This window comes from Nicotiana tabacum, chromosome 23 (assembly GCF_000715075.1).
Source record: "Nicotiana tabacum cultivar K326 chromosome 23, ASM71507v2, whole genome shotgun sequence".
In the NCBI taxonomy this organism is placed as follows: domain Eukaryota; kingdom Viridiplantae; phylum Streptophyta; class Magnoliopsida; order Solanales; family Solanaceae; genus Nicotiana; species Nicotiana tabacum.
Window position 1 is genome coordinate 1,273,699 of NC_134102.1, and position 60,948 is coordinate 1,334,646.

The 60,948-nt window shown below is 36.9% G+C and overlaps 6 protein-coding genes and 1 pseudogene across 9 annotated transcripts; 1 reads left to right on the forward strand and 6 right to left on the reverse strand.

Annotated features, from left to right (window-relative positions):
* Nucleotides 1-12,089: 12,089 nt before the first annotated feature.
* On the reverse strand, nucleotides 12,090-17,900 carry LOC107775205 (tryptophan N-monooxygenase CYP79A68-like; annotated as a pseudogene).
* Nucleotides 17,901-18,222: 322 nt separating this feature from the next.
* LOC107775206 (uncharacterized) lies at nucleotides 18,223-19,667 on the reverse strand. Its single transcript, XM_016594911.1, has 3 exons — nucleotides 19,517-19,667; nucleotides 18,394-19,395; nucleotides 18,223-18,338 (listed from the first exon to the last, which is right to left on the reverse strand). The coding sequence occupies exons 1-3, from the start codon at nucleotides 19,665-19,667 to the stop codon at nucleotides 18,223-18,225; spliced, it is 1,269 nt and encodes a 422-aa protein (XP_016450397.1).
* Nucleotides 19,668-26,533: 6,866 nt separating this feature from the next.
* On the reverse strand, nucleotides 26,534-33,432 carry LOC107775202 (DNA-directed RNA polymerase V subunit 5A). 3 transcript variants are annotated; one of them, XM_016594905.2, is made up of 4 exons: nucleotides 33,045-33,432; nucleotides 30,573-30,749; nucleotides 30,008-30,121; nucleotides 26,534-26,997 (listed from the first exon to the last, which is right to left on the reverse strand). In XM_016594905.2, exons 1-4 carry the CDS (start codon nucleotides 33,312-33,314, stop codon nucleotides 26,872-26,874), a joined length of 687 nt encoding a protein of 228 aa, XP_016450391.1. In that variant the 5' UTR covers nucleotides 33,315-33,432; the 3' UTR covers nucleotides 26,534-26,871. The 3 variants fall into 3 exon arrangements, with proteins under 3 accessions (XP_016450391.1, XP_016450393.1, XP_016450392.1); XM_016594906.2 differs by having other exon boundaries at nucleotides 26,866-26,997; nucleotides 29,961-30,121; XM_016594907.2 differs by lacking the exon at nucleotides 30,008-30,121.
* Nucleotides 33,433-35,132: 1,700 nt separating this feature from the next.
* On the forward strand, nucleotides 35,133-41,180 carry LOC107775201 (flavonoid 8-hydroxylase 1, chloroplastic-like). Its single transcript, XM_016594903.2, has 7 exons — nucleotides 35,133-35,813; nucleotides 38,162-38,349; nucleotides 38,612-38,701; nucleotides 38,797-38,983; nucleotides 39,084-39,281; nucleotides 40,431-40,618; nucleotides 40,798-41,180. The coding sequence occupies exons 1-7, from the start codon at nucleotides 35,271-35,273 to the stop codon at nucleotides 41,051-41,053; spliced, it is 1,650 nt and encodes a 549-aa protein (XP_016450389.2). The 5' UTR covers nucleotides 35,133-35,270; the 3' UTR covers nucleotides 41,054-41,180.
* A 12,166-nt stretch (nucleotides 41,181-53,346) lies between these two features.
* On the reverse strand, nucleotides 53,347-54,650 carry LOC142177594 (uncharacterized). Of its 2 annotated transcripts, XM_075246797.1 has the most exons (3): nucleotides 54,134-54,650; nucleotides 53,928-54,046; nucleotides 53,347-53,838 (listed from the first exon to the last, which is right to left on the reverse strand). In XM_075246797.1, the coding sequence occupies exons 1-3, from the start codon at nucleotides 54,648-54,650 to the stop codon at nucleotides 53,422-53,424; spliced, it is 1,053 nt and encodes a 350-aa protein (XP_075102898.1). In that variant the 3' UTR covers nucleotides 53,347-53,421. The 2 variants fall into 2 exon arrangements, with proteins under 2 accessions (XP_075102898.1, XP_075102897.1); XM_075246796.1 differs by having other exon boundaries at nucleotides 53,928-54,650.
* A 19-nt stretch (nucleotides 54,651-54,669) lies between these two features.
* Nucleotides 54,670-58,936, reverse strand: LOC107774453 (uncharacterized protein At3g28850-like). The gene is made up of 2 exons (XM_016593977.2): nucleotides 57,464-58,936; nucleotides 54,670-57,280 (listed from the first exon to the last, which is right to left on the reverse strand). The coding sequence occupies exon 1, from the start codon at nucleotides 58,581-58,583 to the stop codon at nucleotides 57,510-57,512; it is 1,074 nt and encodes a 357-aa protein (XP_016449463.1). The 5' UTR covers nucleotides 58,584-58,936; the 3' UTR covers nucleotides 54,670-57,280; nucleotides 57,464-57,509.
* Nucleotides 54,686-55,797, reverse strand: LOC142177589 (uncharacterized). The gene is made up of 2 exons (XM_075246781.1): nucleotides 54,745-55,797; nucleotides 54,686-54,694 (listed from the first exon to the last, which is right to left on the reverse strand). Exons 1-2 carry the CDS (start codon nucleotides 55,795-55,797, stop codon nucleotides 54,686-54,688), a joined length of 1,062 nt encoding a protein of 353 aa, XP_075102882.1.
* Nucleotides 58,937-60,948: the final 2,012 nt, after the last annotated feature.

Here is a 60,948-nt window from a genome sequence, read left to right on the forward strand (position 1 = left end):
TTATCATAAGCTTTTCTAGCGAGCGTTGTTTTACCAATGCAACCCATGCCAGATATTGTGACAATGTCTAGATCCGACGGTGGTCCTGTCAATCTTTTAACTATGATCTCCAAGTCATCATCAAGTCCCTGCACGATATCATCTTCCAAATTTCCCAGCATTAGATTACTTCTAGAAGAAGTGCCAATCCTGGAATCTAGAGTAGATTCAAGAATTAGATTATCATCAGCGTCATGAGTACTTGTGCTAAAATCGGAAACAATTTCCATCAATTCTTTCTTTGTTATATCCATTTTTTCAACAATTGGGAGCAAATCCTGGTGTTGTAAAATTCCAAATGTCCAGCTTAAGCCTCTAATGATTTGAAAAATCTTCACCTCAACAACATCTTCTGCATCACTAGCAGCAACTCTTATTTTTTCCTCCAAAGATTTGATTTTTTCAGGGTCAAACCTACTCTTGCTAAGTTTTTCAAGGACATTTAGAATATATTCAGCAGTAGCACGAAGAGATTCGAGCGTATTAGCAGTTTGATTATGAAAGAGTTCTGGGTTTCGTTGCTCAAGAGTTTGAAGAAGAGAAATTACAGCAGCACTAGCCATCAAATCAAGAATCAGATTGTGGAAATGATAGCAAGAAGAGAAAATGACTTGGAATGTATTTATTGCCAGGTTAATATGGAGAGGAAAGGACAAAAGAATTGTTAGAGTATAGAGGATTTAATAAAAGATATCAAATACGCTTTTTTGTTTTGTGGGATTATATTAGAGAAAAGAAAATAAGGAGATAGCACAAAAGTTTTCACTTGGAAAACCCTTCACAACTAAGAAAAAGTAATAAATTTAAAAGATCAAAATCATATAAACATAGATAAAGAAATTCAAAGTTAACACTCGAGTATCACAAAGTTTTCGAACACTTTTTGTAATATCCCAATATAAAAAATGCACAGCTCTTTAACTATTTTTCGCTCAAATTATAGTATTAGTCTATGTGACTTGATATCCAAAATGAGGTGGAGTGGGTGACCCCTATTTATAGCGGAAGGATAATAATGTAGGCTGCCTTGGGTGCGTAAATGTTTAACGGGCAAATTTCACGGACGAAACTATTTATATTTAGTAGTCGCACACATTTATAAAATTTATATATTTTTTATATATAACGTAATAATATCATAAAAGTATATTTTTTGTATATAATATATATATAAAGGCTATTATTTATGAGCGGCTCTAGAATGTCATTTTTAATTTTTAATCCCACAACTTGTTGTGTCAGACACTACCATGTTAGTGTTTATCAATAAATTATTTTGACTTACTAAAAGAAGATAAGTCATTGCCCGTGGAATCAGATCTGTTAAGATATGTTGAAGAGTAGGAACAATAAATACTTTATCCATTTTCATTTGATTAAAGTTTTTTAAAATATTTTCTTTCTTTTGATAGACATTTTTTTACCTGACTAAAACACACCAATTTGTTTATTTGGCTGCTAAGTAAATAAAAAATGTGAACTGCCTTGGATAGTTGGATGTGGCAATTTTTTTAACCCACAACTTGTTGTATAACAACCTTGAAATTTACTAGTAAATTATTTGACTTCGTTAGAAAAACGAAGTCAATGCCAGTTGGGTGCGTGGAATCAGATCGGTCGACTTATGTAGAGGAGTAGGTATAAAATTCTCCCATCCATTTTCATTTGATTAATGTTTTCTTTAATATTTTTTCTTTCTTTACTATTTATTTAAAATGCACCAATTTGTTTAATTGCTTTGATTGGAGTAAACAAGAACATCTTTACAGTTGACATAACGGAGACAGTATGTTGTTGTGTGGTGTTGGTGGAGATTCGTTTAATAGCTAGTGCTCTAAAAGGCTTTCTTTGGACTCGCCCCGACATATTGTAAATGCCCTGATGCTTACTTGGTGGGCTCAAATCTTGCGAGGCTTATACGCCAAGTGATACATGTCCTATTATGCTCTCCAAGCACGTCCGACGCTCAGGACTCGTTAATTTAATTTACTCCGACTGCAAAACCCCTCGAGGCTTATGTAGGTTCAGGTGTGACTCGACATAATATGGGGGCCTAAGGTGAAAAGAAAAAGTGAGGTTTAAATTTTTTAAATTATTTTTTACTCTTATAATTTATCGAAATCTAAAGAAGTTATAATCGGTTTTAATTATTGTCATTGTCTAACCAATTTGTTTAATCTCTCTTGTGTTATTATGTTGAACTTTATTGATTTAGTTTTGAAACAGTTTTTCAACCGAGGCAACTAATATAGAAATTATTAACAGTAATTGAATTAATATTTTTTATCTGGTTGAGTTTGCCAATTAGAGTATTCTTCTACTTATACAGTTTCTCTTAGCACTTTTAATTCTAAATATAAGTTGAAACAAATAATACTGTAGTAACTACTATATTTCAAGAGTCACTCAATGTTAAGAACGAAATTTAACAGTTACTTATCAAAGTAGCTTGAAAAATGTCTACAAAAGCACTCAAAGAATTAAGAAAAAACTATTCTAAACTAACATTGTAAGAAGATCGATTTAAGTTGCGACGAATTAAAGACAAGAAACAACTAGTAACTACAATTTAAGATATGTATAACTTTTAACTATAACTATTTTAACCAAATAATTTAAAACTTCTATAATGCACAATTATTAAATATTATATGTATTATTTATAAATTTTGAGGTCCTAAATATTTTGTGGGCCTAAAGCCATTGCTTTAGTGGCCTTAGGCTCCAGCCGGCCCTGTGTAGGTTGTTTACATTAATGACAATACAACTAAAGATCTTGATAGCCTTATGGAAGGGCTAATAGGAAATCGAAAATGATCTAGAAATGCATACTAAATGTATATGGTGTTAAATTCAACCAAGCCAAAGTTATTCGGGGCTTGTTCTGCCCAACCTCATATTATTTTCGGTCTCTTTTCTCTCATGCTTCAAGTACTTTTAAATCTATATCTTTATCTCTCTTGCGGATGAAGTATTTTTCTCCCACCATAGTACCAGAAAACAGACGTAAGAGGAATGTTAAATAGCATAAATAGGTAAAAGTTAAAAATAATTCACTACTAAAAAAATAGTTGTTTACCGACGCAGCAGTACCGACAGACTTTTTTCCATTGCTATTCCAAGGGACTTTCTGTTGGAGTCCCTCGCTACTTTTGAACTTTTTAATTTTTAATTTTTTTAAAAAATAACTGACGGACAACGCTCGGTAAATAATGATACTCTGACCAGTTAAAATTTAATTGGTCGTACCGATGCACTCTGTCGGTAATTTACCGGCGGACTCTCTCACAATATTTTGTATTTATTTTTTAATTATTTTTTAGATACTGACGGTGTCTCTCGGTGCATTTAAAAAAAAAAGATATCGACATACTCAATCGCTATTGCATTTACATAATATTTTAAATTTTGTTCTTACAGTTGCGATGGACTTACGTCGGTAATTTAAATATATAATCTTATACATAATTATTTTGTATTTTTTATTACACAATAGGTAGGGAGGTCGTCGGTAAGTCCCTCAGTAAGTATTTACTTAATTATCTTAGTGGTGGATTAGCCTATTTATTGAAATTTACACTAAGTGGAACTGTATTCATGGTGATTACACTACTTAAAAATATATTAGTGATAATTAGCTTAGTAATTTACAATTACACAAAGTAAAAGTGAATTTGTAGTATCCTTAACTACATTGATTAACCTATACATTAATAATTACATACTAAGAAGAAGTATATTAGTCGTTTCCGAAAGAAATATTAGTGATGGTTTATCTTATAAATTGATAATTATTGTAAGTAGAAGTGTATTAACGGTGTCCTTAAGTAACGTTAACAATTGATTATTATGCACACTGAAATATACTAGTACAATTTTATATATTACTTCTGGCAAAGATTACCTGCATTTCACTAAAGTTTGAGAACATATATGAAGCAAATGTTTTACTATATAAAGTGTATAGTTGTGGAATAATGTTTTCATGTTGTATAGAAAACTATATTTGTGACATCCGCCACCGGGCAAAGTGAGGAATTTTTTTCCACTTCTCTTTTGTGGATTACAAGGTATTGGGACATCCGCCACCGTGCAAAGTGAGGACCTTGAGGAGATACGCTACTAGAAATTCAGCAAAAACCGACCAACTTTGATCGGTCAAAAAACCGACCAAAGTTGGTCAGTTTTTCAAAATATTTTTTTTTAATATTTTTTACGAAATCGACCAACTTTGGTCGGTTTTCTTTGGTGCAAAAATGCGGAAAACTATTTTTGAGTCCCGCGAAATTTATTTTTCAAGAAACCGACCAACTTTGGTCGTTTTTCAATTAAAATAAATAAAAAATAATATTAAAAAAATCGACCAAAATTGGTTGGTTAATTTGGCCGGTCATTTTAAAAAACCGACCAACTTTGGTCAGTAATTTTATTTTTTAATAAAACCGACCAAAGTTTTCGTGCAAAAATATAATTAAAGAGTATAAATCAAATAAAAGACAGTCTTAAAATAAAATGCACCAATGGTCTAGTGGTAGAATAGTATTCTGCCACAGTACAGACCCCGGTTCGATTCCCAAATGGTGAATCTTTTGATTACATAATTAAAATACCGATCAACTTTGATCGGAAAAAACCGACCAACTTTGGTCAGTTATTTTTTCAATATTTTTTTTAAATTTAATTGACCGACCAAAGTTGGTCGGTATGCCTTTCCGACCTCTAAAATACTGTCCATACGTAAATGGTCGCGTTTTGGACGGTTATTGGCCATTACCGACCAAAGTTGATCGGTTTTTACCGGATTTCTAGTAGTGACAGCGAACGATTCAATAACTTTCTAGGAACTATGCGGATGAACGAGAAAAAAAAAGGCATGAAGAGAAGAGTAGGACCGCACTTAGGAATGACATCGAGTCCCTCAAGGCTCAAGTGAACTACTTAATCGACCTGCACATTTATGAAGAGGATGAAAGTGATGGAAACAATATAAATGATGAAGAAGATTAGGGGGAATCCGAAGATGAGGAGTGATTTTATGTTTGGTTGGATTGTTGTTCAGTTGGATGTTAACTTTGAATATTACATTTTGAAGTTTGGTTGGATAGTTTTGATGTTTGATGGGATAATTTGGATGTTTGGATATTTTATAAAGTTTTATTGTTGTTAATTTGTGTTTTATTTTGGTTGCATTTCTGTTTCTATCGTAATATTCTGGCTGACATTTAGTGCAACAAAAAATAAGCATTGTCTGCCAAAGATATATCAGATTTACCGAGGGACTTACTGACAAAGTCTGTCGGAAAAATTATTTATTTGTCAATCCAAAATTCATACTTACCGAGGGAGTCTGTCGGTAGACTTAAAATAATTTTTTAAATCTTGTTGAACATACCGACGAATATCCATCGGATATTTTTAATTTTTAAATTACTAAATTAAATTTCTAAATATACCGATGGTATCCATTGGTATTATTAAATTATTATTTTTAATTTACGGACAGACAACTGTCGTTATTGATATTATATTATTTTATAATATACCGACGGATATCCGTCGGCAAGTAAAATTATTTGACCAAATAGTGTTAGAAAGGTACCGATGGCTTTCCGATGGGGTCCATCGGTAATTACTGAGGGATTCTATCGATCACTTTTACCAAGAAAATATTTACCTACGTACCACTTACCGACGGACTTCCTTCGGAAAAGCTTTGTTACCGAGGGATGTCCCTCGGTAATTTGTGTCGGTAAACAGGTAATGTTTAATAGTGGTTTGTTGTTGTTTGTATAAGCTATTGAATCCCCTTGACATAAAAAAAAATTCTAACGTAGCAATAACACACAATTATTAAACATCATATTCATGAAACAACATTAGAAAAACAATCTCCAGTATAAATTTTCTCTCTCTAGACATGAGCCCTTCTCTCAGCAGTAGCTGATATGGCGAGGAAGGAAATATTTAGAGGAGGGGGGAGTATTGTACATCTCACCACAATAGGAAGAGACCTAAAAAGGTTCCGCAGTCATCGGAGGCGAAGAAATTCGGAAATGTCAATGCAATACAAGGTATAGCTCCATTAGAATTGGATGGAACTATGGCATCGACATCAACAATGGTGAAAAACACATCGGCAACGAAATCATGGGCAGATCTAATGGAGGAAGAGGAAAGTGAGTCGGAATCAGTAGGAAATTAAATCCATGCAAAGGCACAAACAGTAGGGAAAATTGGAGTGGAATTGTAGGGAAAGGAGAACGGAGTGAAGGGTATGACCTAACCAAGAAGGAAGGGGAGCAATTGAGGGGAAATATGAAAATTACAATGGAAGACATAAAAAATGAGAAAATCTATTGGAGATCTGCTATAATTTGTTACGTGCTGAGTTCAAATCCACCACAAACAGTTATGGATGGCTACTTAAAATGAGTATGGGGATAACTGAGAATAGATAAAATAGCCCAGGTAAACACGGGTGTTTTCATAGTAAGATTCCATTCAATGGAGAACAAGGAGAAGGTGGTGGAGGAAAGAATTAGAATGCTTGACAAAAAGCCAATGGTGGTTAGACCATGGAGACCAGATATTGGACTTGACAAGAAGGTAGTTGATAAAATTCCTGTGTGAATTAGATTGATGAACCTGGATATCAAATAGTAGGGACAAAATACTCTAAAAAATAGCAGGAATGATTGGCAATCCTCTGAAAGTGACAGAGCAACAACATAAAAGGAGAGGTTGCAATATGCAAGAATTCTGGTTGAAGTAGAACCAAACCAGATGTATCTAGATATGGTGATGTTTGAGAATGGAATGAGGAGATGATCATTGAACAAGAGGTTAGGTATGAATGGAAACGAGTGTTTTGTAAATCATGTGGCAACTTTGGATATGAAATCAGAGAATACAGGAAGCAATTAAGGCAGACCAAAAAGGTGGAGAAAATTAACAAGGAATCATGCAATAGGAGAAATACAAATAGCTACAAGGAGAGGGAGGAACCAGATGAACAACAATAGAACATTGAAGCAAGTAACATCACTCCAACTGAAAATGGGAGTACCAAAGACAAACAGCAAGAGATACAGGGAATTAATTAAGAATCAGGCAGGAAATAACAAAAAAGAGCAGGAAGCATGAAAAGTGGTACAGGGTAAAAAAACATGGAAGGGTCGGGAAAACAATCAAAACACCTATGTTGCAGTAACACAACTGAACAAGAGGAATAATGGAAGGAATGAAGGTGGGGAGCGGTCTAATGAAAAGCAGATAGAATCACAAGGAAATGGTAATAAATCAGGGAAGGATGGGGGACCTAACCCCCACCCCCTAATGGATAGCATTAGTTTTTGGAACACCAGGGGCCTAAACAGGACAACCAAGCAGAAGGAAGTGAATCTATTCCCTCAAAGACAACATGTTGGACTGTTTGGGCTCTTGAAAACAAAGATTAAGAGAGCTAAGGCAAATCAAGCTTCTCTTAATCTTTGTACAGGGTGGTTGTATACTACAAATCACTTTAAATATAATGCAGGTAGAATTTGGCTATTGTGGAAGCCTCAAATCTTCACTATAAAAGTGAAAATGGTGACATAACAACTTTTACATGGTATGATTACTCATAGTAGCACAGGTAAGGTGATTAATGTGACAATGGTGTGTGGATTCAATAATCCAGCACTAAGGTCTGACTTGTGGAGAGACATAAGGATGATAGCTAATCAAATGATAGGGGCATGTGCAATTATGGGAGATTTCAACTCTATACTCAATCAAGAGGATAGAGTGGGAAGTAAGGTGACTTATGTAGAAATAAAAGAGTTTAAGGAGTGTGTTGAGTAATGTGGACTAAATGAATTGAAATCATTGGGGTGTTTTTATACATGGAGCAATATACAAGATGGTCAGGATAGAGTGCTAAGTAGGATTGACACGGTGATCACCAATATTGACTAGGTGAATAAGTTGCCAGCATCTGAGGTTCGTTATATGCCAGCATGAGTATATGATCATGGTCCTACAATGATCAAATGGGAGGAAAATGACACACCTAAGATGAGGATATTTAGATACTACAACATGTGGAGCATGGGCAATTCATACATGACAAGAGTGGAGAGTAGATGGAGATAACCAATAAAGGGGACTAACATGTTTAAAGTAGTGGGGAAATTAAACAGACTTAAAAAGGTATTACTAAAGTTAAATAAAGACAAGTTTGCAGAAGTGGAGAAACAGGAAGATGTAAGCATGGAAAAGCTGGTAGAGTGTCAAGACAAAATACAAAAGGAACTCGTGAATGAAATGATATTCAAAGAGGAGAAAAAGTTGACGAAGCAATACATATACTGGAAGGAAGCAAAAATAAACTACTTGCAGCAGAAGAGTAAAATACAATAACTTAAATATGGAGACATGAAAACAAGCTATTTTCACTTGGTAATCATGAAAAAGACAGCAGCAAGCAGGATATTCATAATTCAGAACATGTAAGGAGAAACAGTTCAATCAACAGATGCAGTAGCTGATGCTTTCAGTGAATTCTATACAAGGCTATTGGGCACTGACCAGCAGAGCAGAGATCATGTGGCAAGCCACATAGTCAAATAAGGACAGATTATTTTAGAAGAATAAATGATCTAGTTGATAAGAGATTTTTCACAAAAGGAAGTTAAAGAAGCATTATGTGATGTAGAAGGGACAAAGGCATCAGGCCCTGATGGGTATGTCAGCCAATTTTTCAAAGACAGCAGCAAGCAGGATATTCACAATTCAGAACATGTAAGGAGAAACAGTTCAATCAACAGATGCAATAGCTGATTCTTTCAGTGAATTCTATACAAGGCTATTGGGCACTGACCAGCAGAGTAGAGATCTTATGGCAAGCCACATAGTCAAATAAGGACAGATTGTTTCAGAAGAATAAATGATCTAGTTGATAAGAGATTTTTCACAAAAGGAAGTTAAAGAAGCATTATGGGATGTAGAAGGGACAAAGGAACCAGGCCTTGATGGGTATGGCAGCCAATTTATCAAGGATAACTGGACCATTATAGGTGAGGATGTCACTGCAGCCGTGCTGGAATTTTTTTCAATCTGGGAAAATGCTCAAAGCTCTTAAAGTACAATGATCACCCTCATACCAAAAACCTCTCATGCTGCAATAGTTGAAGATTATAAACCTATAGCATGTTGTAATGTGGTGTACAAGATAATCTCAAAGATGTTGTGTAATAGAATGAAATTGGTGCTGCCAGACATCATATCACAAAATCAAAGTGCTTTTGTGGCTGGGAGAACAATAGTACAGAACATCTTGATTTGTCAAGACTTGGGCAGATTATACAATAGGAAACAAACCACTAAGGGTTGCTTGATCAAGGTGGATTTGAAGAAGGCATATGATTCCATTGAATGAAAGTTTGTGGAGGAAATGTTGCATGCACTAAACTTCCCTGCGATCTTCATACGGTGGATTATGGCATGTATCACATCAACTAGCTACAACATAAACTTAAATTGTGGGTGCTATGGCAAAATAAAGGGGAAGAGAGGATTAAGACAGAGGGATCCAATCTCTCCTTTACTGTTTGTGATCTGTATGGAATATTTCACGCGAATCATGGAGCATGTGGCTAAGCAAGAAGAATTTTCTTTTCATACAATATTCAAAGGAATGAAGTTGACACACCTTTGTTTTGCGGATGATATGATACTATTCAGTAAAGGATATTATCCATCAGTAATGTTCATGCTAAGGGTACTCAAATCATTCTTGAATTCATCTGGTATGACTGTTAATGCAAATAAATCAAACATCTTCTGTGCGAATATGAATGGTAGAGAGATAAAAGATATATGTGAGATGACAGGATATAAGAGAGGTAAACTTCTATTTAAATATCTTGGAGTGCCAATATTCTCAAAGAAATTAAGTGATGTAGATTGTGAAATATTGATAGACAAGATACTGGTAAAGATAAAAGGATGGGGATCCATGAACCTATCATATGCAGGGAGAACTCAATTGGTAAATACAGTGTTGTTGCACCTACACTCATATTGGACATCCATCTTCTTACTACCAAAAAGAGTCATGAAGGAAATTGTAGCTATATGTAAGAACTACTTATAGGATGGGAAAAGTGTCACGAACAAATCCCCACTGGTAGCATGGGAGCTAGTCTGCCGAACAAAAAGAGAGGGTGGATCAGGAATACAAGACTGTTTGGTATGGAATGAAGCAGCATTGGCAAAATATGTATGGAATATAGAGCAAAAATGTTATTCATTATGGGTTAAATGGGTAAATCACATATACATAAAGGGCAAGGACTAGTGGAAATACAAACCACCACAAGATAGTACATGGTATTTGAAGAAAATATATGATATCAAAACATCTTTTGTTGCGGGGTTTGAACAAAAAGGGTGGAAGGGGCAAATGAAGGGGTACACAGAAAATGAAGGATACCAATGGAGAAGAGGAGCAGCACCTAAATACCATATGCACGATGGATTTGGAATAGATTAAATGTTCCAAAACATTATTTTATAGGTTGGTTGATCATGAGATAGAATTATTGTTTGGCACGATCGATCACGAAGAAGTTTCATTATATAAAAATACCAAGAGGAACGCAACTAACTAAGATATATACCATTGCAATTAAAAACTGAAAAACAAGAAACTACGTCATACTCCAGCCTTTGTCTCAAATTATGTATCACTTTTCGTTTCTCGAGATTCACACTATGTGAATAATAGGCTAGCATTCAGTCTAGCACTTCTGCAGGAGAAAAACACATGAATGGTACCCATGGAGTGACCTTTTTTGGAACTAATTTCCTCCATCATAAAATCTTCATATCTCATGCCAAAGTTTCTCCACTTAAATTCATCACCAACTATTGATGCATATTTCCTCAACACCATCTCTACATTCAACTTCCCCTTTGAGATATAATCACTATTATTCCATATCTTATGCCTTGCCAATACCTTAGCACATTCTTCCTCATCCTCTCGGAGACATTCGATAACATTGGAACGATATATAAAAGTTCCAAAATTTCTCATCTCTATCGCTATCATATTCAGTAGTTTCCTCTACTCCTTGAATTACACCCTCATTATACCATAATACGTATTCGACAACACCTACTAAGGAGTAGGGTAAGAACTTATTAGGTGCCCTAAAAATTTCGAAACGAAGATGAGGGATTCTATCGCATGGAACAACAAAAACAAACTTTTGTGCACATTGCAGCTTGGTCCCAGCCATGTTCATCTTAGTTGTTTTGAGTTGCTGGTTGTCTTTATATGTGGACACTTTCACGTAGCATCTCCCATTCTTTATATCGTTAAATACAACAGACTTTACTTCTATAATGAGCAGTCTATATTTTTCGTCAGCCATAAATAGTTTAGTAGTTGCTTAGTCGTTCAAAAGTCGACTACTGTAAGCCTAAATAAGGAAGAAAACTGGTGATTAGGTTTAATGTTGAGTGACTAAAGAACTGGGTGAATTGAACCCGAAACCCTAAACCCTGTTGTGACGAATGGGATGGATTACATTCTTCATATCCATATCTATATATATAAGTAGATGATTTTCCTTTTCCATCTTTGATTAGTGTTTAATTTCATTGTTTCTCAAGTTAAGTGGGATACGGAAATCAAGGAAAGTGTGTAAATCAGGTCATGCCTTTAAGGGGAAAATTGGGATGCTAACCGTAAATAGTTTCCAAAATACAGAAAGATTTCATATTTTTAACTAGACTAAAAAGGAAAGTGTGTCATATAAATTGGGACAGATGGAGTAATAAAATTCAACCAGCGAGCCACTAGAACAAAAGAAAAAAGAACAACTCATGTAGAGCTGACACACTTGAAGAAATTGGATTACCCCTACACAACAACCCGATAAGATTTACAAATTTTTGTGTTAAGGATACATTGCCTTAGCTAATCTTGGTTTTGCTTGAGCAAGAAGTGGCAATGTACAAAAGAGATCACTCTTCGACGACTCAATTAAGTCATTGCATCACGAATTTGGTGGTAAACTCCAAGTAAACCCGTGAAGAAGCCTATCAAGTAACATGGTAGTAATGGTAGAACCAATTTTCACACCAGGGCACCCTCGTCGTCCAATACTAAATGATAACAATCGTAACTCTGCATCATTGAGAACTACTTCACCATTTTTTTTCCTTTAGATGGCGCTCTGGCTTAAACTTCATCGCCTCCTCCCAAACTCTAGGATTTTGGCCAAATCCAAAACGACTTAATAGCACTACACTCCCTTTGAGGATGAAGTATTTTTCACTAATAATAGTATCAGAAACAGAGACATGAGGAACGTTAAAAGGCGATATGGGATGGAGTCGAAAGGCCTCTTTTATGAAAGCTTTGACATAATTTAGCTGTGGCAAGTCGGATTCTTGAACAAATCTATTGTTCTTAATGACAGTATTGAGTTCTTCTATGGCCCTTTCCATTAACTTTGGTTGGTTCAACATTTCTGCAAGTGTCCATTCAACTGCATTTGAGAGATTATCCACCGTTGCCAACATGAGTTCCTGTATATTAACCGTTTGTAACAAATCATGCATATCAACACCATTTCACACAATAGTTTTTTTAATTTTAAGGTAATTATTTATATGGTAGGTTGAAGGGAATGGGAATGTTTAAATTTTAAATATATTATTATATATATAGGTCAAAAATTATTTTTTATATGTATATATTAAATCTTGAACACACTTTGCGGAATTCCTAGCTCCGCCACTGGCATCATCTGACAAGGTGAACATTAGAAGGGAATAGGAATGTATATTAATTGTTTGTAACCATCTACTTTCTAACCGTTTCAGCATTTTAACTTAAACGAGGGGTCACACAATTCAATAATGTTGTTCACATGGTTTAAGGGATTGAAAGTATACTTACAAGGACTTGGGCTTTAATCTCTTTAACATTCAGCAATTGATTCCCATTGGCATCTTTGAGCATGATAAGAACATCGAGGATGTCTTCTTCTATAGCTTTGTTGCCATCTTTCCAAATCTGAATCCTCTGATCAACTTCAGTATCAATGTGTTTTGTTGCTGTATGTGGCAAAGGCTTTCTTGATAATTGCCTTGTGACCATCCAAATCAAACACACTTAACCATGGTAAGTAATCTGAGATACCAAAAGAATGGAGGTATTCAAGAAGTGTGAAGAGTGCATCAACTTGCTCCTCAGCTTCTTTTCCATATAATCTCTTGCTGAAAATCATATTCCTAATAACATTCCCACAATAATATCTTGTCACTTTCCTCAAGTTAATTACCTGTTGGTTGCTATATTCATTGTAAATAGGTGGTCAGCTTCTTCATCCCTTTTATGACGAAGCCATTATATTGAAGAGATGTATGTGAGAGGACATGAGAAGCAAGAATTCTTCTCATTTTCATCCATTGATCACCTATGGGGAGAAAAACTGAAGTCAAGTAGCCATTGCTAACAAGGTTCACGGACATGCAAATAGGCCTCGATCGATGAGAAAACGGAGTCTTGCTTCTTTAAGAACTCACAAGCAAGCTCAGGAGAAGTGACGGGAATAACATGAACATTACCAAGACGAATGCAACCGATTTCAGTGTCCATTTCCTCCATAAGATTGTGTATCCATTGAAATGCTGGCTTGCTATTTAGGAGCATTTGAGGAAGGCTGCCAATTATAGGCCGTGGTTTTGGACCTGGAAGTAATGGCTTATTGCTTTTCTTGTTTCTTACAGTACTCCATTTGCTTATAGATGCAAAAGGAGGCTACACAAAGTACAACAACGTAACAAGGTTTGGCATTTTAGAGTATCTAATCATTTTCCTTGTGATTGCTGAATTGAGCTTAGGTTCACAAGTATGTATAGCATGTTATCCACTATTTATACCTCTGTATGAGCTTCAGAGTATATTACTCTTCATACAAAAATGCTGTGTGTGTGTGTGTGTGTGTTTATATTTTCTTTGAGTTCACATTCTTAGCCTATATTAAAGATATCATGTTGATCTGATGTACATGATAACAAGTCTCCTCACTATAATGTTTGTTTGAAAAGGGTTTAAGTTATGCATGGTGATAGCGTAAAGAATTCCCACTAGCACAGGTACAGAGTGATTCTGCCCTCCAAAGCTTAGGCAAACGAGAAGAAACCAACTTAGAGTTCTGCCTCTTAGATTTGAACCGTGGTTTCCAAGGTTTGCACCCGTCATTTTATTAACCACTAGACCACATAGGCCACACCCTTGGCAGTTTGTTGTGGCGATAAACTTCATATGATAGTATACAAATATTATATGTCGTCAGTGCATACAAAACTTAAAGTTGCAAAATAAATCCCCTTCAATTTTCAAACTTCCAGTAATTAAGCTTTATTTTCCTGTATAGAAGTTGCTTCAATTTTTTCTCCTCTTCCTTTTTTAATTCTAACTAACATCCCTGTGTCCCAGTCAGGGCTGTTGAGAGTAAATACTACAATTTGAGATACATAAATAGAAAAGTTAACCCTGGGAAAGTTTGACTTATGTTATTTAACTGCTCTAACAACAATGATGACTATGTAATCAAGCACCTCATCTAATGACTTCAAAAGTTCCAAAACTGTGTTTGTTAAGTCTTCTACACTTAGTCAATTTATTCTTATATTCAAGTTCTGGAAGACCGTAACAACCCTTCTAGGTTTATTTGTTTATCTTTCATTTCTTTGCGTAGAATAAATAAAAATTAACTTGAGGATGGAAGTCCTTTTCATTTTCCAACTTCAATAAACACAAACAAATTGACAAATTCTTTTTATGCTGAGGAAATTTTTCATGCAACTGTAAGACAAATATCAAAACAAAGAAGAAGATAAAACTACAAATAAATTAAGTTACAATGCATAACAGCATCTCTTCTTCAAACAACTTCCAAAGGCAGTTTTTAATACTAAAGTTGCAGAGTCATTTTATATCAAGCCTTTAGCAAACTTTATATACAGAAATAATCATGGAAAACATACAAAAAGAAATACAAAGATAAAAAAAACAATTAAGGCATGGAAACAAAGATGAAGTACTGGCAAGTGAATTTCTGCATAGAAGCAAATATGATTTACTAAGAGGCAATTACAAGCTGATTGCAATAACTTATGGCGAAAAGAGTTATCTTTGTTCACGTGGGAATGAGCTTGTGTGAGAATGTCGGAACATGATTATGAACTACAAAACTATTGATTGCCTCAAATGAGATTTATGATGTTTTTATGTATTATGATCATCACGTCAAAATATATTTTATATTGATCGGCAATGAATAATAACCTTATTAAAGACATATTTGACTTTTAGTGGCGACTAAAAGTTGCTATAAAACGTAAACAACTATGCGACCAAAAAAAAATTAAAACCAATAGATTTTAGGTAGATCGTCAATGAATAATCCCTATAATAGCGACCTATTCGACTTTTAGTGGCGAGTATAATTGCTATGAAATGTCAATACTTACACGAGTAAATTCGCCTTAAAGTTAAGGCTTTTGTAGACAAGGGAGTTGCAAAGAAAAGTTAGAAGTGTTTTGTGGTGATTGTGCTCGCCACTAAAAGTCATCACAGGTATCCCTAGTTCTAGTGGCGTGCTAACCGGCTTATGGTGGCAACCTTTTCCCGTTTCAGTGGCGACTATAGATGCCACAGAGTGTCTTTACACTTTCAGTCGCAACTTTGTTGGCCGCAATAGCCTTAACTTTATGACGACTTTAGTTGCCACAAATACTAACTAAATACAGTACTATTCTTTTTTAGACGAATTGCCTCATCTCATTTTAGTTCAAATCATATCTTATTTGCTTTAAACTTCAAATGAACCGACGTACTCAGACTTTCATTTTTTGAGCATGCATGTCATTTCGTGAGGAACTTTGGTGCATTGCTAGTTGATTTGAAGCATTGGGTGTGGGTTATAGAATTGAAGAATTTTTTAGACGTTTGCTTTCAAGTGAGTGTTAATCTTCTCTTCAAACTAAATTATTAAGTTAATACTAGTCATGCTAAAAATTGGGTGTAATTGCCGGTGTTAATGGATGTTTATAAATGAGTGAAAAATAATGGGTAAAGGTTGGGTGAGTCGATATTCGGTAAACTTCCAATTGCATCGTTAGTCGATATTAGATATAAATTCCAATTGCATTGTTATGGATTGGCCTAAGTCCAAAGACAAATTATAATCGTCGAATTGATCTAAGTTAAGAGGTTAATGGAGCAGTTGGGCAATGTATTGTGTAGATTAAGTATAATTGGACGTCATTGGACACGTGCATTCTTTTTTTTTTTTTAATTAAACCATTCACCCAGGTTTTCAACCGGTGACGGATTTGGCTTGACCCCTACCTTATTTATTTGATAGCAAAATATTACAAAGAGGGGACATAAACCAAAACCTCCCATATAAAAGAAATCCAAGAAACAAAATACAGATATTAGCATTAGAGGAGCTACTGAAGGGCCTGATATTAGCAACACTGTAGCTCCTCATTAATTGTCTATGATGGTTCAAAGAACCAACCAGCTGAAGGTTGGGACTTGTATGTTGTCCAGTTATTATTCTGTATTGCTGTAATAAACAATTAAACTTTCTGAAAAAACAAAATAGAAAATTAGTAATACTTGTTTAACGAAATAGATTCTGGAAAACAAATAAAATAACAGTATAGGAATAAATCGAGCCCACTGAATACACAGTGTGTCCTTAAGGAAATTATTCCCCTCAAGTACCCGAGGTGCTGGAATATATCCTCCCAAGATAGAACGATTTAACTCACCAGTGTATTGGTACCAAAACTCTGATGAACTGCGAACCACTCAATGGTCGTAAAACACACTGGAAAATATTGTGCAGAAAAAGAAGAAGAAGAAGCTCAGAAAATTTCGTAAGGAAAGATTCTGGGATTCAAACTCTATTTATAGAGTTGCTGGCATTGTTTCTGAAAAGGTTTGCAACCTTTCAGAAACAGCCATGGCTGTTGGAAAAGGGGTGTTTGAAATATTGCGGGAAAAATATATTTAAAATAATACGGAAGAAACAGCCATGGCTGTTGGAAAAGGGGTGTTTGAAATATTGCGGGAAAAATATATTTAAAATAATACGGAAAAGAAAACGGGTCTGACCGAACCGGGTCGCGGGTTATTCCGGATTGAATGTCCAATCCGAAGCCGAAACCGAGCGACGACGACGGCGCGAGGCTTGCCTTTTTCTTAACTCTTTAAGAGCTAGAAGAAAAGCAATTATATATATACCCATCAAAAACCTTTTCTTTCTCCGATATGGGACAATGTCCCTTTCCCAAGGAAAACTCAAATATTTTATTTTCCCTCCATTTCTCATTCACCTTTTTTAAGCAACACAAGCTTAAAATCCCAATGCATTCTTAGTGGTACTCTAACCTCGTTAGGAAGATCTTGCTGTTTAGGAAAGTCACCTTCTCAGTAATAGTAGTAGCATATTTGGATAATGAGTCTACGACCTTATTTCCTTCCCTGTAACAGTGCTTAACAGTGATCCCATGCAGTCTTGTATCTGGTCAATATCATTCTGCAATTTCCATGGAGCTTTATACTTCCCTAATATCATATTGACAACCAACATCGAATCCAATTCCAATATGAAATTAAAACAATTTTGGCCACAACACCAAAGAGTCCCCTGAAGTGCAGCTTGAACCTCAGAGTAGTTGTTAGTTGAGAATTGGATTGGGGAGGCAAAAGCCATGACCAGCTGTCCATTTCTTTTCCTAACAATACCACCAGCTCCTGCTTTGTTAATACTTTCCATGTAGCTTCCATCTGTATTCAATTTCCAAGTGTTACCTTCTGGACTGTTTCATGTAACCATGATACTTGTAGGTTTTGGTCTATAGGATTCCACCACTTGGCAAACTTTACTCCACGACCATTCCCAATCCATCTTACTGTATTTTTTGCCCATGGATATTTTGACTTGGAAAAGAACTTGTTGGTAGATCCTAAATGCTGATAGTGACTTGTTTCCGTACTTTTTTTCCATATCTCCCAACAAACAATGATAGGAGTAATTTGGAGTAAGTATTTGTGGACTGGATTTTTGGGTTGTTTGTTCCACCAGTAATATAATATACTTATGATGGTATTTGTGCTTGATTGTAATCCCAGTGGTGATCCAACTGTTCTCCAGATCCTTTTAGCAAATTCACTTGACGCAAAGACATGATTCCTGGTCTCCTCTTCTGGTATCCTGCAACAACAACAAGTGAAAATCGTATTAATACCAAATTTATGAATTATATTACCCAAAGATAATCTGTTCTTCAAGATTCTCCATGTGTTGAAGGAGATTTTGAAAGATAGATCTTTATCCCATATTTTGGCTAGCCATGGTGTATGATCTCTTTTCTTTCTCAAGAGATGATAGACAGAGGAGCATGTGAAGGTTCCTTGTGCATTAAGGGTCCATATTGCTTGGTCGTTGATGTTTTGCTTTCCAATGTGGACCTGAGAGACTTCCTGAATAACCCTGGGATGGACTATTTGTTGTAGAAGATCCCTATTCCAAATCTGGTTCTGAAAGTATTCCATGGTCTTGTTGTTGCCAGGTTTGTATGATAGGTTGGCTTGTTGCTTGATCGGTCCAAATAAGGTCCATTTGTCCCACCAGAACAAACGATTTCCTTTGTTAATCTTCCTATGGATGTTTGTCTCAATCTTTTCCCTAGTCTCCAGAAGGTTTCTCCAAGTGCTAGAGTCATTTGAGTTTATAACTTTAGACGGTGGATTGGACCTAGGATAATATTTAGCATTTATGAACTTAGTCCACCATCTTTTTGCCACAAAAGAGTAGCATATATCTTGTAATTTCTTGAAACCAAGATCTCCTTCCTCCCAAGGAAAGCTCATATTGTCCCAAGAGCTCCAGTGATATCTTTTCTTCCCCTCTTTCAAACCCCAGAAATAATTCGACAAATACATTTCTATCTGTCTAATAATGGTCTTTGGTGGGACCATTGCAGCGAGAGAATACAGGGTTTGTGACTGTAGCACATGTTTGATGATGATAGCTCTTCCTCCAAAAGAAAGAAGCTTTCCTTGCCAAGCACCAGCTTTGTTAAGGACTTTTGTTGCTAAGTCAGAGAAGTGGCACACTTTTTTCCTTCCTGTATATATTGGACAACCCAGATAGGTGAATGGGAATTTAGCCTGGTTGAAGCCAGTCCATCTCTTGATCCTTCTGTTAGTTCTTTTGTCTATGAAGTTCTGAGTGAGGAAAAAGCTTTTGTCTTTGTTAATCTCCTGTCCTGTGCATCTTGATAATCATTCAACACTCTAATAGTAATTTTATGGATTTACTGTCACCAGAAGAAAAGAGAATTAGGTCATCTACATAGCTTAAGTGGTTAATTTTAGGGCCCTTATTACCCATGGAAAAACCAATGAATTGGTTATTTCCATTGAGTTTGTTAAGAGCTCTAGAAAGAACGTCAGCTGCTAAAATAAAAAGTGATTGGAATAGAGGATCTCTCTGTTTTAGTCCTCTCACTATGGCGATTGTTTCCGGAAACAGGGCCATGCATATTGTTTGTTGCATCTGGGATAAATTATAGTAAGCCCAAATCCACAGTGATATGACCATCCTTAGTGGCGACTGTTTCCGGTTACAGTGGCGACTTCCGTCGCCACAGAAGGTATTTACACTTTCAGTCACAACTTTCTTGGCCGCAATAGCCTTAACTTTACGGCGACTTTAGTTGCCACAAATACTATTCTTTTTGAGACAAATTGCCTCATCTCATTTTAGTCCAAGTCATGTCTTGTTTGCTTTACACTTCCATTATATGATAAATCAAATTCAACGGATGTTTGTCTTTTGAGTTCCTTAAAAATATTATTCATGCACATCCATTTAATATAAGATGTTGGTTTAATGTTTCTTTGCTCCTGTGTTAAAAGTTTTTTGTTTCGCCACTAAAGTCAACACAGGTAAGGTCTCTAGTGGCATCAAACAGACTATTAATAGCGACCTTTCCGATTTCAGTGGCGACTGTAGTCGTCACAGAAAGTGATTTTACACTTTCAACCCTTAACTTTATGGCGACTTTAGTTCCCACTAATACTATTCTTTTTAGATCAAGTCATTTGTTGTTTACTTTAGACTTCCATTATATAAAAAAGGAAAAAATATCAAATATACCCCTCTACTTTGATATATTATTCATATTTAATCCTCTGTTATAATATCGGGTCAAATATACCCTCACCGTTAGCAAAGTTTTCAAATTTGCACTCTAACCTAACGGAAAGCCCCAAATCCCTTGTAGTTACTGCAATTCTTCTCACAAATCAGTCATCTCCTTCGTGTGATCCACCAGATAAGAAAAAAGGTCTATATTATAGAAATGGGAGTGTGGAGTTACAGCAAAATTATTCCCCTTGTCTTTGGTTATGCTCAAACCATAAAGGAAAAAGGGCCAAATATACCCATCTACTTTCATATATTATTTACATTTAACCTCTGTTATACTATCGGGCCAAATATACTCCTACCATTATACTATCGGGCCAAATTTACCCCTACAATCAGCAAACTTTTAAAAATAACCCTTGATCTTGTCACGACCCAATTTTTTCCTCCGTTTGGTATCGTGATGGCACCTAGTCTTAGGGACTAGGTAAGCCTAACATTAATTGAAACAACATTATTTAATTAACATCTACAAAATAAATAGAAATCTCTTATAATTCTCAAAACCAGTAGTACAAGTCATAAGCTCTACAGAGTATTTGCTAGAAAATTTCTAAATATAACTGTCCAGAAATAAGAAATAACAGTGCAAAATAAAAACTTGAAGGTGACTCCAAAACCTACGAATGCAGCGGCAGGTTTACCTTGAGTCTCCGCAGCGACAGTCCACACAGCTAGCTAACGAATAAATACTTGGGTCTGCACAAAAACAAAAATTGTGCAGAAGAGTAGCATGAGCACACCACAGCAGTGCCCAGTAAGTATCAAGACTAACCTCGGTGAAGTAGTGATGAGGACTGGTCAAGACACCCACTGATCTAATAAACTGAACAAGCATAAGTATAGAGATGACAGAACATGACATCTATCTAAGGACCCCGCGATATGGCTACATAGCAACTGCAATAAGGAAGGAAAAAAAAACATAATACAGTAAAGGCAAGTAGTAACTCAGCAGCTGCAATAGTTTTCACATCAGGTCTCAGCCAACAACCCCAATAAATTAGTCAAATCCTTCAAGTGTAAACTTTCACCCGTAAGTTTTTAAATTGACGTCTTTAGAATATAATCCTTTCCAATAAGAAATTATTTTTGAAATATACTTCCTTCAAATAAATATCTTTCAAACATAGTTCTTTCAAGATAAAACCTTTTAAATATAAACTTTTTAAATAATTAGCCTTCAAACATAGTTCTTTCAAGATAAATACTTTTCAAGTATACCCCTTTCAAATAAATATCTTTAAACATAGTTCCTTCAAGATAAATACTTTTCAAATATAAACTTTTCAAGTAATATTCCTTCGAGTATAAGTCACCCTGTGACACCTAAGCATAGAAGATTAGCAGCTCCGAACATAGATATAACCACAGGAAAAATCTACCGGGATACCGTCCCGTAGTCTCGAATTAATTATGCAGTACCGGGGGAGGAGGGGGGATCTCCCGAAATACGTCCGTAGTCTCAAAATAAATATGCAATACTGGGGGATCTCCCGAAATACGTCTGTAGTCCCAAAATAAATATGCAGTGCTGGGGGATCTCCCGGAATACGTCTGTAGTCCCAAAGTAAATATGCAAGACAGGGGGATCTCCCGGAATACGTCCGTAGTCCCAATTTAAATATGCAGTGATGGGGGATCTCCCGGAATACGTCCATAGTCCCAAAATAAATATGCAGTGCTGGGGGATCTTCCGGAATACGTCTGTAGTCCCAATTTAAATATGCAGTATTGGGGGATCTCCCGGAATACGTCTGTAGTCCCAATTTAAATATGCAGCGCAAACAAAAGAGATAACAACTATAACACGACAGAAACCTCGTACATCATCACAACGAGTACAGAAGCAATAAAGACAGAAATGCAAAGTACGACGAGCAAATCAACTCAAGAATTTAAATCACAAGAACGATAGAACTTATTCATAAGGAATAACCACAGTAAAGAATGCTAGGCATAAGGAGAACAACTTAACAAGGGAAAACAAAACAAAAATGTAGCAACGATTCCACAATATTCAAGTCAACAATAAGAAGCCAACACGAGTCAAATAGTTCCAAATAATGGCAAGTCAACTAAGATATAGGTTATCTAAACTCCTTTTGAGGTTGAGCAATTACGAGGAATATTCAACAATTCAAGTAAGGATAAGCAGCGGAAGATAATCATAACTCCAATTAAGACTAAACAATTATAGGATGAGAAAATAATGATTTCAATTAAAGATAAGCAGTTATAAAAAATATAGCACGACGATAGAAGAGGTAAAATCTTTGGTTAAGTCGAATAAGAGTTAAATAGACAATAAGAGTGAATCCTAAAGCAATTATCTCTAATCAAAGCATGTAGAGGTGAAACTAGCAAATAGGAATTCAAACGTATCAAAAACAACATCATACACGGTGAATATAAGGACATAAGAACCCTAAAAGGCCAACTTTTCACAAATAAGTCTGAGCACGCACTCGTCACCTCGCGTACACAGACTACAATCAATATAGATGACTCAAATCCTAAGAGGTAGTTTCCCCACACAAGGATAGGCAAGATACTTACCTCGAGTCAAGCTCAAACAATCTGTAAGAATGCCCTTTCCACGAATATCCGGCTCTGAATGGCCCAAATCTAGCCAAAAGCAATTACATATCATAATTACAACAATAATAGACTCATCTAATTAACGAAATCAACATTTTAACGAAAATTTCGAAATTAACTCAAAGTCGCCCGTGGGGCCCACTTCTCGGAATCGGGTCAAAGTCGTAAAATACGAAAGATTATTCACTCACGAGTCTAACCATATCAAATTTACTAAAATTCGACACTAAAATCTCGATCAAAACCCCGAAATTCGGCCTAAGAACTTTTCTCAATTTTTCACCCCAAATCCGAATTTAAACGATGAATTCGAGTATAGATTAGTGGAATATAACCATAAGGGAGTTAAAAATCATTACCCAAAAACTTCCTCCGAAAATCTCTCCAAATTCCGTCTTCTACCGAGCTCTCAATCAAATTTGTGAAGTGAACTTCAAACCCTCGAATCTGCCCCTTTTCTGCCCAGTTATTCCGCATCTGCGGATCTTGTGTCACACCTGCGACGCCGCACCTGTGAAATTTCCTTCGCAGGTGCAGAAATGACTTAAGAGGGCTGGGTCCGCTTCTGCAGAAAAAGGGCCGCACCTGCGAGTGCGCACTTGCGGACTATTGTCCGCTTCTGCGATCTCCTTCGCGCCTGCGTGTCCTTTAGCGCATATGCGGGCATCGCAGATGCGGCATTTTCCTTCGCACCTGCGACCCCTGACCACACATCCCAGATCCGCTTCTGCGCTTGCCTCTCCGCACGTGCGATCACGCACCTACGGTCTCTCCACCGCAGGTGCGAAAATGACAAATGCCCGAAGACTTCAGCAGCAACACAAATCCAACTTTTGAATCCATTAAGCACTCGAAACTTACCCGAGCCCCCCGGGACCTCAATCAAACATACCAACCAATCCTAAAACACCATACGAACTTAGTAGAGCCCTCAATTCACATCAACTAACGCTAAAATCACGAATCACCTTTCAATTCAAACTTAAAGAACTTGAAACTTCAAATTCCTACAACCGATACCGAAACCTATCAAACCACGTCCGAATGACCTAACATTTTGCACACAGGTCACAAATGACACTACGAACCTATAGCCACTTTTGAAAATCCATTCCGAGCTCGATATCAAAATTTTCACTATCGGCCGAAATCGCCGAAAATCTAACTTTCGCCAATTCAAGCCTAAATCTACTACAGACCTTCAAAACATATTCCGGACGCGCTAATAAGCTCAAAATCACTCAACGGAGCTAACGGAGTTGACGAAATTTCATTCCGGATCCGTCTTCATACAGTTCTGACTACGGTCCAAATTCTAAGACTTAAACTCTCATTTAGGGACTAAGTGTCCCAAATCACTTCGAATCACCCGATAATTGAATTCAACCACGCACGCAAGTCAAGGCACATAATACGAAGCTGCTCAGGGCCTTATGCCGCCGGACGGGATTTAAATTCTCAAAAGGACCGGCTGGGTCGTTACAGATCTGTTAAGTAATCCAAAATCTCCCAAATTCTTTTTATTTAAATCACTTGTTATTGTTCTTGCTCTATTATTTTTAAAAAATAATATTGATGTGATGTTAAAGTTACTAGACTATATAAATTATTCATAATTATTTTTTAATTATCAATGCATCCATTTCTCTTCTTGTAATAAATAAAATTGGTTTAGAATTTTATTTATTTTTCAATCATATACACACCGCAGAATTTAGTGGGTCTATTTATTATGTATTATATGCGGCTGATCATCATGTATGTACATGTATATTCAAATATATTTTGTCATTTCCTGGTTAGTATAGAGTTCGATCGACTAACTTAAGAGTGCACAATGTGTAGGCATTTAATTAAAGCAAAGTTGAATTAGATAATGTAAAGTCTCCGTGGAACTTTAACTTCAATCACTAATACTTGCAAAGTCTCCATACATTTGATGTAACGAATTCATTAAAATTGGGATGTTGTAAATACTTTTAGAATTTAGAAAAGCTACATAATTTAGATTTTTTAATTTACTATACTTTGTTTATTCGATTGTATTATTTAATATTTTTTTCTCTTATTTTTTTTCTCTAATTCATAAAGCAGGTAAATGCCAATTATTTAAAAAATAGTGGACCAAGAAGAACAACAAGTGATTTAAATAAAAGAAATTTGGGAGATTTTGGATTACTTAATAGATCAAGGGGTATTTTTAAAAGTTTGCTGATTATAGGGGTAAATTTGGCCCGATAGTATCACGGTAGAGGTAAATTTAGCTAGATAGTATAACGGAGGTTAAATTGAGACAATATATGAAAGTAGAGGGGTATATTTGGTCCTTTTTCCAACCATAAATGAAACGCGGAATTCACAGTTTATGGGTATGTCTCCAACGGAATGAGGATGAGTGAAATACCGTAGATAATTTTGAAGAGATTTATTTGATTCTTCAGGTGGTCGAAATACATTCGCTTATGAAGTTGTTACTAATATTTACTATTTTTTATGGACTACAGGTATAACAAGGCTGTAGGTATCCATGTAAATGCATTCCCTTTCAGATTTGGATTTAGCATGTCATTTGATGCAAATTTTGCTTGCGCAAGCACTTTTGCATGAAATTTATGACATATGATTCTTTAGTATTCTTTGAGAAGTCCTAAATTAAACGATCTGTTAAAATTTATGTCCAGCTTCAGAACATCCTTTCAAAGGAATATTTACTACTGTTCTTATGCCTGGAAGTGGCGAGTTTGTTAAGTCTTCCTGCTCTAAATAATCAAGTGGAATAAGAAACTAACTTGTCGAGGATATTTTCTTATCTGGTAGAGCACACGCAGGGATAAGTAATTTGTAAGAAAAAAATTGTAGGAAATAGAAGGAATTTGGGATTTGGGGACTTTCCGTTAGATTAGAGGGCAAATTTGAAAACTTTGATAACGGTGAGGGTAGATTTGACCTGATAGTATAACGGAGGGTATATGTGAACAATATATCAAAGTAGAGGGGTATATTTGGCCCTTTTCCCTATAAAAAATCAAATTCAATGAATGTTTGTCTTTGAGTTCCTTAAAAATATTATTCATGCGCATCCATTTAATATAAGATGTTGGTTTAATGTTTCTTTGCTCCTAGCTATGTAGATTATATTGCCCTTTCTGAATCTGCAAATGATTCATTGATTTGAGAACTAAACTAACGCAGGCTTTCATTTTGTGAGCATGTATGTCATTTCGTGAGAAACTTTGGTGCATTGCTCGTTGATTTGAAGCATTGGGCGAGTATAGTTGCCACAAAATGTCAGGTAAGTCATCAATTAATAATGACTTTACTAGCGACCTATTCAACTTTTAGTGGGGAATATAGTTGACGTAAAATGTCTATTGTAGCTAATAGAGTTGCAACAAAGGATAAAAGGCTTTTGTGAAGTCGACATATTAAGACAAATATCCCTCCCCTAACTTGAAATACCTTTTACTACATTATTCAACTTACCTGTAATTACACTTTAAGTGATTTGTGTAAAAACTGTTTCACACTGGGAGTGTATCGAAATTAAACTCTTCCCTAATATATAAGTTAGTAACGATTCACAAATGAAAAAGTTAAGAACAGCTATTTTAAAGCTCCTACTACATTGCAACATGGTCAAATTTTGCAAATTAGAGTAGCCACCACCCCTATTAGCACAATAGACGAAGTACAGATAATCTGGGCATACAAAACGCAGAGACACAACGACAAAGCATACTAATATACTACCTACAAGCTCTTCATTTGAGCTAAAGTGGAGAAGGGAACCCAGGGGGGGTGGAAGAGGGAGTTAGGAAAAGTTAAACCAGCATCTTTTTAACAGAACAAGCTGTGGTAAGTTACGCTGCCGCAGGCTCATTTAACGTACGACACAGTAAGGCTGCTAGATAGGATTTACAACATAGTCGCATTACCAAACACAGCGATATGTAACATGTGTCTCGATGATTTCACTGCTGTACGTGACCTTCACCACCTGCCCCTTCTCAAGTCCATAGTACCGAGCAATTGCATCCTTCTGAGACATCCTCGGCAGCTGGAAAACATCAACACGAGTACATTACTCAGCAACAGTTAGATAAACAAAACTACATTGATAACGTTCGAAGGCAAGAGTGGTAGATTGAAGTGCATATGTACTACGAATATCTGATTGAGATCATTAAAGAGAATGCACAGCAAGGGATTGTTCTGCATACGTTGAAGGCAAAAACCTGTCTGTACACCTAAGGTCCTAGATATTAACATCTGATGATAGGTACTGCGGTTTCAATTGAGAGACGAGGCAAGCACCGTCTCCCACATATAGAAAAAGGCAACAGTCTATAAATACCTAAATTAAAAGCTTTAGAACAGCATTTGAGTCATTTCACCCTCACAGTAAAGGGATAATGACGAACATACAGTTTTTTTTCAGAAAAATGCAGAGAAGTCACTAACACTGCTCTGCTACATTACACTAACAATCTTCTCATAAAAAGATAAGTATTAGAAGGCACTTATCAAGAAAGTAAGTATTAGAAGGCTTCTGGTATTAACCTCCTTTAAGACAACACTGTATGCAAAAGAATTCTAGGTCTTGGCTCAAAGTGCCATAGTATCTGGGATCCTGCCTAAAAATAAAATAACAGCTGAAAGAAACACAACATTCTTAACAATATATTGATGACTTCATCAAAGCATTAAAATTTCCAAAATGAAACTAGATTAAACACTTTAAGCAGTAACATATGTGTGAGTATAGCCACAACTTCACCTAAGGATTAATAATTAACATGTCTTTTTTTTTTTAAAAAGGTAACAATTATATTCTTCAGCACCCATAAAACGGGGCTGGTATCTAATATTTACAAGTACAGCCCCTGAAAATCTTACAGAGAATCAAAAAGGTCTAGTAGTGATTCTACATCACCTATCAATTATTAACATGTCTTAATAATCATAATGTTGAAGCCTTAAAGAAAAATAGTCCTCTGCTTTTGATTTAATAAAAAAAATTCTGTTAAAACGGATTGGTTGTACCTCCATAACCTCCCCCTTTCTTAATTCTAAAAGAAAAGGGAGACGAGGAACCCTGAACTAAAATAAAAAATTCTTCAGATGGAGCCTATGTGTATATATACATACACACACACATGCTATTGTTGTAGTTGTTATTTTGGTGGTGGTGTGTGTATGTGTGTGTGCGCATAGAGGATTCATAGAAGCGACAGTCTAGTTTGTGGGTGAGGACTGAGGAGTAGTTGATTGATTGATCGAATAACAGACATATTACTGCCTGAGTATGTCTTAGCTTCTCTCAGCAAGATAGTTTTGCAGTGTAAATGTTTTTCGCAACACAGATTGGACAGTCCAAATTCTAGTAGATTTCTTTTTTTAATAAGGTAAAAGTTTATTAAAAAGGTACCAAGATGGTACAAAAAGATACAACAATAACAACCTAGTAAAATCCCACTAGTGGGGTCTGAGAAGGATAGAGTGTACGCAGACCATACTTTACCCCTACCCCGGAGGGGTAGAGAGGATGTTTCTGAAAGACCCTCGGCTCAAGAAAACGAAACGAGACAATAGATCCGTAACAAAAACAGAAACCAAAAAAATAATACCAGCATCGTAAGAGACATCAAATAGATGGAAAAGCAAGAACACAATACTATGAAAAATGAAAAAATAGTGTGAACACAACATAAGCCGCAAGCAGTCCTAGACAAAACACTATCAGACTAACCGATACAAAGTAGAAAAACGCTCGACTACCCCCTAACCTTCAACCCTAATGCTCAACCTCCACACCTTCCTATCAAGAGCCATGTCCTCGAAAATCTGAAGCCGCGCCATGCTTTCCTGATCACCTCGCCTCAATCCTTCTTAGGCCGCCATCTACCTCTTCTCATACCTGCCAAAGCCAACCGCTCACACCTCTTAACCGGGGCATCTGGGCTTCTCCTCCGCACGTGCTGGATGGTACAAAAAGATACAAGATACAAAAAACATCCCAAACAACATCATCCACCTTTTATTTCTATCCCTCCTAGCATATCCAAGGATTTCATATACTGATCCAGATTTCTTAACGGGCTGCATTTACACCAATAATACAGATTATGAATACATTTATTATTAATTCTAATAATGTGATTTCTATGCCCTTCGAAACAAGCTGTGTTCCTCTCCAACCATACTGTCCATATGATGCACAGAGGAACGGTTCTACAGATCTGCTTTAGTCTCCTAGGTACTTTCCATGGGCAATAAAGTTCCTTCTACCTCACTGTGGCTCTGGAAGTACTTAGGCTAGCAGACAAGGGATAAATAGAGAGAACAAGGGCGAGATGAACAGATTTCTATAAATACTGATAGAATTGTTTTGACACTGTTCAGAGTTAATGAACTTCACCAACTTTATCTATAGTAGCTATACCCTCGAAGATAACCAAAACCACCAGCTGCTGTACCCTAGTTTGTACATAAAGCAACATGAACAGACATGTGGGAACATGCTAATCACCTCTTTGATTTTCCACTAAGTTAAAATTGACTGGTGCTCGGACAAGCTTGCACGCACTTCGAATAATCGACCTGTTGGCTTGTTACAGTCGACTTGTACTAGTGCCGTATAAACCCGCCACCAATACTGAAGAAAATGGGCTCACTTAGAATTGTTGTTAAGCCTGGAATCTCCAGGTTGTTACTTCTATTTATTTCAACCACTCAACCATCCCATTGCGAGCAAAACTAACTGACTTTTATTGACTGTGAAGCCTAGATGCCAATAATTACTCCGACGACGTCAAGGTGATATTGATCCTACCAGATTATGGGTTATAAAATGTATGAGAACATGATCTTTGCCTTTAGGGAATTTAACAGCAAGTCCTTGTTCGAGTAAAGCTACAGGGAAAAAAAATGATAGGATCTTTTATCTGGCTAAATTCAACAGAGGAAGCTACGAATCAAGCTTCAGTTAAATAGATACGCTAAGTAGATGCACAGTTGTACCAATATACAGGCATGTTTCTGCAAATTCAAAGGCAGTCAAGGGCGACCTGTTTCTCTTCCAGGTTGTACTTCTTTAACAGCTTCTCTTTCTCTTCATTGTTCAATAGCTCATGCTTTGGCTTTAAAACATGTTTTGTGATATTGACAAGCAAGTCTGTGATCTGAACGAGTTTGCAAAAAAAGAGCCAAACAGCTTAGCATATTGCTGAAACATATGTTAATTGCTTGCATAAAATTCACTTTTTGTCCTGAACTAAAGCATTTTTAGTCCTTTGACCAAATAAGAGCTAAGATTAATAAAAGCTAGAGAAGGAAAAGAAACTTTGACCAAATACCATGGAACCTTCATCAGATGGAAAACATGAAGCTTGGGACTTGTCTTGGAAAAAATAATTTTTTGGGGTTTGGGGTTTTTTTTTTTTGGGGGGGGGGGGGGGAATTGAATAATTGCCTACAAAAATCTTTATTCATTGTGAGATATAACCTCATTTGTCAAGCATATCTAAAGCAAATGCAGAACACATCTTAATTAACAAACTAGTAAGTACCCCGTTTTATTCCACACAATAGAACTGTTCATACCAAAAACAGCAATAAGAAAACATACTTTACCTGGAAAATTTCAACTTTAAATGAGAGGAGTTCCACAGCTTTCATAGCTTGAGAGGTCATTGGTTTCTGAATGATTAATATCAGCCTACTCAAAGATTCCTTGTTCATGATTTGAGTTAAAATGCTGCGAATGACATTTACTTTCACGGCATTTGGCCCACAGAAGATTACCAAAACCTGCGACCAGTTCAAATATGTAAGAAGTTTATAAATCTATGAAGTATATGCATGTAAAGTTGATAGTCCCTTCATCAGAGACCATCTTCCAAAATGCTGAGGCATCTACCCAGTTAAGGATACTACCATTTGCTACCAACAACAATTTTCTTGGCTTCCTAAAGTTTGATGATTTGAGTTTCCATATGTTTTATCGAACTCAGCCAAGCCTCAAAATTTCCATAAGAAGACTTATGGATTCATAGAACACATTCTCTTCACATAAAATCCATTAAACTTAACAGAATTGATGTATTTTTAGCGGTAATCAACGATGTATTTGCAGATATATGAACCAAAAATGAGAAACTTGATTTTGCACATTTTAGAATTTCATTTCCATACTTGAAAGCCAAAAGTAAAGCATAATTCTATATATCAGTTTTCACTTACATCAAAATTCATACCCCAATGAAAGAATTGGCTAAGCCAGCTTATAGTGTAATCAGTTTTTTCCATAAACACAGTACCCTCAGCTCAGATATCTAAAATTCAAATACTCTGCCCTCTTGAGTTGGTCCAGAGGTTTCTAATAAAAATGCTCGTAAGAAACTGCCACTCAAGCTTTATTTTAGGCTGCTTCTAATTATCACAGAAGTACCGCTTCTGATACATAAACTGACACAATAAAGCGACACAGAGAAAGTATCTTGTAGGTGTTAGATCTAAGGCATCCAAAGGCAAAATACTATGCCTCAATACTACTAGCTAGGCCGACTCGATGCATGATGAAGCATGTAGAAGTTGCTAGTCAAATAATCTTTACATTCCACCCTTTGTTATCGAATAATTGACCATTTTATAGAATAGATGCAATCCCTAGATATACACACACATAGACCAGTCATTTCGTGAAACAGCTCGATATATGAAGTACGACAAAAAATTTGATAACAAAAAAATTTTAAATTATTTCGATTCCACCTCCAATCTCAGTTTTACTTCCTCATAAAAGGGAACTCCCTCTAACAGAAAAGAGAATGTGATGAAATCTAATATTCAGTGTGGATTTGGACATTGATTCCTCAATTTTTGAAAACAAATTGGCATATTCAGAAACTATATAAAAGTACTATCAATCAAAAATTCTCATAATAGAATGTTTAGAAAGTCCTAGGGAAAAAAGGTACTTGTTGACTCCCCCACATAGTAATATTATCCATTAAAATGGGAGGGGAAGTACAACTTAAAAGCACTTTCTCCCAATATTATCTATTATCATCCACAGAACCAACAGAAAGAATATTTACCCAACAAAACCACCCAACCACTAAAGCAGCTTGCTTTCAAGTTATTATTAATAATGTTATTATCCTTTTTAATATGGTGGTATCCCAAGCCAGCTTTCTTGAATCTCGACTATTACACATTTACACTTGGCATCTTCTGCCTCCCACCAGCACAACTATCGGATTACTCAGCCTACCAAGGCTTAGGCGGATGGAAAGAACTCACTTTCAGGTTATAAACCAAACATAACAGCCTCGCACCAAGCGTACTAACTCTGGTATTTAAGTGGAAAGGGACTTTCTCGGTAATTAAAAAAAAAACATAATGGCATAAGGGGCCTTTTTCTGCACTGTAGAATTTCAAGACAATGTTGGAACCTTTTTCTGAGTATCTGTGGTATCTCTTGGGCAATACCTAATAGCATAAGGGGCCTACTCGAGTGCTGGCAAGGGCAAAGGATCCAGAGAAGCTTGCCGCAGATTTGGAATACTATTCCTATATGCATATTTTGGATCTTATGGCTGGAGAGGAATAGAGCTTGTTTTGAAGGACAAAGAGACCATATTTCTAGAATTAAGAACAAATGTTTGCAGAATCTTTTCTTATGGTGTAAGGGTAGTCTTATTGGTAGCACAAATGAGTATATGGATTTCTTGGACTTGCTAGGGGCAGACAGTAGATGTAATATTTATGTTCTTTATGTTCTGATCTGCATTCCCTTTGTTATTGTACTACTTATACCATCTTGGTACATTCTATCAATAAAACATTTACCTTTTCAAAAAAAAAAACATAACAAGGTTAATCATTTCACTCACTACCAACAGAAAAGAACACAAGAGTTCTCCAAAACGAGATAATCTTTCATTAATGAGGCTAAAAGACTGAAACTATTTCACTACAAGAAGCTAAAAACAGGTGATTTAGTGAGGCAAAAGATTGAAACTCTAGACAATTTTTTCACTACAAGAAGCTAAAAAACATGTGAATTTAAAAAAGGAGAGAGGAGGGGTTAAGTGAACGGGCCTTATTGGAAAGGTCATTCCTATGCATGGAAGAGATTCTGAGGCGGTCAATATCAGGTCTTTGACCAAATTTCTCTCTGAAATCTTCAAGTGTAGACTCAATTTCCGAATTGGGTATTGCAAAACCACGGTCTTTAAGCATTTCGAGCACAGTTCTGCGCGCAAGGAAGTACCTGTGACTCTCAACAGTACCATCATCTACAAAGCTGGTTAAACAGGGACCAAGATTTTCAGCATCCATGTCCATGGCTGCAAACCCGTTAAGATCCATTTGGGGTTTGATTTTTCTACTCTACTTGTTTTGCCTTTGTAGGCAGGTTATAGGTGGGATTTATGCAACTGAGGAGTGAGGAGAAGAATTCTGTTTATTTTAGCAGAATAATAATCTGTATTCGTTTAAAATGAATAATAATTGGGGAGCGAAGTCTCTTTTATTTAATTCTACACGCGAAAAATTCAAAAATAATCATTTTTTCGAGTGGTTATTCAAAAATAATTACAATTTCAAAAGTAATCAAAATTTAGTTATTTTTCATATAAAGATAAAGTTGAACGAAAATACTATTTAAAATCCGAAAAATACTTCAACTTAATATACTAGAATTCCAGCATAAGTATACTGGAACTCGCTATTTTTCAATGACTTTACAAACGCCGGCTATTTTTGAATGATCAGTTCAAAAATTGGCTAACCCGTGCTATTTTTACCTTCTTTACCAACGGGGGATTGGCTATTGGGCCGGGTCCCGGAGGTATTAGAGATTGGGTGGTTTGCACAAATAAGTTATTTTCGTGCTCATACTTAGCTAGCGTTTGAACATAGATTTGATTGAAATTTGAAAAAAGAATTTTTAAAGTTGTGTTCAAAAATAATTTTTGAAAGTTGAAGATATGTTTAGACATGCATTTTATTTGAAGAAAAGTTGAAATTTTGTGAGTAAAAGAAAAATTCACCCAAAAATTACCCTAATGAGTTTGGGAACTTGAAAATTTTTAAATTTTTTTTTTCAAAGCATGATCATATTTCATAAAAAATAATATTTTTAATTTTTTTAATAAAGCCAAAATCTATGACTAACGGAAGCTCAGAAGTTCTCCCCTGTGCGGAAATAGCTCCATCCGTGGAATTGCCCATTTAATGAATAATTATTTGTGGACAAAAATGAAAGTATAATCCATTTAGTTGGTCTAATTTACACAAATATCCTTCTTAGGCCATCATTTAGATTTTATCCATATTTTTTAAAGTTGTGCAAATATAGCCCTTGCAGAATTATCCTTTCAAACAATTTTAGACTTGGGTCTTTATTTGTGAAAGTTGTGCAAATATAGCCCTTGGAGAATTTTCTTTCAAACAATGTTAGACTCGGGTTTAATTTGCTCAAAAGAGATTTTTGAATCGTGCTTTTAAAAGTCCATAAGTCGTAAAAAAAAAATATTTATTTACTAAACAGTTACCACAAAAAAGGACAAGCAGCGGGGAGTCACCTATAGTATCATATTTAAAACATATCTATTTTTTAAGAATTATTTAATATTTAGTCAATTTTGACAAACTTAGCCTAACTTCATACTCGGAAGTTTAAAATTTAAGAATTCAAAGTTCAAATTCAAATAGATCTGGAATTTTGAAAAGTCGAAATTCAGCTGCATTCTGAGGAGATTAAACTTTAAACTTTTATAAATTTTGGCTATTATTTAAATAAAAGTCTTGAAAACAACTACTTATGCAATTCATCCTTAGTCTTGCAGTCAACTGAAAAAAAAGGTTCTTATTCTCATATTTTCTCTTTACACGTTTAGTTACTTCATGGAAACGTTTGAAGTTATTATTATTTAAAGTTAAATAAGTTCTCAAAAAGAAGTGGTACATTTAAAAAGATTATTAAAAATTATTGTGCATATTACAATAATTTGATTTTACTAGGATGTATTAAGTTAGAATTCTTGGTTATTCTCATTGTTTTTTTTCCTTATGGAGCTTGCCGGCGTGGCCTAGCGAGGACAAGTGTGTGATCCATTCTTTTTGCATGTTTTGTCTATTTCCTTTTTGCTTTTTTTTTTTCCAGTTAAAACTTCTGGCCATAGATTAATTTCAGAAGATGACACACTTATCTAGTATGAGTATAACAAACAACATGAATGTGTTGTTTTGTTGAAAGCCACAAAGTACATTTCTACGTTAATTTGTTCTGCATTTGCAATAGAACAATTTCAAGAATCAGCCATGCAAGCTTTCAAAGCTTCTTCTTTTACACCATTTCAAGTACTCAACTTGAACTACTCAACTAGACCATTTCCCAAAACCATATGTGAAAAACCAAACTTATATATTCATCCAAATAATGAAAACCCCATTTCATATTTTGCCTCAATTCAGAGCCAAAATACAAAATTCAAGCTTTTCACTGCTGTTTCTCAAAGTATCTCAACTGAATCAAGAACCCCATTTGATGAAGAAACTGAAAATGAGAACCAAGAAGAGAAATTTGATTGGTATGCTGAGTGGTATCCAATAATGCCAATTTGTGATCTTGATAAGAGGAGACCACATGGGAAAAAAGTGATGGGAATTGATGTGGTTGTGTGGTGGGATAGGAATGAGAAAGAATGGAAAGTAATGGATGATGCTTGTCCACATAGATATGCTCCACTTTCTGAAGGAAGGATTGATCAGTGGGGGAGATTGCAGTGTGTGTATCATGGTTGGTGTTTTGATGGCTCTGGTGATTGCAAGTTTATTCCTCAAGCTCCAAGGGATGGCCCTCCGGTAATTAATCCAAGAAACTAGTAATAGCTTTAACTAACAGAATTATACTTTTATATGTTGTTTTTGTTTGCTTGTTTTGAATCCCCTCCCCCTTCCAAATTTGTTTAGTGGGGAAATGGTCAAATTTGCCATGTAATGTCGAAAATTGAGCAACTTTTTCATCCGTTAAACCTTTGGTCTAATATTACCCTACTGTTTGGAGAAAAGATCTTGTTTTTGCTCTTGACCCCTAACATAGCTCCAACCTGAGGATAATTTTAAACTATAGTTAAAAGTTTTGAGGGTCAAAATTTGGACCTTTTTTTGCAAAGAATTTGAACACGTGGAGTCATTTCACGTTAGAGCTGCCTTAATGGCAAGGGAAAATACGATACAATTTATTAACAACAAGGGTAGAAATAAAAGGGCAGCCCGATGCACAAAGCATCATGTGTTCATACAAGGTCCGGGGAATGGCCGCACCCCAAGGGGGAAATAGAATGGAAAAATTGAGCAATTTTGGATAGTACATTGGGCAATTTTGGACATTTTCCCTAGTTTATTCTCTCTGTTATGTTCTTTATAAACTGTCTTCAAGTGGTAATGATCATATCACATGTCACTTAAAAGTACTGGCAAAACAAAGTATTTTGGCATTGATTAACTTGGGCTCAAAATGAGGAGACTAGTAGAGATACTAATGTTGCTTGTAGACCTAAATTTTGCACACATAACAAGAAATTTACGTTTAAGTCTATAAAAGTCAATTCCATTACCCGAATCGTGGTATTTTCTCTTGAGAACATGTAAACATAGCTTCACATATTAGGACGAGCCATATCATCAAGAATTTGAAAATGAATTCTGGTTTTCGCCAAATGGTTTGGAGATCAATCTTGAATATTCTGTTTAGGAAGCTAGAATTTGAGATGTAAAGAATACTTATTTGGTTTCTCAGAAGCAGTTAGTGATCTTGATTTACTCAGAAAAGTCTAGAAGCTGTATAGGAGGTGTCAAATGTTGCGAATATCGATGTTTAATTTGGAAAGGCTGTGAGCATCTATTAAAAGGTAATTCATGAAGAAGGGAAGAACGTTACGGTTCATATTCTGATCTGCCTTATGGACATATGTGGAAGAATTGAGTTGATTCGCTATTCTAGTTCTGCCAAGGCTCCTGGTAAGGAGGAAAGATAATATGGATTGTTTGTAGAATATTAAGGATTAAGGTTCTTGTGAATTTCAGGAGATCAACTACTAGAATGATCTTTTCATTCTGGAATTTTCTGATAGTTAGAGAGGAAAGGAAACCATATTCAGTTGACTCTGTATTGGATTTTGCATACAAAATTAGTAGTATTCTGTTACTTAAGAACTAATTGATGTTGCACTTGCCAACTCCATTTCAAAAGACTTGAGAGAATGTGCAAGAAATTAGTTCTCGTGATTATACCAATGACGACTAATTTGAGATGGTAGGCTTGCTTTTTTCTTGTTTATAGTTCTTCAATCACCTTGTATGCGTGTGTAGGGATAAGTGTGAAATTCACCGAACTTCTAGTTTTGTAGTGATCCCCATTATGCCGCAAAAGAGAAATGATTTAGTATAGGAATGAAGCGGACCTAAATGGAGTGGAATGAATATGAGGACTCATATAGCTGACCACAATTATTTTGGGATAGAGACGTAATTGATTGGCAGTTCTTCTGCCCATTGGTTCAAGAACTATAATGACAGACTGACTTGTTGACTGGAAGATGTTTGCCGGAGACTCCATTTTGTTAAAAATAAAAATAAATTAACTAGAGAGAATTATGGATGAAATAGTTAAATCAGTATGCTCAGATATTAATGCCAATTCTAATAGTAGAACACATAATATACTATTGTCCTCGTAGCTCAGGTATAGTTCAACCATTTGCTTTTTCTCTTTCTGCTATTCTGAATTTCTTGTAGGAAGCTTATTGGTAAAGAACCAAGTATTTTGCATTTTGAGATCCTACATTTTATGCATAATTTATCGTGACATCTATTTGAAGACTTAAGCAATTGGGTTCACTAATTAAAAGTGAAAAGGATAATTTACCACCTTCACCTGTGTGGCTTTGGTCCTTTATGATGGTGATCGGGAGTCCGTAAGAACTGGTACAGGCTTTCTTTTATTTTGTTGTCTGATGAAAGATGTCGAGAGCTCTCTTAAGTTTTTTCACCTCTTTCCTTGAGAATGTAAATCTTCATTTTCCAACACGTGAAGTTTGCGTTATGCACTTCTTGGAATTGGTTATAGCTAAGCCCTTGTATTTGACAACAGTTTCGCATTAGCTTTTCTCAAGGTAGTTGGGAATGACATTTTTGTATTAGCTGCGCAGGTTCACACGTCCAAAAGAGCTTGTGCAACTGTTTATCCAAGTTGTGTGCAAAATGATATTCTTTGGTTTTGGCCAAATTCTGATCCTCTATACAAGGACATATATCTGAAGAAAAGGCCTCCTTACATCCCTGAACTGGATGACAGCTCGTTTTCGAAATCTTTCATAGTCAGAGATATATCATATGGGTAAGCAGACGCAGACATATATCCCACTATCTTTGTGAAGAAACTCGTGCACCTTTTTGTAATAGAAAAAGCTGGTTGTTGTTTTTTTCTTTTTTTCTTGGAGGGGGAGAGGGTTGACACCTTTAGAATCTGAAAGGCGAGTAATGAAGGAAAACAAACCTGCTTCCTCTGAACTGATGTCAAAACATAGGTCAATAATGTTGCAAAGCTCGCTTGCTTTCCTATTTTAGTTATAATCTGTAACGAATCTGATAAATTTCAGGTATGAGCTTCTGATTGAAAACCTTATGGACCCAGCTCATGTCCAATATTCACATTATGGCATAATGAATGTTCCACAACCTCCCAAAAGATAAGAAGCTTATACAATTCCTTACATATTTTATTCTATATTCTTTTATTTGCATGTGTAGTAACTTCACCCGACTAACAGCATAGTTCTTGCACTGTGAAGGCTGATAGGGAAGGAGGAAGACCACTCGATATAACTGTCACGAAACTGGATGTAAATAGTATTACTGCAAACCAAGGACCTGGACGGAACACATTCATTGCACCTTGTGTGTATTATAGTCTTTTTGCTTTCGGAGGAAATCAGGGTAAAACGTCTGCTGTATCATCTGGAGCTGTACAGGTAATTTGATTTTATGGTGCTTGTGCTTCATATGCTAAGTCTTTTTCAGCATTTATTTGGTACTCTTTGCAGCCGCTTTAAATATATATATTCCATGCAGGAAAAACCTTCAACTGAGAAGCAGAAAAAAGCATTATTAGTTTTCATCTGTATTCCAGTTAGTCCAGGTCATAGCAGAATTATTTTTGCATCTCCAAGAAACTTTGCCACTTGGGCAGATCGAATAATTCCACGTTGGATATTTCACCTGGGGCAAAACTTAATTTTGGATTCAGATTTATATCTTCTTCACGTGGAGGTAATACACTTTCTTTATTGTATTTTTTCAATTTCTGTGTTGTTCTTGTTAAATTTTAGTAGTTCCTTCAAAAGTTTATAACTTTTTTTTAAAAAAGGGAGAAGTTTTAGCTTCATCTTATTGGGAATAATGACTAAAAGAAATAAAGTATTTATATGAATTTGTGGATATCTAAGTGCTTAGATTCAAATGTTGGTTGGTTTTCAAACTAAATTTAATATTGGACATTTGGATTCCACCTCTACTGTTGTCAGTATTTGTGAGTTTTAACCTCTGTCTGATGCATTGAAATATTAAGGTCCCAAAGTGAGCACTTATGATATTGAGGATTCACATTGCCGACCCCGACTAGCTTGGGATTGAGGCATAGTTGTTGTTGTAACCTCTGTCTGATGCAGGCAGAATGTAGTTTCAGATTAGGAATTAAGACTTCTGATTTTCACATGCCTGAATCCTTAAAGATGCTTACTATGTACAACGACCCTTTCTTGTTTACAAGGACCCCGTCATGTCCCACGAAAAGGAAACAAGCATATCCGTTGAACTAAATTTGTTGAAACCACTTCAAGTACCAGACCAAAAGTAAGATTTCTGGTCAAAACTAACAGTGGAGAGCCCCATTTAGCCATTTAAACTTTGTCAAATAGTAGCTTCTGGAGCTGGAACTATCAGTAGGAACTTTATTAACATTTCAAGTACAATTGAGAAAATGATTGAGGGGAGTTAATGAGTTTGCTATTGTAGGGTCGTATGACAAATTACCCTATGATTTCAGTGCCTGTTTTACCACCTCTTATTTCAAACAACAAATTAATCTAGAGCATAGGCCCGCTATTGGTTGCACAAGATATTGCATGACTGTATGTTCAGGGGCGAAGCTAGCATGCGAGATACGGGTTCGGCCGAACCCAGTAGCTTTGGTCCAAACTATGTATTTGTCTTAAGAAATTCATTAAATATGAACAAATTATCAATTTAGAACCCAGTAACTTAAACAGACTAATATCCCGAACCCATAAACTTCAAATCCTGACTCCGCCTCTGTGTATGTTAGACTCAGGTGAAGCCATGGTGCTTTTAGGTGAAACGTTGGCTGGTATAATATGACTAGTCTTCCTTTCTCATTCAATTTGTTTTATCGTTTTGAAGGAGCACAAGCTAAAGGAAATTGGTCCCTATAATTGGCATAAATCTTGTTATATGCCAACGAAGGCAGATGCCATTGTTGTTGCTTTCAGAAGGTGGTTAAACAAATATGCAGGTGGCCAAGTTGATTGGCGCGCAAAGTACAACGGAGACCTCCCACCAACTCCTCCAAGGGAGCAGCTGCTGGACAGGTTCGTTCCCACATTTCTAACATAGATTCTTGATTTTAGTTTTACACGAGTTTTAGTCCTGTAAGACTATCTTAGGAATGCTTTTACTAGATTGTTCACATAGACTTTCAAGAACCTTTTTGAGACGAAGACGTTGAATTAGCTAGCAGTAAAGATAATATGTTTATGCTTACATTCAGGTACTGGACTCATACGGTGAATTGCACAAGTTGCAATTTTGCATATAAAGGTCTCAATGCCCTTGAAATTATACTGCAGATCGCCTCAATTGGTATGATCGGAATTGTTGCTGCAGCCAAGCAGGGTACGTTGTCTATGGTCACAAGGTATTCTTTGGTCTCAGTTGCATTACTATGCTTCGTGGCCTCGAGGTGGTTATCTCACTTTATATACAAAAATTTCCATTTCCATGACTACGACCATGCCTTCCGTTGAAACTTCAGTGTCATAATTACTTGGAGCTGACGATTCACTGTATAAACACATAATTTATAGTTGAAATTTGCAGAAAAGGTTTCTACATGATCTTAGCTGCTAAATACAGGTTATATTGTTACTTTCAGTACTTTGAAGTATTGTCCTCTTTTATCACTTCTGAACTTGTTATCGTCTGATGTTCACTTAAATGGCAACAACATCGCTTCCCTTTTAATGGGTCCTATGCGCAACGTATCGGGATTAGTCAGAAAATTCATGATTAAAACTTCAGTAAAACATGCAATAGAATGTAGTAATAGAAAATAAAAACATGCAATAGAAGGAAATAAAAACTTCTTGAAAATGTAGCTTATAATACGGAATATGTAATGTAGTAAAACCGAAATACCTGAAAATTATTTAAGTTTGTGAACCTAATACTGAAATGCAGTAAAGGGCTTTTTAACAAACCTAAGTTGTAGAAGGAATGGGGAAATTTAGTGTAATCAGAAGAAACTGTTTTAAATGGTGATTTTTAAAGAGGCAAATGCCAAGTATATAGACTAGAAAGAAGCAGTAAGGGTATGACTGAAAATAAATGGAGCTTGAATGGTTATTTATGGGTCCAAAATCCTATTCCTTAAAAAACGGATTTATGGGACCACTTATGCTGACCTAAAAAAAAGTGCTAACCAGTTTTCGGACTAGTAATTAAAAAATGGCCGGCGTTTGCAAAGTTATTGAAAAATAGCCACTATTTTGTTGCAACACGGAAAGTTTCAGCATAATATACTGGAGATTGGTGCATCTGTGTATGAATTTTCAGTATATTATGCTGGAACTCCAGCACACGAAAAGTTTCAGCATAATATACTAGAGATTGGAGTACCTATGTATGAACTTCCAGCATATTATGTTGGGCTAGTATATTATGCTGGAATATTTTTCGAATTTTGAGCAGTGTTTTCGTTAAGATTTCGTTAAGATTTATCTTTACATAAAAAATGGCTAAATTTTAATTACTTTTGAAACTGTGGCTATTTTTTAATTACTACTTGTAAATCTGGTTATTTTTGAATTTCACCCTAAAAAAAATTAGTCAATCAGTAGGTCGCCCTTTGTAACGGCGACGTTTTAATCAAGCGACAGGTCGTCTGGTGTAAGGGCGACTTCCTAATCTAGCGGTGTTGTAAATTGTAACGGTCCATACGTGGGGTCTGAACAAGATAGTATATGTGCAGGCAAAAATTTCATATATTTAATAGAAAAAATAACTGAACGTAAACTCGATGCTTCCATAATCCCTATCGCACTTTAATATGATAAAAAATAATTACATGACTTTATAATGAATAAAATTATAAAGTTTTACCTATTATAATAGTAAATAATAACATTTAATTTCAATAGATTAAAACAACTAAACTATACTTACTATAACAGCAAAGTCACTCGACTTATTATTATATATCAATTCAATTATAGATTGAATAATTATAACACTCTATGGGATTGATGCAACATAAATTTAAAGAATAGAAGGGGTTATCCTAGTCTTTTTTTATTTTTATGAAATGCGGGATGTATAGGCACAAAGCCAAACAACTCTAGATTAAGTAAGTTTTTATCTCCTATTTTTTAATATTTTAGCCTAACTCATTGATTGGTCTGGGAGCCCGGGTCCACGCAGATGGTGTTGGCTATAACACACGAAAATCTGGAAATCGGGCGGAATTTTAATTTTATAGCCCTAAAACGTCAAAACAAAGATGAACGATCATGGCGAGGCGATGACTAATGCTCCTTAGGTCATTTTTTCTGGGCTGACAAAATTTTAGGCGCTCTGGGTCCGGGCGTCGGGGCTAACGTAGATGGCGTGGGCTATATCATACGAAAATCTGGGAATCAGGCGGAATTCCGGTTTTATGGCCTTAAAACACCAAAAAGCGAGGAACGGACATGGCGAGGTGATGGCTAATATTCATTAGATCGTTTTTAATTGGCCGAAAAAATATTTAGGCGATCTGGGTCTGGGCGCCTTGGCCCACGCAGATGGCGTGGGGTATAGCACACGAAAATCTGGAAATCTAGCGAAATTTCAGTTTTATGGCCATAAAGCGCTAAAGAATGAGGAACGGTCATGGCGAGGTGATGGTTAATGTTCCTCAGGTCGTTTTTGATGGTCCGGTAAAATTTTAAGCTATCCAGGTCTGGACACCCGGACCCACGCAGATGGCGTGACTATAGCACATGAACATCTTGGAATCGGCCGAAATTTCAGTTTTAAGGCCCTAAAACGCTAAAAATGAGGGTCATGGCGAGGAGATGACTAAAGTTTCTTAGGTCCTTTTTGACGGGCCAACAAAATTTTAGGCGATCCGGGTCCGGGCGCCCGGGCCAATGCAAATGGCGTGGGCTATAGATCACGAAAATTAGGGAATCGGGCAGAATTCTAGTTTTACGGCCCTAAAACACCAAAAATCAAGGAATAATCATGTCGGGGCGATGACTAATGTTCCTTAGGTCATTTTTAATGGGCTGGCAAAATTTTAGGCGTTTTCAGTCCGGGCTCCTTGGTCCACACAGATGGCGTGGGTTATAGCATACGAAAATCAGAGAATCAGGCGGAATTCTAGTTTTATGTCCCTTAAATGCCAAAAAATGAGGAGCGGTCATGGCGAGGTGATGACTAATGTTCCTTAGATTGTTTTTGATGAACCGGTAAAATTTTAGGCGATCTGGGTCCGGACGCCCGAGCCCACGTAAATGGTGTGGGCTATAGCACACGAAAATGTAATAATCAGGCAAAATTTTAGTTTTTTGGCCCATAAAACGCTAAAAAAATGAGGACTAGTCATGGCGAGGTGATAACTAATATTCCATAGGTCGTTTTTGATGGGCCGGTAAAATTTTAGGCGATCCGGTTCCGTATGCCCGGGCCCACGCTGATGGCGTGGGCTATAGCATACGAAAATCGGGGAATCAGGCAGAATTCCAGTTTTATGGCCTTAAAACGCAAAAAATAAGGAACGGTCATTGCGAGGTGATGTGTAATGTTCCTTAGGTCATTTTTGATTGGCCAACAATACTTTAGGCGATCCGGGTCCGGGTGCCCGGCCCACGCAAATGGCGTGGGCTATAGCACATGAAAATCAAGGAATAAGGTAGAATTGCAGTTTTATGGCCTTAAAATGCCAAAAACGAGGAACAATCATTGCAAGGCGATGACTAATGTTCTGTATGTCGTTTTGGATGGGCCGAGAAAATTTTAGGCGATCCGCGGCCCGACGCTTGGGCCTACGCAGATGTCGTGGGTTATAGCACACGAAAATGTGGTAATCGGGCGGAATTTTAATTTTATGGCCTTTAAACGCCAGAAAACGAGGAACGGTCATGGCGAGGCGATGAATAATATTCCTTAGGCCGTATTCGATGGGCCGACAAAATTTTAGGCGATCCGGGTTCGGGCGCCCTGTATCACGTAGGATGGCTTGGGCTATTGCATACGAAAATCTCGGAATTGGGCATAATTCAAGTTTTATGGCGCTAAAAAGACAAAAATGAGGAAAGGTCATGGCGAAGCGATCTCTAATGTTCCTTAGGTCATTTTTGATGGGCCGACAATATTTTGGGCGAACCAAGTCCGGGCGCCCGACCACATGACGATGGCGCATGAGCTATAGCATACGAAAATTTCGGAATCAGACGAAATTCTAGTTTTATGGCTTTAAAACACCAAATAAAGTGGAACGGTCATGTCGAGGCGATGACTAATGTTCCTGAGGTCATTTTGTATGGACCGACAAAATTTTAGGCGAACAGCGTCCAGGCTCTCGGGCCCACGCAGATGGCGTAGGCTATAGCACACAAAAATCTGTAGGAATCGGGTGGATTTCAAGATTTATGGCCTTAAAACGCCAAAACATGAGGAACGGTCATGGTGAGGCATTGATTAATGTTCCTTGGGTCGTTTTTTACGCCCGATAATATTTTGGGTGAACCTCGTTCAGGCACTAGGGCCCACGAAGATGGCGTGGGTTATATCCCACGAAAATTTGGAATCATACGGAATTCCAGTTTTATGGCACTAAAATTCCAAAAAACGAGGAACGGTCATGACGAGGCGATGACTAATGTTTCTTAGGTCATTTTTAATGAGCTGACACGATTATAAGCGATCAAAGTCCAGGTGCCCCGGCCCACGCAGATGGCGTGGGCTGTAGCACTCGAAAATGTTATAATCGGGCGGAATTCCAGTTTTATAGGCCGAAAACGCCAAAAACGAGGAACAATCATGGCGAGACAATGACTAATGTTCCTTTAAGTCATTTTGATGGGCTGAAAACTTTTTAAGCGATCCGGTTCTGGGTCCCCGGGCCCACGCAGATAGCATGGGATATAGCATACGAAAATATGAGAATCGGGTGAATTTTCAGTTTTATGGCTCTAAAACACCAAAAAAAACTGGGACGGTCATGGCGAGGAGATAACTAATATTTCTTAGGTCGTATTCGATGGGCCGACAAAATTTTAGGCGATCCGGGATCGGGCACCCTGTACTATGCACGATGGCGTGGGCTATTGCATACGAAAATCTGGAAATTGGGCGGAATTCAAGTTTTATAGCCCTAAAAAGCCAAAAAATGAAGAACGGTCATGGTGAGGCAATGACTAATGTTCCTTAGTTCGTTTTTGATAGCCCGACAATATTTTAGGCGCACCGGGTCCGGGTGCCCGGCCCCACGCAAAAGGCGCATGGGCTATAGAACACAAAAATCTAGGAATCGTGCGGAATTCAAATTGTATGGCTCTAAAACACCAAATAAAGTGGAACGGTTATGGCGAGGCAATGACTAATATTCCTTACACTATTTTTTATGGGCCGACAAAATTTTAGGCGAACCGCGTCCAGGCGCTCGGACCCACACAGGGCTAAAGCACACGAAAATCTGGGAATTTGGTGGATTTCCATATTTAAAGCCCTAAAACGCCAAAACATAAGGAACGGTCATGGCGAGGCGTTAATTAATGTTCCTTAGGTCGTTTTTGATGCCCGGTAAAATTTTAGGTGAACTGCATCCAGCGCTTGGGCCCACGCAGATGACGTGGGCTATAGCCCACGAAAATCTAGGAATCAGATGGAATTTCAGTTTTATATCTCTAAAATGCCAAAAAACGAGGAACGATCATGAGGAGCTGATAACTAATGTTCCTTAGGACTTTTTTGATCGGCCAGAAAAATTTTAGGCAATCCGAGTTCGGCCGCCCGAGCCCACGTAGATGGCGTGAGCTATTGCATACGAAAACCTGGGAATCGGCCAGAATTCCTGTTTTATTGCCCTAAAACGCTAAAAAATGAGGAAAGGACATGGCGAGGCGATGACTAATATTCTTTAGGTTGGTTTGATGGGCCAACAAAAGTTTAGGCGATCCGAGTCCTGCGCCCGGGCCCAGGCAGATGGCGTGGGCTATAGCACACGAAAATCTGGAAATCGGGTGAAATTCTAATTTTATGGTCCTAAAACGCCAAAAAATGAGAAAGGATCATGGCGAGGCGATGAATAATGTTTCTTAGGTCGTTTTTGATTGGCCGACAAAATTTTGGCGATTCGGGTCTAGGCGCCGGGCCCACGCAGATAGCGTGGGCTATATCACATGAAAATCAGAGAATCACGCGAAATTCAAGTTTTATGGCCATAAAACGCCAAAAAAAAAAGGAACGGCCATGGCGAAGCAATGACTAATGTTTCTTAAGTCGTTTGTAATGTGCCGACAAAATTGTAGATCCGAGTTCGAGCGCACGGGGCCACGTAGATGGCGTGGGCAGACAAAAACCAAGGAATCGGGCGGAAATTCAGTTTTATGGCCATAAAACGCCAAAAAATGAGGAACGGTCATATGAGGTGATGACTAATGTTCCCTAGGTTGTTTTGATGGGCTGGCAAAATTTAATGAGAAACTGGTCCAGGATCCCGGGCCCACGTAGATGGCGTGGGCTATAGCATACGAAACATTAGAAAGGAATTCTAGTTTTATGGCTCTAAAATGCCAAAAAAATAGGAACGGTCTTGTCGGGGTGATGATTGTTGCTCCTTAGATCGTTTTCTATGGGCCGACAAAATTTTACGCGATCCGGGTCTGGCCGCCTGGACCCATACAGATGACATGGGCTATAGCACACGAAAATTTGTGAATCAGGAGGAATTCCAATTTTATGGTCTTAAAATGCCAAAAATGAGGAACGGTCATGGTGAGGGAATAAATATTTTTCCTTAGGTCATTTTTGATATGCCGACAAAATTTAAGGCTATCCGGACTCAGTCATCCGGATCCATGCAGATGGCGTGGGCTATATAGCACACGAAAATGTGAGAATCTGACGGAATTTCAGATTTATGTTCCTAAAATGCTAAAAAAAGAGGAACGACCATGGCAAGGCGATGAATATTGTTCCTTAGGTCATTTTTGAAGGGCCACATAAAATTTAGGCGATCCGGGTCCAGCCGCCCGAACCCATGCAGATGGTGTGGGCTATTATAGCATACGAAAATCTGAAAATTGGGTAGAATTCAAGTTTTATGGCCCTAAAATATCAATAAACGAGGAACGGTCTTGGCAGATAATGACTATTATTCCTTAGGTCGTTTTTTATGGGCTGACAAAATTTTAGGTGATCCGGGTCCGACCGCCTGGACCCATGCAGATGGTGTGGGCTATAGCACATGAAAATTTATGAATCGGGCAGAATTCTAGTTTTATGGCCCTAAAATGTCAAGAAATGAGGAATGGTCATGGCGAGAGGATGAATATTGTTCCTTAGGTCGTTTCTTATGGGTCGACGAAATTTTAGGCGATTCGGGTCCGGTCACTCAAACCTGTACAGATGGCGTGGACTATAGCACACGAAAATCTGGGAATCAGACGAAATTCTAGTTTTATGGCCAAATGCCAAAAAATGAGGAACGATCATGGCGAGGCGATAACTATTGTTCTGCAGGTCGTTTTTGATGGGCTGAAATTTTTAGGCAATCTGGGTCCGGCAACCCGAAACATACAGATAACCCTGGCAAGTGGGCCGGTCCAGGACCGGGACCGGCCTCAGGACCGTAGTCCATATGGGTAGTGGGCCTAAACGATCCTAACCGTTTAAGACCGGGACCGGGAGAGGTAGGTCGGTCCTTTGCGCGAGGCCCGCGAGACCGGACCGTTTGGGACCGGTCCTAAACCGTCCCAACGGCTCTAATTTGTTTTTTAAAAAAATCTGCCCGTTGGGGCATTTAAAATGTAGTTGTTTCCTCTGCCAAAATAGCCGTTAACTATTTATAAAATAGCCATTTAACCCCCCAACTTTGTTTTAATCCCAATTTTTTTATAATTACACTTTTTCCCTATTTTTAACTATAAATACCCCCTCATTCTTTCATTTTTCTCACAAAATCATCAATCTCTCTCTAATTTTCTTCTATAATTGCTTACTTTATTGTTACAATTTGTGAAAAATTGTGAAGTTGGTGAATTGAAGTCTTCAAGTCTTCAACGATAATTAATTTTCAACAAGTTGTTCGTCAATTCGGTAAACTCGTTCCAACTCTTAAGTTTTAATATTATAGTTTTATTTATTTTATTTACTTTATATTGCTTGATTAATTAAGATGGCGTATTCCTTAAAAAATGTTTAGTAAAAATAAAGAAAAATCCAAGAGTGGTGAATCTAGTGGCCAATCTGTTCCTTCTCCACTTCCCCCGACTCCCCGACCCAAACCTGTTACCCGTCCTACACCTGCTATTCTTGATCGTGATAATAGTTTATTACAATTTACCGAGAGTTAATTTTGCCATAATATTGCACCCGGTGAACAATTAAACCATGAATATTTGAATGCTCTTTATGGTAATCCAACTATTGATGAAAATAATGATGAAGAAATAGATTTTGATGAAATGCAACCAGATTACAATACCCCCACTAGTCCTGCTCCTGAAATTAACCCAACTAATAATAATTCAAATGATGCCCCGTCTGACCCTCCTGTTACTGCCCCTACTTTTTATAGACAACCTTCTAAACAGACAGAAACATATGTTGTTTGGCCATTTTTTACTCAACTAAGAGAAAAAAATAGGGCTAAGTGTAAAACTTATGGCAAAGAGTTAGTTTTTAAATATGTTGGAGGACGGGGAAGGGGAAAAAGTTTGACTAGACACATATTGCTACACCCTCAAGATAAGAGATACCTCCGGACCTTAAAGGATTTATGAAATTTGTAAGAGATACCATGTAACTTGTATGAACAAAAATTAATATGTAACTTGTATTTTGGCACATCTTGATTAGTTTCTTTTTCTTCTCAATGGTGGTATTAACACCTTGTTGTGCTCATTCCATAGGGTGGAGGAAGACTAAGAAAAATATTACCATATTTTTTTAATGCTATAATAAAATTATAACGCATTGCTTTGAATATCTCTTTACAATATTTTTGTCTTTAAATTTGAATTAAAAAATTTAGGTCACAATTATATAATATAATTTATAAGGAATTGCCTTAGATATTTTTATTACAATTTATTTTTGCTCTAACTTCTATAAAAAAATTTAAAAAAATAGAAAATATCCGTTGGGCCCACTTAGGCCCTGGACCGGCCCACTTAGCCCGGGACTATTAGTTCGTGGGCCAGGTCCCGGGCCGGTTCCAACAAAAACGCCCGCGAATCCCTGGCCCACATAGGCCCGTTTATGTTGGGACCGGCCCACGAAGTCCACTTAGGACCGGACTCGGCCCACATGCCAGCCTTACATGCAGATGGCATGGGCTATAGCACAGAAAAATCTAAGAATCGGGCGGAATTCAAGTTTCATGATCCTAAAACGCTAAAAAATGAGGAACGGTCTTGGCAATGTGATGACTATGTTCCTTAGGTCGTTTTTTATGGGCCTGTAAAATATTAGGCGATCCGGGTCCGACCGCCCCGACCCATGCTATTGGTGTGGGCTATACCGTACGAAAATTTGTGAATCAGGCAGAATTCTAATTTTATACCCCTTAAATGACAAAAATGAGGAACAATCATGGCGAGGGAAAGAATATATTTCCTTAGGTCGTTTTTATGGGCCGGCAAAATTTTAGGCAATCCGGGTTCGGCCTCCCGAACCCGTGCAGATGGCATGACTAGGCACACAAAAATTTGGGAATCGGGAAGAATTCTAGTTTTATGGCCCTAAAATGCCAAAAAACGAAAAACGGTCATGGCAAAGCGATGACTATTGTTTCATAGGTCATTTTTGATGAGCCGGTAAAATTTTAGGCGATCCTGGTCCGGCTGCCCGGACCCATGCATGTGGACGAATTTTCAGTTTTATGGCCCTAAAACGCCAAAAAACGAGGAACAGTCATGGAGAGGCGATAACTTTTGTTCCTTAGGTCTTTTTTTATGGGCCGGCAAAATTTTAGGCGATCACGGTCGAGGAGGTCTGGCCGCCCGGACCCATGTAGATGACGTGGGATATATCATACGAAAATCTTGGAATGAGACGGAATTCCAATTTTATGGCCTTAAAATGCCAAAAACGAGTAATTGTTATGGCGAGGGGATGAATATTGTTCCATAGGTCGTTTTTTATGTGCCGACAAAATTTTAGGCGATCCAGGTCCGGCAGTCCGGACCCATGCAGATGGCATGGGCTATAGCATACGAAAATCTGGGAATCTGATGAAATTCGGGTTTTATGGCCCTAAAATGTGAAAAAACGAGGAATGATTATGGCGAGGCAATGAATATTGTTCCTTAGGTCGTTTTTGATAGGCCGCCAAAATTGTAGGCGATTCGGATGCGGCCGCCTGGACCCATGTAGATGGCTTGGCTATAGCGCAAGAAAATCTGGGAATCGGGCGAAATTTTAGTTTTATGGCCCTAAAATACTAAAAACGAGGAACGGTCATGGCGAGACAATGACTATTATTCCTTCGGTCGTTTTTATAGACCCTCAAAATTTTAGGAAGCCCGGAGTCGGTCGCCTGAATGCATGGAGATGGCTTAGACTATAACACACAAAAATCTGAGAATCGTCCTGAATTCCTGTTTTATGGCCCTAAAATGCCAAAAAATAAGGAACGATCATGCCGTAGCGATTACAATTGTTCGCTAGGTCATTTTTTGTATTACCCCATAAAATTTTAGGTGATTCAAGGTTGTTCGCCCGGATTCATGCAGATGGCCTCGACTAAAGCACATGAAAATCTAGGAATCGTTTTGAATTCTTGTTTTTTTGTCCTAAAACGCCAAAAAATGAGGAACGGTCATGCTAGAGCGATGTCTATTGTTCGTTAGGTCATTTTTTATAGGCCTGCTAAATTTTAGAAAATTCGGGGCCGGTCTCCCGGATGCATGCAAATGGTGTGGACTATAGTGCACAAAAATCTGAAAATCGTCCTAAATTCCCGTTTTATGGCCTTGAAACACCAAAAAATGAGGAACGACCATGCTAGAAAATTGACTATTGTTCGTTAAGTCATTTTTTATTGGCCCGCAAAACTTTAGTAGATCAAGGGTCGGTCACGAAAATTTGAGAATCGTCCTGAATTCCTGTTTTTTTTGGCCCTAAACAGCAACAAACGAGGAATGGTCATGCCGGATCGATGACTATTGTTCGTTAGGTCGTTTCTATGGGCCCGTAAAATTTTAGGCGATTCGGGGCCGGTCGTCCGGATGCATGCAGATGGCGTGGACACGCGAAAATCTAAGAATCATCCTGAATTCCTGTTTTTTGGCTTTAACGCCAAAAAATGAGAAATGGTCATGCCGGAGCGATGACTATTGTTCGTTAGGTCATTTCTGATGGGCCCGTACAATTTTAGGTGATACGGGGTCGGTTGCCCGGATGCATGCAGATAGCGTGGACTATAGCACACGAAAATTTGGAAATCGTCTAGAGTTCCTATTTTTTTTTTTTTTTTTGGTCATAAAACGCCAAAATTCGTTAGGTCGTCTTTTATTGGCCCACAAAATTTTAGGAGATTTAGGGACGGTCGCCGAATGCATGTAGATCACGAAAATATGGGAATCGTCCTGAATTCGTATTTTACGCCAAAAAATGAGGAACAGTCATGTCAGTGCGATGACTATTTTTCAATAGGTCATTTTTATGGGCACACAAAATTTTAGGCGATTCGGGACCGGTCGTCCGGATGCATGCTGATGGCACGTGGACTATAACACATAAAAATCTGGGAATCGTCCTTAATTCCTGTATTATAGCCATAAAACATCAAAAATGAGGAGCAGTCATGCCGGAGCGATGACTATTATTCGTTAGGTCAATTTTGATGGGCCCGAAAATTTTTAGACGATTCGAGGCCGGTCGCCCGGATGCATGCAGATAGCATGGACGATAATAGCACACGAAAATCTGGGAATCGTCTTGAATTCTTGTTTTTTGCCCTAAAATGACAAAAAACGAGGAACGGCCATGCCAGAGCAATGACTATTGTTTGTTAGGTCATTGTTTTATGGACCTGCAAAATTTTAGGAGATTTGAGGTCGGCTGCTCGGATGCATGCAGATGGCGTGAACTATAGCATATAAAAATCTGGGAATCGTCCTGAGTTCCTATTTTTTGGCCCTAAAATTTTGCAGGCCAAACAAATGCACCAATATATCTATCTGTAGAATCGAGTACTAGCACAGGTGATAAATGCTATGGCCCATTCAATGGCTTCAAGAGGTAAATTGTTGAATGTCTTAATTGAACTGATTTTAGCAAATTACAATGTCGGTAGACAATGTATTTTTTCTGGCAAACCAAATCACTTACCAACAGTGCCTGCAATAGTAAGAAACTTTTTTTAGCTCCAAGACAACTGATCTTTTTTTATGATGGTGATGTTTGGATCAGTGTGCGCCCGACTCGATTATTTCACCAGGTATTTATTACTTTCCACCAGCACAAGTATTATGTAACTTTGTCCACCGAGACTTAAGTAGATAAGAAGTAACCAATCACCTACTGCTTTTTGCCTCCGATGGGAGGCTCAAGACAACTGATCTTTTTTTATGATGGTGATATCTAGGTTAGTTTGCGCCCAACTCGACTATTTTATCGGGTATTTATTACCTCCCACCAACACAAATATCATATAACTTTGTCCACCAAAGCTTACAGTGCAAATCAGTGTTGTGAAGAGCGTGAAGCGAGAAAAAGCGACAAATCCCATTTCGCTTAAAGCGAGAAGCGAGAAGCGAAGCGCTCGCTTTTTTGAAGTGAAGCGAAATTTTTTAAAAAAAATAAAAAAATATTGCATAGACAACACAGGTAATTGTAAGCAAATGTTCAATACTTCAATATAAAAACTAAATAGTAGCATCAATTAAAGCACAAAATGAGCATCCTATTCTTCTACAAGATTGTCAAATTCTTGTATTCCACTATCATTATTATATTGCTTGTCATCTTCTTCAACTTCTTCTTCTTCATCAACTAGGGACAAAGTAGCTGCATCTTTTCCCTTCCTCTGTGAACTTGAAGTTGAGGTACTCCCCCTCAAACCATAAATCCTCTCCCCAATTCCACGTGCCTCCGCAACATCACCCCAAGTGAAATCAGAAGTTTTCTCAAATATTTCTTCATCTGCATGATCTTCCGGGACTCCAATTATCCATTCATTAGCATCATCGATGTTGTCCAAACTAATTGGATCAATTACATTGCGAGCATTGTAACGACGCCTCAATGTTCTATTGTACTTAATGAATACTAGATCATTGAGACGCTTCAAGGTTAGTTTGTTCCTTTTTTTTGTATGAATCTGCAAATAATAAGTAATTAGTAAGTTTAGGACAATTGAGATATAATTTAATTATCTCAATATACTAAATCTTTCTTCTTAGTTCTTACATGTTCAAACACGCTCCAATTCCTTTCACACCCGGATGAGCTACATGTTAGACTTAGAACCTTGATGGAAAACTTTTGTAAATCCGGAGTGGAATAGCCATATTGCTTCCACCATTCAACTGTAGAAGTAGAACAAATTTTCAAAACATAATATTGATAAAGAAATAACTTATTAACTATAAAACAACATATAAGCACTCGCTCACCTGGTGACTTCGTCTTTCTTTGTCTAATCGCCATGTTTTTTCCAAAAAGTTGCTCAGCGTTCCTATAAATACTAAATTGCTCTGTTATTTTATCTTGCACGGATTCTTCAGATATCAACTTCTCAATACATTCATAGTATCCATTCCACAAAGGTTCATCTCTTAGAATCCTTTCTTCATTGTCATAAAACAGTTTCGGGTTCAAAACAAGTCCAGCTGCATGCAAAGGGCTATGAAGCTTACTATCCCACCTTTTATCTATGATCTCAAAGACTCTTTTGTATTTTCTTTGATCACTAAACGAGACTTGAATAGCCTCCTTTGCCCTATCCATTGCTTCGTACAGGTAGCCCATTGGTGGCCTTCGCTCCCCATCCACCAAACGAAGCACTTTAACTAAAGGGCCACCAATCTTCAATGCATGAACCACATTGTTCCAGAATGAAGGAGAAAGTATAATATCTGCAGATTCTCTTCCTCGAGCTTCCCTTCCATAGGCAACTGTTAGTGTACTCATCTGAAACAAACAACTTCTTCAAATTGCTTTTTTGCTCATACATCCTATGCAAAGTCAAGAAAGCAGTAGCAAATCTTGTCTTTGCGGGTTTCACCAAGCCTCTTTGTTTAGTGAATCTCTTCATCATATTCAATAACAAAGGCCTTTGAACAATATAGGAATGCACTCTAATTGCCTGATTAAAGATTGAACTAAAGGGTCTTTCCTTGAAAATGTCACCAAAGATCAAATTAATGGAATGTGCTGCACACAGAGTCCAATAAATATGCGGGTACCCAGCAGACATCAAATCGCCAGCTTTAACATTTTCACTGGCGTTGTCCGTGATAACTTGAACAACATTTTCTGCTCCAATAGAGTCTATTGTACTCTTGAACAAAGAGTACATTTTGGTTGAATCAGTCGAAGAGTCACTTGCATCAACGGACTCAAGAAACAGGCTTCCCTTAGGAGAATTCACCAAGATATTGATGATCATTTTTCCATTTCTCGCCGTCCACTTATCCATCATAATGGAACAACCAAACTTGTTCCATTCTACTTTGTGCTCCTCCACGATTTTGTTCACCTCTGCCACCTCTTTTTTTAGATATGGCCCTCTAACTTCATGATATGTTGGAGGCTTCATTCCTGGACCATATTGGCCTACGGCCTCAATAAAAGCAGAAAAAGTGTCAGTATAATTAACACAATTAAAAGGAAGACCTGCATCATACATCCACCGCGCAAACATTGTAATTGCACGATCCCTCAAAATCGTTTTGGCATCAATTTGAGGATTACCACCTTTTCCTTCCTTATCTCCAGATTTTTGCGAGAAGTAACAATCCATAGGACCTTTGGTCTTGCCAGTAGATCCACAACTAGAAGACATTGGTTGCATCCTTCCCCGCTTTTGTGATTTTGGTGGAAGCGACAAAGCATCATCACCTTCTTCTGTTTCATCATCGTCATCAAGATTATACAGTTCTTGTTCATGAATCAGTTGAGTCTTTAATTCTCTCTTTTTATGAAGGAATGCTTTCAAATCTTCCTTCACATGCGACGGAACTTTAGGACAAGATGCGACATTTGGATCACCGCCGATTAGATGTGCTTTTTGACGATAGATTCCTCCATTTGAAATCTTGTCAAAAAAAAAAGACATCTAATTGCCATCTTGTTGGTCTCGCAAACTCTTTCAGAGTAAGCCCAAGCCGGATCTTTCCTATCTTCTTTTGGCGCCATTAAAAGAACAACTACATAACACATAAGAAAGGCAATAAGAACTAAGAATAAACTATAAAGGATATAAAAAATCATTGGAATTCTCTGATAATAACTGAAAAAATTGGGCAGTAAAATTCTGGAAAAATTAGGCAGTAAAATTCTGGAAAAAATTCACCAGCATTTCACTGCTTTTTGGACGTTTCAAAAGTTCAGAACATACCTGTTGAAGTCTTGAACTTGAAGTTGAAGAAGAAGAAGAACAACCCTAGTTGATGATTTGAGATTCTTTCAGAAATCAGAAGTAGATGAAGAAGAAGTCGCTGCTGTTGGAAGTTGAAGAATACTAGTCGTTGTTGTTGAAGATCAGTGTTTAATCCAAAAAACTTATTTTTAATAAAATAGGGTTGGGTATTTTAATACAGAGAAGCGGACGCTTCTTCTCTTCGCTTCGCTTTCCCCGCTTCTCGCTTTTTACACAGAAGCGGTCGCTTTTACTGACCTGGGTCGCTTCAGCAAGCTGAAGCGCTGCCTTTCACGCTTCGCCTCGCTTCTCGCTTAAAGCGATGAAGCGAGCGCTTTTTTAAACACTGGTGCAAATATCCATTTGCTTCTTTCAGTATCTCTAATTAATGTGTCTTTGTCCAAAAATGGTAAGTTGGAGCATTTCATCAAAAACATACTTATCATTATTAAAGAATGGGCCATGACTAAATATTTCTCATGGATTTTGGCATTTTGCTTTCGCCACTTAGTTCATACTAAGGCAAGACGATTAGGAGCCACCGACAATAAACCAGTTGAAAATCTTGACCACTGACAAACTTCAACTTTTTATATTGAAGAAACTGCATGCTGACATACAAATAAACCTAACTAAGCAGAAAAGCTGCTACAACAGAGAGAATGAAGTGGTCGGTTTTTTCCCCCCGATGCCCGGTACCTGCTTTGGAGCACCCGACTGATCCGAATTCGTGTCATGTAGGGCCCATTAAGGGGAAGCGCTCTCTACTAGTAGTTTTTTCAAAGACTTGAGAGTGCATATCTTACTGCAACATTCACCTACTAAGAATATGGTTAAGCTTCAAAGCAACTCATCATATACAATGAACTTGTACTTCCTATAAAGGAAAAATATTGAAACTTTTATGTTGCATAAGGTATTAAACCAATGAAGCATCACTTATAGCAAACTTGCAACAAAAATTCACTGCACAGCATCATAGTTGTAGCCAGAGCAACTTACTCTCTTGACAGCAACCGCAAGAATCATATTTTATATAGCATATAAAACAAAGATAAGGCTGACATACCGAAATAGAAAATGGTTGAATCACAAATTCATCTGGTTGAACTGCAAACTTCACTTCATGTTGATCGAAGCAACAAACTCTGAGAAATATTCCAGTTTGTAGCTTACTTTTCTGATAACAAAAAGAAAAGATTAATAAAGTAGAACACTATCAAAGTAGACTTGTTTGAAATAGGGCAAGCAAACAAGCACCATGTTCAAAGAGAAAATGAACATGATAGCTCCTGAGATACATAATATAGACATTTGAAACAAACAAATCTACAATTGAACCTACACATATCCATATACATACACTAGTAATAACAAAATTCGGAAACCACAGACAAAAGAGTGAAGCTTCAAGGGTAACAGCCAGGGCAACGAATTAATCCATTTTCATTACAACGCGGGCACCTCCTCGACTTTCCTTCCTCCTTTTCGAACAATTTCCTGCTTCCATTGCAACCAGGGCACGGTACAAACCTCTCCTCGCCACAACTTTCACAAGTGAATCCGTCATTCCTAACTGAAAACCCTTCCAAAAGCTTAGCCAATTCTCCAGTCTCATGAAGTTGCTTAATCTCTTCTATACCACCAATGTACTTCCCTCTTACAAACACCCGAGGCAAGCTCATTGTTTTACCTTCCAAAACATCTTGTAACTCTTTCCTATATGACGAATCCATAGAGATATCTCTTTCGTCTATACATACCCGATACTCTTTAAAGATCATCCGCATGGAGCAGCAATCTTCATGAGTTTTCCTGATACCCCTCAAACTAGTATAATACAGAACAATCCTATCCTCAGTACCCTTTAAGTAGAAATCACTATTAAGCAAAAATGAGCTCAGAGGCCTATCCACAGACCTAACCATTTTCGATTCTTGATGCTCAAATTGTTTCGAAGACAATGCTTTTCGATAACTTGAAGCTACATTAGGATCCATTTTAGCCAACAATGATTCCTCAGACAAATGCTTCCACAGTGGCTTCATATCATGAGTATTACTACTACCCTTGAACTTTCTAGGAGAAGAAGACTCTTCAACATGGGACTGAACCATACGAAAATCTAAGTCATCAAGGCCTTCCATGAGCTCCCAAGTGTTGATAACTGAGTCAGGAGATAAAAGGTCTTGCGGATCACCCTCATTGTGGCATTTCATCAAACAGGTGGTGTTGTCTGGAACTTGAGGATCAAGTGACCCATAGCCATAGGTGGAGAAAATCAGTGAGACTAAGTGGTTTGTGTCCCCTTTACAAAGGGGTGGGTGGTGAACTAGAGGAGTAGGTAAGGACAGTGTTCTTGAAACTGGAGTTGAAGAAGAATCAGAGTAAGAATATGGGGAATGTATAGAAGAAAATGAGTTTGATGGGTTTTGTGGATCTTTGGTGACGAAGTCATAGGAACGAGAAGCAGAGCAACCCATGAATGGAAACAAAGAATAACACAAAATGTTGAAATTTTGTGCAGATTGACCAAGAAAACAAGAGAATTTTGTAAGGGGTGGTGGGTTGGGGTGTTAGGCAGTGATTAGTCTGCTTATTATTAGTTTGAGCTTTACAGTTAAAAAAGCTTCTCAAATGGCTGCAAATTTTGACGTAATTCGGTAAAACTCATAGTGACTCTGGTTACAACATCTAGCAAGGTTCAAGTTGGCACGGTTCATCAACATACCGTTAATGTTTCTTTAAATTTTGAGTAAATTTTAGTAAATGTGTTCCACTTGTATCTTCCTTTTGTGTACATTTAATGCTCGATAATTATCAAGAATAGACAGATACGTGAGGGGATAGCTGGTGCATGGCCAGAAAAAGCAAAAAAAGAAATAGATCAAGGAGGAGGAATAGAGGTAAAAGTAGCACGGATTAGCCGGTTTTCGGATTGGTAATTGAAAAATAACCATTATTTTGGTGTAACACGAAAACTTACAGCATAATATACTGAAAATTAGTGCACTTGCGTACAGGGCCGGCCTAATGGCCAAGCAAGTAAAGTCGTTGCTTAGGGCCCCAAAATTCTCTAACACTTAATGTATTTGTCCATTTTTTTTAACAATATTAAGTATTTGAAAAGAAAAGAAAAAATGCTAGTTTCAAGGAAAACAATTGGAAAAGGAATATATTTTTGGAATTCATGCCTTATTTACCCATGACCATTCCACAATCTTGCCTCATTTATGTACCATCATTATTATAAATGGGCCCACATTCTTTTCTCTTTTTATCTTTTTATGCAAAAATCTATTAACTTTTACTTTTCTATTGTTCCTTTGGCTTTCTCTACATTCCAATCTCATTAAGTCACTATCACAAAATAAAAGAGCAGAACACAAGTACCTTATGTTTTATTTGTTCTCAAATATTTTGGCGTTACATCAAGAATTTTGAAGTAGCAAAAGCTTATCAAATTATCTATTTGTTGAATCAGGTTTGATTGTTCTATATTTTATTATTTGCATCTACTTTTTAATTTTTTTGGATATATTTTCTTTGTAAGTATATATTGTCTTTTTAGTTATTTATTAGAGTTTTAATATGTCAACTAGAAAATATGAATCTGGATGTTCAAAACGTAAAAAAAAAAAAAAAAAAAAAGGTAAAGGATTGAAATTCTAATACAATCCCAAAAAGGAGCACTTGATAAATTGTAGCGAATAGTAAAAATTCTAAATCAGAAAATGTGGAAGATTTTATGATAGATGAACAAATCACTAATACAATTGAGATAGACAATAATAAAATTCAAGAAGAAGAGGAAGGAGGAGAAGTTGGCGAGAAACCTAACATATATCCTCAAGAAAAATAAGAAGTTCTAAATAAGTTGGATAATCCTAGGAACATATATGATCCTAGTCAATTGACTAGTATAGATACAAAGTTGAGATATCTACTAGTAGAAAAGGAGCCAATTAAAATTACTAACATAGATTTTCCAAAGGATAATTTCTTTAGATATTTTTCTACCACAAATTATATTCAAAAATTGGCTAATGGAGAAAGACATGAAAGAAGATGGTTAGTTTACTCTAAAGATTTAAGTTATTTTATTTTTGTTGTAAGTTGTTTAATACGACTTCTAGCTTTTGTAGCAGTAAATTAGCTAGTGATGGTAGTAATGATTGGAGAAATATAAGTGCTAAGCTCAAAACTCATGAAACATCAAAAGAGCATATTATTAATATGGGTGCATGGATTGATTTAGAAATGAGATTGCACAAATAAGAAATGCTTTATAGAAGTTAGTGAGGATCCAAAAACTAAAAGCGAAGCTAGTTGTTTAACAACTTATGAGCTTGAAAATTTTGAGTTTTTACTGGGTATGACTAATTCAGTTAGCAAACATTTACAATCAAAAGATATGCATATTGATGTAGCCATAGATCAACTTAGAGGTTTGATTTCTTTTTTCAAAAAATATAGAGAAGAAGGATTTGCAACTGCCATGACATATGCTAAGGAAACTGCATATGAGTTAAATATAGAACCTAAATTTCGTAATAAACGTGTAATATATAGAAAGAAATAATTTAATGAGAATGTTGATAATGAAATTACAAAGTCTCTTGAATAATCTTTTAGAGTTGATTACTTCTTATACATAGTAGAGATGATGAGAACTTAAAGAAAAATTGTCTTAACCTTGAATGTTCTTTGAAACATAATAGTCATTCTGATATTGATGGTTTAAACTTATCTTCTAAATTAAAAGTTTTAAGGGAAATAATACATGTAGAAGATGATACTCTAATCGATATACTTAATCATATAAAAAGACTTGATTCTTTTCCAAAT

What these genes read in the sequence shown, in the direction of transcription:
- LOC107775206 (XM_016594911.1), bottom strand. Translation starts at nt 19,667, where the DNA reads ATGGCCCTGTTTCCGGAAACAATCGCCATAGTGAGAGGACTAAAACAG. An exon ending in ATTCATTGGTTTTTCCATGG is followed by an intron (nt 19,396 to 19,516) that starts GTAATAAGGGCC and finishes CAAGATGCACAG; the next exon opens with GACAGGAGATTAACAAAGAC. An exon ending in GAAGAACAGATTATCTTTGG is followed by an intron (nt 18,339 to 18,393) that starts GTAATATAATTC and finishes TTGTTGTTGCAG; the next exon opens with GATACCAGAAGAGGAGACCA.
- LOC107775202 (XM_016594905.2), bottom strand. Translation starts at nt 33,314, where the DNA reads ATGGATCTTAACGGGTTTGCAGCCATGGACATGGATGCTGAAAATCTT. An exon ending in TTAAAGTTGAAATTTTCCAG is followed by an intron (nt 30,122 to 30,572) that starts GTAAAGTATGTT and finishes AAACTCGTTCAG; the next exon opens with ATCACAGACTTGCTTGTCAA. An exon ending in ACAACCTGGAAGAGAAACAG is followed by an intron (nt 26,998 to 30,007) that starts GTCGCCCTTGAC and finishes GATGTTTTCCAG; the next exon opens with CTGCCGAGGATGTCTCAGAA.
- LOC107775201 (XM_016594903.2), top strand. Translation starts at nt 35,271, where the DNA reads ATGCAAGCTTTCAAAGCTTCTTCTTTTACACCATTTCAAGTACTCAAC. An exon ending in GTCAGAGATATATCATATGG is followed by an intron (nt 38,350 to 38,611) that starts GTAAGCAGACGC and finishes GATAAATTTCAG; the next exon opens with GTATGAGCTTCTGATTGAAA. An exon ending in TATCATCTGGAGCTGTACAG is followed by an intron (nt 38,984 to 39,083) that starts GTAATTTGATTT and finishes TATTCCATGCAG; the next exon opens with GAAAAACCTTCAACTGAGAA.
- LOC142177594 (XM_075246796.1), bottom strand. Translation starts at nt 54,650, where the DNA reads ATGAGTACACTAACAGTTGCCTATGGAAGGGAAGCTCGAGGAAGAGAA. An exon ending in ATTGGAGCGTGTTTGAACAT is followed by an intron (nt 53,839 to 53,927) that starts GTAAGAACTAAG and finishes TATTATTTGCAG; the next exon opens with ATTCATACAAAAAAAAGGAA.
- LOC142177589 (XM_075246781.1), bottom strand. Translation starts at nt 55,797, where the DNA reads ATGTCTTTTTTTTTTGACAAGATTTCAAATGGAGGAATCTATCGTCAA.
- LOC107774453 (XM_016593977.2), bottom strand. Translation starts at nt 58,583, where the DNA reads ATGGGTTGCTCTGCTTCTCGTTCCTATGACTTCGTCACCAAAGATCCA.